At 45.0% G+C, this 72,089-nt stretch overlaps 1 protein-coding gene across 1 annotated transcript; it reads left to right on the forward strand.

Moving 5' to 3' along the window:
* The first annotated feature begins 35,667 nt into the window (after window positions 1–35,667).
* Window positions 35,668–46,561, forward strand: LOC134399376 (protocadherin-8-like). Its single transcript, XM_063127397.1, has 4 exons — window positions 35,668–38,436; window positions 40,702–40,766; window positions 42,056–42,189; window positions 46,494–46,561. Exons 1-4 carry the CDS (start codon window positions 35,668–35,670, stop codon window positions 46,559–46,561), a joined length of 3,036 nt encoding a protein of 1,011 aa, XP_062983467.1.
* Window positions 46,562–72,089: the final 25,528 nt, after the last annotated feature.

Consider the following 72,089-nt stretch of genomic DNA (forward strand, 5'->3'; position numbering starts at 1 on the left):
GTTGGGGCTACAAATTGTGGGGTTTCATCAGAACCAGCCATTGAATTGCAAAGAAGCAATTGAAGGGGCAGAACCCATTTTGTAGGGAAGGGTTTATAACAAGCCATGGTTTGCAGGGTAGCTTGAAATTTATTTAATAAATAAATAAGGGGGGTCTTTAGAACCAAATATTTTAACGCTCACTGAGAGAGTTCCACCCTTAAAGGCAGATGAAAAACCATTTAAAATAAATAAATAAATAAATAAATAAATAAATAAATAAATAAGAAATTGTGCAAATGTGTAGCATGTGTACGGAATGAAGACAGCCTATCCCCATCTCTGGCCCTGGATAGAGGAAATGCAGAATCTAAGTTCTCCTCTGCGTGGGCTCCATTGAAATGAATGCAGGAGCAGAAGAGCACAATACAGAAAGATCTGCCTCTCTGCCTCTCTGCCTCTCTCTGTGTTTCTCTCCATTATTTGCTTGTTCTCTCTGACTTTTTTTTTAAAATTCCTCCCTCCCCACAAGACTCAAGAGTGGAAGAATAAGCTTTTTGGTGGGGCTTATGCACCACATACTTCCCCCCCACACCTCTTACAGAACAAAAACAAAACTTGTTAGAAAAGGGAGCACCGTTGGCTGTGAGGTCTGGGAGGTGACATTCATTCCCTCTAACCAGGACAGGCAGAAGGCTCAGATCTACCATCAAAACACCTCATTTGGAGTCAAGCTCAGAGAAAGGCCACCATATTCTTCAATGTGTTTCAGCTTGATGATTTGTTGTATAACTCTTCAAACCAGTTTTTAATTACTTCTAAATTTCAAGTATCTCAAATTCAGGTTTTATTGTGAGGTTTGGGCTAATTCTGACCAATACATTCTAAAAGTAAAGGTAATTAAGACTATAGTCCTATACCCACTTATCATAGCAGCTGGTCCAAAAATGCTTTGGCCAGGGCTGGTTACATGGAGTCACACACACACACCCTTGTTACAGCAGCCTTACTGGCTATTGGTCTGTTTCTGTGCAGAATTAAAACTGCTGGTGACCTATAAAGCCCTATATGGCTTGGAACCAGGCTACCTGAAAGACCGCCTTCTCCCATACGAGCCTGCCCAGGCCCTAAGATCTTTGGGAAAGGCTCTTCTTTTGAGACCTTCAGAGGTGACCTGAGAGAGGACTTTTCAACGGCCGCTCCCAGTCTGTGGAACTCCCTCCTAAGGGAGGCTAAGGCCTTAGCTAGACCTAAGGTTTATCCTGGGATCATCCCGGGGTCGTCCCTGCCTGCTCCTGGGATATACTGTGGGCACATCTACACCAAGCAGGATATTGCACTATGAAAGCAGTATATAAGAGGCAGGAGCCACACTACTGCTTTATAGCGGCATTGAAGTGCACTGACAACTGTTGGGGCCCACTGACACCTACCATATACCACTTTCATACCACTATATCCTGCTTGGTGTAGATGAGCCCTTTGTGTCATTTATATGAACAGGAATGACCCCGGGATGATCCCGGGATAAACCTTAGGTCTAGCTAAGGCCTTAGTTAGCTGCCTCTCTGTTCTCCTTCCACCTGCAGGCAAAGACTGCTTTGTTTAAGAAGGCCTTTAGCCTGTAAGTGGGTCTGTTTAACTGGGTGCTGTTTTTTTAAAATAATCTTTTTAAATGTAATTCTGTTTTAATTGTATTTTATATGTATTTCATTGTTTTAATCCATTTTAATTGTTTCTGTAAGTGCCATATTTGGTAGAAAGATGGGGCAAAATAAATACATCAATAAATTGTGGGTTAGTTGAACTTAGGCCCCATATAAGTCAATATGAAAAGGTAGTTACTGAGAGGGCCCAGCAACACTGCTGACTAGCCCCTGCCTTCTGTGGCTGTGGGCTTCCCTGGTGGCAGCAGCAGCAAGTAGCCATTTAATTTCCCCACAATGCCGCCAATGTAATATCAATTCAATGTATTGCGGGAAATTAAAATGGTTGTAAGCCTCTGTTATCACTAGATAACCTTATAGCTGAGATTCCACCATCATAGGAGGACTCCTACCAAAGGGCACATTGCTAAGGTTTCCCTCACGCTTGCCCCAGTGCTTTAATACAAACAGCTTCTGAAATTGCCCTCAGTTACAAAACAGGTTTGCTGTGTTGCTACTGGGTGGGTGTCCTTTTTATGGTGAGCTACACGTTGGTGACCTACACATCGTGCAACCCTGCTCTAACAGCATCTCAGCGGTGCTCCATGTTGCAGTAGCAACATTTGCAAATGACACCTGTGCGGCTTAGACAGATCATTTAGTCAGTTCTCATGCAGTCGCTGCTGCAGCATTGAACCACCACTGTGTAGATGCAGCTTTTTCAAGGAAGAAGCCACACTAAAATACATATTTATCAGGACTCAGTCTATAGAAGCTAGGGATGTACGGATTTTGTTTACTTCATTCCATGTGCATTTCCAGGCCCCCATCTTGATGGCAACGGTTTGGTGCTGTGAGGTGCCTGGCTGCCACACTTGCGTTCCTTCCTGGCATCTGCATGGGAAGGAATGCAAGCAAGAACTTTCCTCGTGGCGCTGAGGGGGAAAGGAATGAGGGGACAGGAATGAGGCAGTCGGGGCAGCCAGGAGGATGAAGAGAGGGACGCTGGGCACCTGAACCACCTCTCCTCCCTCTGCCTGCCCGTTCCTTCCCCCCTTTTTACTGTTTTTATTATTTGTATCTGCTCAGTTGTTTTTAATAACAATATTTTCTGTATCTCCTCCCCCGCTTTTTAATTTTAATTTTTAAAGAGGTGCGAGGCCCTTTTCTCTCTCCCCTCTCCCCCATTTTTTATTATTATTTTCAATGGGGAACAGGGTTCTCTTGAGCTCCTGAGGTCTGACCCCTTTCCTGTCCAGCGCATGGCGAGCAATCAGGGGGCACCATGGGCTGTGACAAGCCTCTGCTGCCAAAAAAGTCAGGGTAAGTGCCTGACTTCTTTGGAGTGGAGTTTTCAGGGTTTGCCCCCAGATGGCTTCACAATGGCGGCTGTGTCATTTAGATGACGTTCCGCTACTGCGAAACCACCCTGGGGCAAACCCTTCATGTACACCTGCCCCCGGATTGTCAGGTGTCTTTCATTCTGTCTTTCACTCATTGACGGAATCAGACCCCCACCCTCCCCACTTTGGAAAAGAACACAAAAAAGCCTGATGCAATTTGCGAAACTTCTGCTGACGTGTAACATTTTGCATATTTTTCTTAGCTCTGCATACAATCCATGAGCAGATGCATTAAAAAAAGAGTGCTATGCAGCAGAGGCAGAGAAGGGAACAGAGATGTGTAAAATGTTGTGGGGTGTGTGTGTGTGTGTGTGTGTGTGTGTGTGCGTGCGCAGATGTTAACATATTTTCTAGTATATGTTACTAGAAAATATGTTTTTATACAACCAAATTTGCATACGATTCCAGAAAGTTAAACAAAGGTCCACAAATTCATAGAATCTGTGTGACCCAGAACATGCCGATCCCCTGTGGAATCGATGGGTCAAATCCACAGAAATCTGACGTCATTTGGATCAGTTTCGGATTTCTCTGGCATCCTAAACAGAAATAGATCCATGTTCCCTGTTATGCTCTTGCGAAGTTTCTGTTTATTTTAGTGAGGTTATTTCATGGCTTCTATGTGGGGCGTTTCTACGTTGCAGCAATATTGGCAATGGGAACTAACTGTTTGATCTGGGCAACCCCTACAACTACTTGCAATGTCACTGTTGCAATGTGCAGCACTCAGTGGACAACCTGTGACAAATCACACTGGGTTTTTTAATTAATTTTTTATTGTTTCGCAAACATACATGGCATAAAAACATTACATATAAACATGACATAAAAAGAAAAAGAAAAAGAAAAAATGGAAAAAGAAAAAGGGGAAAAAAGAAACACACACACAAAGGTTAAAGTGTATTTTCGTCTCTCTACATATCCCAAAAGTGAATTATATTCTCTCCTTGTTTGATACATTTAACGCAATAGTCAAATTCTTTTCTTTCTTCTAAGATAATCTCATACACTGAATCCGCAGACAAATACATCATTTTTCTCTGTTTCTTGCAAAAATTCTATCAGAGGTTTCCATTCAGATATGAATGCGGCTGTTGATTTATCTCTCATTATCGCTGTAAGTTTTGCCATCTCTGCCAAATCACACTGCTTTTGAAAGGGCCGCAGTTCTTTGGTAGCTTACAAAAGATACAACAGATTTCTAGCATTTTGGAATTGCGACTTTCTAAACTCTTATATATGCTGGCTGGAAATGATGGGATTTGAGGTTAATCATATCTGGAGGGCACCAGGTTGGGGGAAAGGCTGCTATGCATTTTCAAGGAATTGCAGCCAGAGAGGGAGACTCTTGATGACTTGATGACACTGGACCAGCTGGCAGATGTCTGTGTTATCTGAAGGATTGTCTCTCCATTAGAGTGATAATGGACCAGGCCTTTATGTCATGCACACCCTCCCATTTAGGTTTCTGCCAATTTGCTTCATTCAGCCCAACACCTTTCCATTTGCTCTCAAGTGGAGGGACCAAATGTTACCGACAATGGAAGATGGTCTTAAGTAGGGCAAATGCTTCCCCTTCTGAGATGCTCATTAAAGCTAGACATCAGTGCTCAATCCAAATGGGTGTGCTTATTTGCTTGTTGTGAAGGTAAACTGATTAGCATATGGCATGTTAAACTCAGATCAAAACCCATAAAGCTGTAAGTTGCTAATGGTAGGCTGAGTTCCACCAACAAATGGTGTAAGTGGGTCCCTCTTGCATTTTTCCAAAATACTTAGCAGCTGCTTAAAGATATTATTGATTATTCAAAAGCATTTTTATCTTGCTCTTCAGCCAAGGCTCTGAGAACAGCTTATTAAGATCATGTTTAAGATTTGTCCACAAACTTACAATCTAAAAGACAAGGCAGCAAAGGAAAGGGGGTGGGGCGAAAGCAAATTAAAGCACTAGATTTTTAACTGCAAAGTTCAGCAGGTCGTGGAGTTAGATATAAACACAGTGGATGGGTTGATGGCTTCCACAGTGGTAGATGGTAACAGGAGGGAGGTGGGGGCAGCTCTCAGTTGGAGTTGTATACAAACATGAGGGATGCCTGACTGTTGCATAGGGTGACCATATGAAAAGGAGGACAGGGCTCCTGTATCTTTAACAAATGTATTGAAAAGGGAATTTCTGCAGGTGTCGTTTGTATACATAGGGCGTTACTAGACGAGGCTGTAGCGCGCGTTACCTTCCGCAGTCACGTCAAGGCTTCCAGATGACGTTCAGGAGGATCCGTCGTTATCCTGCGGTGAAGCCTCTTTCTCCCGACTTTAAAAAAGTGAGTTCTAGTGCGCCTTTTCCTGCTGTCCCGCGGTAATTCGGAGTACGTGTGGGAGGATGTGAGGTCACTGCGGTCCGCACTGGGCAGGAAAAGGCGTGCTAAGGGGGAGTGGTCAGCGGCTTCGGTCAAGCCGCTTCTGCCATTTGCGCGCAGTCCGCCAGCTGGGGCAGCGCGGCGGAGCGGCTTTTTTTTTTTACTCCCCAGTGACAGTTTGTGCAGGAACGGAGGAACGGAAAAGTGGCTGGTGACTCCAGCTACCGTGGCCGCATAATGGCGGTGCTGTACGCTGCCTGTTAGTGTGGGTACCAGGCTGGCAGAGGGCAGAGCTGTTTGTGGGCTGCTGCCATGGCTACGGCCAGATGTGGGTTGGCTCCTTGGGATGGGGCAGAGGGCACAGAGGCGGTCATCGCCGCCGACACCTCAGAGGCATGATGGGAGATGTAGGCACAGAGTGCCCATGCAGACGATTGACCTCGGGTCATATGACACCCGCCAGGACCCCCATCAGGAAGTGAGCGCATCAATGTTGACCCTCAACAGCACCAGCAGCACTTCAGCTGGCACTGCCACTGCCGCCGCCGCCGCTGCCAGCGGCGGCATCGCTGACGGCTGCGCAAGTTTGCGGTCTTTCGGACGTGCGCAAACCGTGCAGCGAGCGAAAAAAAAAGCCGCGGCAATCAGGCCGGTGTGGCTGCGCAACTGTGCTCGCGGCGGCAGCAGCACAACCGGCGCAAACTTCTGCCACAAATCGAAGGCAAGTGTGGAGCATGAGGCGTCACACGGCTGAATGGGAAAATCCGCTTTCACCGCTCCTCAATGACGGAACACCTGGTAGGTCTAGCAAAGCCCATAGAGAACCTGGGGAAATTTCCTCTTCATCACAACAGTTAAAGCTGCAGGTGCTCTGCCCTCATTTAAATCTGGTCACTCTAGTATAGCTCCTGCAGCTTTAACTGTTGTGATGAAGAGATTTCCCTAGGTTCTCCATATATACAAATGACACCTGCAGAAATTCCCTTTTCAATACATTTGTTAAAGATACAGGAGCCCTGTCCTCCTTTTCATATGGTCACCCTACTGTTGCAAGAAGTAGACAACAGCTGGAAGACAGTATTTAAAGACTAGAGGCAACCAAGCTTTCAGATTCAGAATGTAGCTGGGAGGTGGAAGTCAAGGAGAAGGACAAGATTACATTTGTGCTGTTTAACCCTCGTCTCCTGTCCAAGGCTTGAGAATCATAGAATAGTAGAGTTGGAAGGCCATCGAGTCCAATCCCCTGCTCAATGCAGGATCCACCCTAAAGCATCCCTGACAGATAGTTGTCCAAATCTTGCCATAGTGCCCCTCTTAAGACATAAGATGGCAGTGGAACAAATCTATCCACCCTCATTCTTTCCTGGATGGAAATCAGATGCTTTGGGTGCTAGTGGAAAAGATAAAAGGCTGGTTTTCATTGGTAATGTTATAGTGGCTTTTCTCGCCTGTCAGCTTGTCATGCTGTGGTTATCAGCCATTGTTCTTCACGGATGCCACAGTCTCCTCTGATTCTGCTGGGAACAATGTGTCAGCTTTGAAACAATCTTTTTTTTCTTTCTCTAAAGTTAAGTGCAGAAGAGAATCTGCATATGTTCATCACGATGGGACAAGATTCTGACTTGTTTATTAGCATCATCTACTCCCTCCAGCTGCTATGACCTTTGTGTAAAGAGTAAAGATATTACAAGATACCTCTTTCTGAAGAAAGCCAAGCTGATACGTATATTGACTGATACCATTGGAAATGCAAAGCGTTGTCCTTTTTATGGGATCAAGGAAGATGCAGTTGTGAGATGGCAGTCATGAAAACAAAACACATTTATTTCATCGTAATTGGCTTCCTCCTGTCAGGGGTTCTGAGGCAAGTTTGACATGTTTGTCTGGAACACTGTAGTTATCTTGTGTTTGCCCATAAGACATTGGGTAAGTTGACTTTACCCATTATTAAAAATAAAGCATCTCTGGCAATTAAATTATCACGTGTAAGCATAAGTTACCTTGAGGATTATTATTTTTGTTTTCATGCCCCCTCACCAGACCTTCCATCCCATCACAAGGTGCAGAAAAGCCCTCAAGTTGGTTTACGACATAGAAAATAGTCAGTCATTAAAAACACCTCTCAGTCTCAACCATTAAAAGCATTGAAATGTTCTAAACAGAGAAGATTGAGGGGAGACATGATAGCACTCTTCAAATACTTAAAAGGTTGTCACGCAGAGGAGGGCCAGGATCTCTTCTCGATCCTCCCAGAGTGCAGGACATGGAATAACGGGCTCAAGTTAAAGGAAGCCAGATTCCAGCTGGACATCAGGAAAAACTTCCTGACTGTTAGAGCAGTACGACAATGGAATCAGTTACCTAGGGAGGTTGTGGGCTCTCCCACACTAGAGGCCTTCAAGAGGCAGCTGGACAACCATCTGTCAGGGATGCTTTAGGGTGGATTCCTGCACTGAGCAGGGGGTTGGACTTGATGGCCTTGTAGGCCCCTTCCAACTCTGCTATTCTATGATTCTATGATTCTATGAAAACCTTCCAGACCTGCTATAGCAGTAGGAAATTATTCTCAGTGTAAATATGTAATAAGATCTTTAAAATTGGAGTAAGCTTCTTGGCAGTAAGCCTTTATACACCAGCTGCTGGGGAACATGGGCAGGAGGGTGCTGTTGGTTCTTCATACAGTTGGTTGGCCACTGTATGAACAGAGTGCTGGACTAGATGGACCCTTGGTCTGATCCACCCTTCTTATGTTCTTATGGAACCCAAATATGGAACCCAAATATCTATCAGAACTTGCTCGGCTTCGTCCATTTTCGTCTGCTGCCCCTTACGCCTGGAACGCTCTTCCAGAACATTTAAGAACTTCAAGTTCAACCACAGCTTTTAAAGCTCAACTAAAAACTTTTCTTTTTCCTAAAGCTTTTAAAACTTGATGTTGTGCAGACTTCTACTGTTACTTTCTACTGTTAGTTTTTCCCTACCCTGTGCCTGCTTACCCTACCCTGTACCTGTTGGCATTCTCTTCCCCTCCTTATTGTTTTACTATGATTTTATTAGATTGTAAGCCTATGCGGCAGGGTCTTGCTATTTACTGTTTTACTCTGTACAGCACCATGTACATTGATGGTACTATATAAATAAATAAATAATAATAATAATAATAATAATAATAATAATAATAATAGATAATCTTCAACAGTTCTCCTAAAAGTTAATACAGAGCAGGACTGATGACCTTCCCTGAAGACAGAGTTCCCAAATGAGGATGCCACCTTTAAAAAGGTCATACTTTTGGGTCAAGCACACTGTCATCAAAGACTGCTAGCACTCACATATGGACACCCCCCTCCAATGACTGTAATGTCATAAAAGAGAGTAAGCATGCCTTAAAAATATCAGTGTTAAAAATGTGATTCTGTTGTATTCAACTTTCATAGTGTTTTTTTAAAAAAACTTTTTTTTTTTTACAAGTATTGAACAGACGAAAAATGCAGGAAAGAGCAATTGTATGTACTTGATGACAAAGTCATTTATTAATTCTGAAAATGAAAAAGTGGATGCCAGGAATTAATGTGGTGTAGTGAAAAGAGTGCTGGACCTAAACCAGAGAGAGCTTTATTCCTGATTAACAATGAAGCTGATTGCATAACCTCAGGCCAGTCATTATCTCTCAACTTAACCTACTTCTTATAGTTATGGTGAAATAAAATGAGAAAACTGCACAATACCCTAAGTTCCTGGAGGAAGAGTGGAGTGGACACACCACTTTACTTTACCTTGAAGGAGAAGTTTCCCACAGACGCGCAGTAATGTCATGGTAGCGTTTGAAGTGCAGGCGCTCATCATGGCAGCCTCCACAGCCGTGCCCCCAAGAAGACCCCAAAAATGCAGGCAACTGTGTTGATCTATGTCAACAATCTAGTTCTAGCAGTTTTTATCTCCACCAGGAGTAGGTCTTTTGTAAAGATAATGACTCTTAATTGCCCATTCAAGATCAAGTCACTGCATAATAGTTTGCATTACAGCAGAAAACAATATATTGTTGCTGGGGGGAAAATCACACCTCCCCCAGCTACTGTGGGAATTGCAGTTGAGCTCAGATGGAAATAAGGAATTCTGGCAGATGGCCTCAGCATCCCTGCTAATAAAAAACGTGCAGGTGTTGTATCCCTGTAGGCCCTGGCTCTACTACACCACTGTACACTCACACACACTAATTAGGAAGCTGCTTTATACTGAGTCAGACCCTGGCTCCATCTAGCCCAGTATTGTCAACACTGTCTGGCAGCAGCCCTCTAGGGTTTTCAGGCATGAATTTTTCTAGCCCTACCTGGAGATGCTGGGAATTGAACTTGGGACCTTCTGTATGGAAAACAGGTGCTCTACCCCTGAGCCATGGTAGAGCTCATGTTGTACTACTAGGCATTGGAGTTTGCTTACTGAACCAGTTTGGAATGATTACATGGTCATTTACTTCTGAACAGATCATTCTTTTGAGCTGGTTGTAGAGGACAAATGGACACCACTCAGGAAGGTACCCTGTGTGGAGTTCACAGACCATGTATGGCTGATACGTGGCAGCTCATCATAGGCCATTTAACCCATGACAAGCTATGGTGCCTGTGAGCACCAAGTTGCATATCCAACCCCCCACTCAGGGGTTGTCATGTTATGCAAACCCAGTGAATATGGGTTACTGGAAGGTTAAACCCTTGCATAACTCTAAGGGAGGCCATGGGTTATGCGAGATTGTTTAACCCTGGGTGGATTCATATAAAGTTGCATATTCAAAATGGTGGCTGAACCCACCCACATGCGGCCTTACTGTAGGTTAAGTAACCAATTAAATAACATCACCATGGGTTAAATGACAAATTTGGAATGATTAGATGGACATTTACTGCTGTGTCATGCAAACAGCCCCACAGTATGAGTACAAACAGCCAAGCACCACCACCCAATATTTTTATATCCTTGATTATATATAATTATTGACTATGAGAAATTGTCTTTTTTATTGAGTAACCATGGTATAACCTCTCATCTACACCTAAAAGGCTAGATTTGACATCTTTCCAACTGGTTTTGATGTTCTTCCAACAATCTTTGATGTCCTTCCAGCACCAGTCACTTCAAAGAGAGAATGTTATTATTTGGGGTTGGAATGTAAGGAAGGGCATACGCTTACCTTCTCTTTATCTTAGGGCCTTCCTAGACGAGGGTTTAGCCCAGTGCGAGGCCCGGGCTCCCTGCTGTGTGTGCAAATGACACACCGGGCTAAAACCTCCCTTGACCCGGGATAACCGGATCCACTTGTGGCCCAGTTTTTCCACAGCCCCGGGCTGAGCCCAGGGCTGCGGAAAGTCTAGCTGGTTCCACGGCTTTTCCCAGCTGCTCGCTTACTCGCGAGTAGCTGGGAGAAGCCGTGCACTGGGCACAGCGCTCCATAGGAGCGCTGTGCCCATCGGGCTGGGGGTGAGGGAATCTCTGGGGGGGGGAGTGATGGGGGCCAGGGGGAAAGAGCAGACCTGGCAGGAGCGATGAGGGGGAAAGAGTGGAGTCAGGGTGGGGAGATCGCGGCTGGGGTGATGGTGGAGGGGGCATCGCACATGGCGAGCAGGGTCGGTGAGCAGACAGGCGAGCGGGTGAGCGGGGGGGGCGAGCAAGTGGGCAAGTAGGGGGGCAAGCGGGGGGCATCAGACATTGTGTGTGAGTTGAAATCGGGGGCAGGGGGGAGCGGGGAACCCCCCTTTTTTAAAAAAGACCTACCTTTTCGTTGGTGTGCTCCTGCTCACATGGCTCCTTTAACTTTTTTTAAAAAATGGAGGACGCGACGGGGCTTTCCTTTCCCCATTGCGTCTGATGTCTGGATAGGCGCAACGGCCCATGCTAATTGTAGCACAGGCTTGCCGCGCCTGAAGGCTGGATTCAAAGGTAGGTCTAGCAAGGCCCTTAGTTAGGGTTGACACAAAGGGAGCAGGAGAAATGGGGCTGTTTTGGGGGTGGATGAAATTCATTGTAAAGTTTGGGGCTCATGTGTTGTGGTGGTGAAAATTGTAGCTGCGGCTGCTGCTGCTGCTGCTCCTCCCAGGGTCGGCGCTACCATTAAGGCCAACTAGGCCCTGCCTAGGGGGCAGACGTCAGAGGGGTGCAGACTGCCCCCTCTCCTCACTCCTGGAGTCAGAGGTTTTGGGGGGTGGGGGCTTGGCTTGCGTGTGCCCCCGTGTGGCCAGCCTTTTCCTGCAGCTGCCATCAGAGGCCCTAGAGAGGCAGCGCTTGTTTCCACAGTCTGCGGGGCGGGGCGGGGCGGGGGTGTTGCTTGTTGCAAACCCCTCAGAGATGATGCAGAGGAGATGGAAGAGGAGCAGGCTGGGGGACAGCCGAAGGCACATCGTATTATGTGTAATGGACCAGTACATGTAGTTTATTATTATCTTGGGGCATTCACCTCTATGTATCTTTGAATATGCATGTTATAACTGGATGTGTATTACGGTGGTAACTATAGTGTCCCACTTAGTTACACCCTTTGTTATGCTTATATCACCCTGATTATTTGTCTAAAATAGATGATTTGCAACAAAACTGAGGTGATTGCAGTGGTATTTATGGCCACAGCTAGACCTAAGGTTTATCCTGGGTTCATCCAGGGTTCGCCCCTGCCTGAGCCCTGAATCCCCTGTGTGTCACCTAGATGAACAGGTTTGACCCCTGGACGATCCAGGGATAAACCTTAGGTCGCCTACATCACAGTAGAACCATTGCTTGACTCTCTTTTTTACTATTTGAAAACTGTGTGGAGATTCTTCCCTTTGTTCCCTGTGTGCTCTTACAGTAGGGGTTTTCTCTTCTTTTTTTGAGGAGGATGCAGAGACAGGCAGCCCCATGGAGCAGCCACCACCCCGGCATGCTGCCTTCCCCATTGGGGGCTGCAGCCACTGGAGACCGAGCAGGGACTGTGGGGCAGAGACACCCACACCCCAAGCCAGCCAGCTAGCCAGGGCTCATTTGCAGCCCCTCTTTGCAGGCTGTGCAGAGGCACAGCAGCAGCCGCACGGTCGGGGGCAGAAGTGGTGTGCCCGGCCTTGCTGCTGCACCCCAAAGGAGGATGGGCTGCCCTTCCAGAGCTGGGTGGTAGCCCTAGGGGGGGCATGGAAGAAGCGGTGCCCACAGGCTGCCCCTCACAATAAGGGTTCTAAATTTGATTCCAAACCCCCTCCCCCAATTTGGAAAGAGGAAAAAGGTAGCTAACTGAGATCATGGAGTGGCAATGAGTAATTGACCAATGGTATTCAACTCAACTATTTTCCACATTCTCACCACCAAATCCTCAGATTACTTAGGGAACTGCTTCACCAGGGGACGAGCCCCTTATACAGACAGGTACATTATTCCCTTTCTTTCTTTCTTTCTTTCTTTCTTTCTTTCTTTCTTTCTTTCTTTTTCTTTCTTTTTTTCGAGTCCTTGTGTAAGATCCAGTGAAACACCACATGGAAAACAGCACATGGAAATGAACTGGAGTTTTGCATTTAATCACAAGGCAATTACAATCAAAGACGTCTGAGTAGATGCAATATGAAACCAAAAACTCCCCAGGGATCACTCAGCCTTATGGGAGTCTTCCTGTGTCATGCGTTTATAATATGCTGAAAGGATAAAATGGCTGATAAAATGTAGATAGGGAAGTCTTCTTTCTTTCTTTCTTTCTTTCTTTCTTTCTTTCTTTCTTTCTTTCTTTCAACAATTGCCAACAATAGGTTGGTTCTTGGCCTTCCAAGATGCATTTCCAGGGTTCTAAAGGTGCATTTTTGTGCACATGCAGGAGTGTCAGCATTGTTAAGGCACTGTCTCATTATAATCCTCTCCACGCTCTTTTTTTTTTAAATTGGCCATTTCTTTGGACATTAAAGAGATGTTTATTCCCTCCCTCCACATCAATTTCTAACAAAATAAAGTTCTATTTGTCAGTAATGAAAACTTTCTGAAAAGTGCTCTCTTTGTTTTCGTAATTTGTTTCCCCCCACTGTTCACACTGAATTTTATTTATGTATCTATTACATTTCTGTACCACCCAATAGACAAATTATTTCGTATGTGATATAGAAAAGAATATCCAAGGAATTATATCGGAGTCCCAACACTTCCATTGGTCTGTTTGGTATTCACCATTGTACACAACACAACACAACACGCCTTGGGGCCAGGCTATCTGAAGGAACGCCTCCTCCCGTATGTACCTGCCCGGACCCTAAGGTCATCCTCAGGGGTCCTTCTCTGCGAGCCCCTGCCAAAGGAAGTGAGGCAGGTGGCTACCAGGAGGAGGGCCTTCTCTGCTGTGGCACCCCGGCTGTGGAATGAGCTCCCTAAGGAGGTTCGCTTGGCACCTACATTATATGCTTTTAGACCTTTTTATTCTCCCAGCATTTTAACAGTCTATAAATAAATTTTAACTTGGTGTTTTAAATTTGTAATGTTGCATTGCTGCTGTTTTTATCTGGTTGAGCTTTTATATTGTATTTTATATTATGGTTTTATACTGTTGTTTTATACTTTGAATGTTTTTAATTTTTGTGAACCGCCCAGAGAGCTCCGGCTATTGGGTGGTATAGAAATATAATAAATAAATGAATAAATAAATAAATAAATAAATAAACACAACACAACACAACACACACACACACACACACACACGTTCTGCTTTATTTATTTTAAAGATTAAATTACAAGCAGAATATTTGGCCTTTAAGCATGTGACAAACAGGGAGGAAGTTGGTGATTGGCTAGATCGCTAGACAGACAAAAGCTCTATTCAGTTGTTCAATCACTCGTACAATTTCTGTTGTGTGAGGAGGAGAGTGGGGCTGTGCTTGTTAGTCTTGTCCCCTCCATTGTGCCCCTCTCACCACGCCCCACTGCCCTCCTCCCACTGAGGAGAAGTTCTGAAGCAGGAAGCCTCTTCTACACCTGTAGTTCCTCTAAGTTTCCTGGGGAGTCTACACACAGGGATCAGGAGCCCTCTTCAAACCTTCTCCCCCAACATATGGAAGGTGGTGGTGGTGGTGGGGTGAAAGCGACTGGGGATATGGCACAAGGGCACAGCCAGGAAGCACTCTGATGCATTCCTAGAATTTCTGGGTTGTGTGTCCCGTGTCTGTGGACTTGGAAATCTTCAGCACTTTTCAAGGCATCTTGGTAGAGCTGGCTGAAGTGAGGCAGCTGTGTCTGGAGATGATCCAACAGCATCCTGTTTTATGGCAGAAAAACATCCTGCTCTCATGAGATATCTCGTCCTCTCTTCCCAGTTGGATGCACCAAGTTATAAAATATAATGTCCAATAAAGTATGAAGTGAACACCCAAATAGGACTGAAGTGATTCATCGAACTAGATCTAGATACTTACAGACTCAAGAAGGCCTCAAGTTTAATGGCTAGGCACTGAAGGTACCATCGTGTTTGGAGGTTAGATTGTCATCTACTAGGAGCAGGGCTTTCTCTGTGGTTGCCCAGAAGTTTGGGGATTAACAGTCTACCTCATTTGATCCTTTCAGAGACAGGTAACCCCTTTTTAATTTGCCATGGTTTTAGAATCTATGATTTCTTTTTGTTGCTGTTGCATTTTAGCAGGGCCAGCCCTGCCATACAGCAAAGTGAACTAACCTGCTTCAGGCAGTACCAGGGTGATGGAGGAATAGATGAAGGCAGAAATTGGGTATTGGCCTAAGCCTGGGAAGGGTGTGTTACTTGGGCTCTGCTCCAGGCAGGAACATATCTTGGCCAGCATTGTCTTTTAGGTGCTTATGGTTGTTTACATTTTTATGGCAGTTAAAATTCAATATTGCTTTTATAGTTATTTTTATGAAAATTCCTTTAGGAGGCTACTTCTGTTGAAAGGTTGTCTAGAAATGTTGTAAAAATAAAATAATAATAAATAACACAAAGCTGGAATGACTCAGAGTTTGTGCACATGTAATATCTTTCTCATGGTTGATGTAACTTTTGCTTATCTCTTGGTTGCTCAAAACACATCTTCAAATGTAGCGGGTTTAGATAATTTTCTACAGCAGGAATGACCATAGTCATAATCATAGATTAGGTTAGTCACAGACTAGGTTCAGACAACACGATAACCCACACTCAAGGGCTGAGTGCAGATTGAGGATGGGTTCTTGATGAACTGTGGGTTGTTGTTAAAACATGCCTTATTGTATTGTCCTAATCATGAAGATAACCCATGGTTTGCTGTTGGATTGTGAAATCTAGGATGTTCATGGTTAACAAACCACAGTTCATTATCACAGCTGAGTTCAGACAGCACAATATCCTACATTTCAACAGCAAGCCATGATTCAATGACAACCCACAATCAACCCTTGAGTGTGAATTATCGTGTTGCCTGAACTCAGCCAGGTAGTAGCATATAAAGAGCTTTGGCAGCTCAGATGCTTTCCCCTGGTGGTTTTAGTGAAGCCTAGTGATTTAACACATCAGGGTGCGGGGTTTGTAACATGATGAACGGAGCTAAAGTTAAGGAGAGCAGGTTGCTGCTTGAGCTGCAGGATGTTTCGGTCTAAGTTCCATGGCTTCAGACTTCTAGCTGCTATATTTTGGAGTAGTCACAGGGCTCATCTACACCAAGCAGGATATTCCACTATGAAAGTGGTAGGAAAGCGGTATATAAAAGGCAGGAGCCACACGACTGCTTTATAGCCTTATTGAAGTGTACTGACAACTGTTGGGGCCCATGACACATACTGCTTTCATGCTGCTTTCATAGCGTTATATCCTGCTTGGTGTAGATGTGTCAACGGGCTCTAACAGTTGTCAGTGCACTTCAGTACCACTATAAAGCAGTAGTCTGGCTCCTGCCTTTTATATACCACTTTCATAATGGAATATCCAGCTTGGCGTAAATGAGCTCACAGTTTCTTGGCTGTCACGATGTTTAAGTTGTAAAACATGCAGCAAATTCTAGGCCTACAGCAAAACTGAAAAGTCTACCCAGAATGAGGCTTGGAGCTGTTCAACTGTAATCACCCCCCACCCTCAAGGAACCTGCTCTTCTTAACTTAAGTTGCATTAATCATTTTACAAGGTCAATGGAAAAACATTATCCCTCCTTGCCTCTCCCCCAGCTGAAAATGACTTCTTTTTTCAATAAAATACCTGTGACTAAACATGAGACACAACCTACCCACTGAGGTAAAAATATTTGTCAGCTGTACAGTTCTTTTAACAGGCCTGTAGAACCTGTGATCCATCTATCTAAATGCACCCCACCAGCCATATACCACGATGTATCGTATGCTTGAGAACAATTTTCCATTTCCCCTCCCCAAGTCCCAAGCAGGCAACACAAACATGACAACAACAGATTATCAAGTCCCTGGTGGGCCTTCACATATGGCAGGTATGCTACATTTGTTCATCCAGTGGTGCCTTCAGCCAGGGCAGGACTTTGAGGCAGATATCCAGGACCCCACTCAACAGAATGAGCAGAAGACTTCCAAATGCAGCAGGGCAGAGGACAATGGGGAGGAAATAGGCCATGAGCATATTCTGAAACACGATCGCCTGTCAAAGGGCTCATCTACACCAAGCAGGATATTCCACTATGACAACAGTATATAAAAGGCAAGAGCCACACTACTGCTTTATAGCAGCATGGAAGTGCACTGACAACTGTTGGGGCCCATGGACACATAGCATATACTGGTTTCATACTGCTATATGCTGCTTTGTGTGGCTCCTGCCTTTTATATATCACTTTCATAGTGGAATATCCTGCTTAGTGTAGATGAGCCCAAAGAGGCCTGAGTACCATAGCAGAAGATACACACAACAGAGACATCTAGGAAGAGGCACCATGTTTAGGTGTTTTATGCTAATACTAGAAGGCTATGAGCCAAAATGGGAGAGTTGGAATGTCTTATTTTAAAGGAGAACCCGACCAGGTGGTTTGCCACTGTGTAGACAGAATATCTCTGGATATAAACTCTATAGGAAAGACAGGGCAGGGCATACTGGAGGAGGTGTTGCTCTGTACATTAAAGAGGGCACAGTATTGAACAGATTAGGAAACCTAAAGGAGCAACCTTCTCCACAGAGGCACTGTGGGTGACAATACCAGGTTCTAAAATGAATTTAGAGCTTGGAATATGCTATTGTTCCCCCAACCAGGGCCAGATCTACACCAAGCAAGATATAACACTTTGAAAATGGCATATATAATGTATCCTGGGCCCAAAACCATTATAAACTGTTATAAAGCAGTAGTGTTGATTCAGCCCAAAATGCTCCGGGAACTCTTGAGATGGAAAAATGAAATCAGGGAAGCCTCTAAACTGAGAAGTGTTGTAATAGTGGGTGTTTTCAATTACCCCCACATTGACTGGATAAATGGATGTTCCAATCATGACAGAGAGGTTACATTTCTTGATGCCTTAAATGACTATTCCCTAGAACAATTGGTTATGGAACCAACCAGAGGGGAGGTGACCTTGGATTTAATCCTAAATGGTGACACCCAGAACCTAGTACAAGACATGAATGTTGTTGAACCAATTGGAAATAGTGACTACAGTGCTATCAGATTAAATATATATTTATGTGAAAAATTGTCAAGGAAGTCCAACAAAGTCACATTTTCCAAAGGGGGAAACTTCTTTAAAATAAGGGAACAGGTAAAAAGGAAGTTGAAAGGGGGTGTCAAGAGGGTTAAATCCCTTCAAAATGTTTGGAGGTTATGCAAAACCATACTAATAAAAGCTCTGCTAGAATGTATACCACATGTTAGGAAAGTCCAAGAGAAAAGAAGGCTTCCTTCAGAAAATGGAAGACCTGCCCAAATGAGGAAAACGAAAGGGAGCACCAGATTACACATAGGAGATGCAGGCAGACAATAAGAGATACAAAAAAACAAACAAACAAACAAAAAACATTTTGAGGAGCATATCTCTAAAAACATGAAGGCCAACAATAAAGAATAATTTAAATATTTATTTATTACATTTATATACCACCCCCACAGCAAGAGCTCTCTGGGCAGTTTACAGAAATTCTAAAATGAGATAAAAACAAGTATCGGAAACATACAGGCAGGCAGTGCAAGCGGACAAGAGCAGGTGTTATATGGTCGAACCTTCTGGTTTCCGAAATCAATATATCAGAATCAGGAAACCATCTAGGGAAGCAGTTGACAATGGAATTAAAGAAGTACTAAAGGAGGATAAGGAGATTGTGTAGAAGCTGAGTGAATTATTTTCATCTGCCTTCAGTGCAGAAGATATAGGAGAGATACCTGTGCCTAAACTGATGTTTTCAGGAATGGAGTCTGAACAACTTAGGCAAATAGTGGTGAGAAAAGATGAAGTTCTTAAACCTATGGACAAATTGAAAGTTAATATATTACTGGGCCCAGATTGTGTCCATCATAGAGTACTCACCTTCTAATAAAAATGCCTGTTGGGGCAAAAAAATAAAAATAAATCCAACTTCAAGTATAGATGATGGGGTCTGAGGTAGCAGTGACTGATCAAGAAAGAGATCTTGGGGTTTTGGTGGGCAGCTCAATGAAAATGTCAACTTGGGCCACAGCTAGACCTAAGGTTTATCCTGGGATCATCCAGGGTTCACCCCTGCCTGAGCACTGGATTCCCTGTGTGTCACCTAGATGAACAGGTCTGACCCCTGGACGATCCAGGGATAAACCTTAGGTCTAGCTATGGCCCCAGAGTGTGGCTGCTGTGAAATAGGAAAAATTCCATGTTAGACATAATTAGTAAAGGAATTAAAATAAAACTGTCAACTTTATACAAATCTATGGCTTGACCACACATGGGATGCTGTGCACAGGTCTGGTCACTGCATCGAAAAAAGTCATTGTAGAGTTGGAAAAAGTGCAGAAAAGGGCAAGTGATATGATTAATGGGCTGGAGCAACTCCCGTATGAAGAAAGGTTAGAATATCTAAGTAAGGGGAGAGATGATAGTGTACAAAATTATGCATGGTGTGGAGACAGTGGCTACAGAGACATTTTTCTCACTCCCTTGCAATATTAGCACCAGGGGTCATCCAATGGAGCTTTAGGAGTGATAAAAGGAAGTACTTCATTCAGAGCATTGTTAGCTATGTAGTGATGTCCGCCATTTTGGATGGTTTGAAAGGGGGATTCATGGATTCAAGGCTATCAATGGCTACTAGTCCTGATGGCTATATGCTACTTTTGGTATCAGAAACAGTATACATATGTATACCATTTGCTGGGGAACTTGGGTGGGAATCTCTTCTCAATCATCCCAGAGAGCAAGACATGGAATAATGGGCTTAAGTTACAGGAAGCCAGATTCCGGCTGATCAGGAAAAACTTCCTGACTGTTAGAGCAGTATGACAACATAGCCACTACCTAGGGAGGTAGTGGGCTCTCCCGCACTAGAGCCATTCAAGAGACAGCTGGACAGCCATCTGTCAGGTATGCTTTAAGGTGGATTCCTGCACTGAGCAGGTTGTTGAACCTGATGGCCTTATAGGCCTCTTCCAACTCTACTATGATACTATAAATAGTGCTGGTACACTCACATCCTGTTTGTGGGTTCCTATGGACAGCTGGTTGCCTACTGTGTGACTAGACTAGATGGAACCATGGTCTGATCCAGCATGGCTCTTCTTATGTTCTTAAGCTGTTTTACCAAAGGATCTACTTAGACTATACCCCCATTGAAATCAATGGAACAAGCTATTCATGATTTAAAAGAGTCTACTCTGGTCATGATTGTATCTGAATCCAACCCATTGGTATCTAAACACCCCCACCCCACCCCCACCCCTCCACACACAAGCATGAAACCATTCAGTCCAAAGTCTAAAATTACCTAAGTGTATCACTGAGTTATACTTTCTGCAGGCCCGTTTTAGACAGACTGAAAAGAAACCAAAGTATACTCTGTTTTAGACAGTTTCAGAGTCAGGAAGTGTTAACATCTATGATGAAGCTCCTACCAACCCTAAACTGGCATTTTACCGCCAGGTTCCCTGGACTAGCACCACCTACTAATTCCTTAAAGCTCACAAAATGTCTTTCACTCACTTCTGTTCCTAAATTCAGGTCACTTTTGCTAATCTGAGATGGATTCCAATTAGTGACCTAGGGCAATGGTGAAAGAATATCTATCGCATTCCTAATTCTCAAAGTCATTCAGTCTCCCCAAAGCAATTTGGTTGTGATTGATGCCCTATTCTCCCAACTCGGTGAATTTATATTTTCGCTGAGTACCAGCAGGATTTTATAATTGAGTATAGGCCCTGGGTTGGTTGTTTTGTTCACTTTTTGAGACTGAAATTCAAGCTGAGTAGTCCTCAGGAGAAATAATAATGACAATGACAATATATAATGAATTCCGTCATGTGGCTGAGATGTGGAGCAAACAAAGAAAGCGCCTCTGTGCCATTCAGGATTAAGCAGACAGGACATATAGCTTGAAAACAGCATCTGCTTCTGAAAGAAAGTGCCTGGTGTGTAGGTTTATGCACAGGGCCAGATTAACCACTGTGCCAAATATCCCACTGTAAGGGATCACAGCGAGTTGGGAGCTGCAGCCGTGGTTTAATAATTCTATCCTATTTCTTGCACCAGGTGCCTTAAAATTTTATTTATATTTATATTTATTTATTTATTACATTTATATACCGCCCCACAGCCAAAGTTCTCAGGGCAGTTTACAACAGTTAAGAATGGTAAACATTAAAAAGTATACAAAATTTAAAAACCATCAAAAACATAAAAACAACAGTATAAAAACAACAGTATCTATTTTAAAAACAACAATTCTGGAGTCCATTAAAAACAAACTTAACGTTGTTAAATGCTGTTAAAATGCCTGGGAGAAGAGAAAAGTCTTGACCTGGCGCCGAAAAGATAACAATGTTGGCGCCAGGCGAGCCTCATCGGGGAGATCATTCCACAGTCGGGGGGCCACCACTGAAAAGGCCCTCTCCCTTGTTGCCATCCTCCGAGCTTCCCTCGGAGTAGGCACTCGGAGGAGGACCTTAGATGTTGAGCGCAGTGAACAGGTAGGTTCATGTCAGGAGAGGCGTTCCATCAGGTATTGCGGTCCCAAGCCATGTAGGGCTTTATAGGTTAAAACCAGCACCTTGAACTGGGCTCGGAAAAGTATAGGCAGCCAATGCAAGCGGGCCAGAATTGGTGTTATATGCTCAAACCTCCCTGTTCCAGCTATCAATCTGGCCACCACGTTTTGCACAAACTGCAGCTTCTGGACCATCTTCAAAGGCTTCCCCATGTAGAAGGCATTGTAGTAATCTAATTTGGAAGTTTCCAGAGTATGGACAACTGAAGCTAGGTTATCCCTGTCCAGATAGGGGTGTAGCTGGGTCACCAACCGGAGTTTGTAGAAAGCACTCCGTGCCACCGAGGCCACCTGAGCCTCAAGTGACAGAGATGGTTCTAGGAGAACCCCCAAGCTACGAATCTGCTCCTTCAGGGGGCGTGCAACCCCATCCAGGACCGGTTGAACACCCCCTCATCCGATCAGAAGAACCACCCACCAACAGCATCTCAGTCTTGTCTGGATTGAATTTCAGTTTATTAGCCCTCATCCAGTCCATTGTCGTGGCCAGGCACCGGTTCAGCACATCCACAGCCATACCTGATGAAGATGAAAAGGAGCAGTAGAGCTGGGTGTCGTCAGCGTACTGATGACAGCACACTCCAAAACTCCGGATGACCGCACCCAAAGGTTTCATGTACATGTTAAACAGCATGGGGAACAAGACCGACCCCTGCAGAACCCCATACTGGAGAGTCCACGGGGCCGAGCAATGTTCCCCAAGCACCACCTTCTGGAACCAACCCGCCAAATAGTAGCGGAACCACTGCAATGCAGTGCCTCCAACTCCCAACTCAGCCAGACATTCCAGAAGGATACCATGGTTGATGGTATCGAAAGCTGCTGAGAGATCAAGGAGAATCAACAGTCACATTCCCCCTGTCTTTCTCCTGACGTAGGTCATCATACAGGGCGACCAAGGCTGTTTCCATGCCAAAACCAGGCCTGAAATCTGACTGAAATGGATCCAGAAAATGTTCTTGTAGGTATGGGACAACCATACTAGTATTTGTTTCTGTTTACAAGTTTACTTGATCAGAATATCTTATAATACCCCAGTTGAGAATGGATTTTTAACAGGGGCCATATTTTGAAATGGGCTGAAAAGCATGCCATGATGACTTTACTCACTGATTCCCCCATGGCGGCCAGCTGTCCTGCTTTGCAGAGGACAGTCCTCTATTTGAAGGTATCCTCTATTTAATGGGCTGCCTAGACAAAGTCAGGCTTGAAGTCGAAGAACCAGGAGAAGGGAGAACGGGGGGGGGGGGATTGAAACTACCCCTTAGAAACTGGCACCTGACCAGCGAACAGAGCAGGCACAAAAGTCACCCTGCCAGTCTTCCTCATTATGGTGAGATTATGATGAGATGTATTTTATTTCTATTTAAATTATAGTTATTATCTCCAAATTTGCATTTATACATATAAATTAGCACATACTAATACAATACACCCTATGGAGAGCCATAAGTGGGCACTTATGACTGGCAAACAATTTTTAAAAAGAAGAATTTTAAAAAATATATTACGGCCCCATTTGCAGATTTCTGAGGCTGAAGAAATAGTAAAACATTTTTTTTACAGCCCCATTTGTGCAAATTTACGTGGCCGAACGATTTTAAAAAAGGGGGTTGGTGAATGAGTGACAGCCTTCAAAAGTGTTGTTTGAGCATAAGGGAGGCTTGAAGCAGCATAAGTGGGTATGACCAGGAAAAACGAAGAGTCTTTTGCTGCTCTTGCTGAGCACAACCCATGATAAAATTTCTCTCCCGGGTTTGGATGACACAACAACCTATTGTGGGTTAAGTAACCCCTACAACAGGGTGGCTTTTTGCCCCCAAATAAGGCAGCAGGGAGCAGTCTGGGTTCAGATGACACAACAACCCACTGTGGCTTGTTACCCATGATGGGTTGTCATGTCGTGCAAACCCAGTCTGACTCTTGGAGAAAATGTGTAGGGTTTTTAAAGGGGGTCCTTAGGATTGTGAGCTATGTTGGGTGGCAGACAGAACTCCTGGGGGTTATTGTTGTTATCGTTATCATTATCATTCCCGTTATCAATATACCACTTCTCATTTGAAACAAATCCTGAAGCAATTACCTACCTTCGGTAGTAACTCCCGCAGGCTCTTACCATGAGCTTCGCAAGAAGTGTCTTCGGGTCACACTAGATGACTTGCAAGAGAACCATGTGTCTTCAGAACCAGAATGGATTTGGAACTACTACTATTTCAGTGGTGAAAAAGCCACCTTGAGAGGATCACCAGTGGGGAGGCTTTAACTTCATTCACCACCTGGTGACCCTGATGAGGATTGCTGGTTCTTCAGAGATCTGTTCCCTGCCACCCAGCTGATGGCGGATCAGCTGTTAGCAGCAGGGAAACAGCCAACCATTGGTATTGATAGAGATGGGAAAGTGTGTGTGGGGGAGAGAGAGGGAAGAAGGAAGAGAGAGAATGAATGTGTGTGTGTGAATAGATGAACATCTGTGTACTGTGAACATCCACCTACTGCCACCACACTCGCAACCAGTTCCACCCACTCATGCAGCCTCTCAAGGGTTCTGTGGGAGCCATTGTGGCTCCTGAACCCCAAATGCTTGTCCACCACATAGCCAAATCATCCCCTCCCCCTCAAAATCCTTGCAGGGAAAAACATATTAATACCTGAATGTTTTCTTCAGTGGGGCAGACAATAGGTTGGGGGGGGGAAGAAAGGTTATTTAGACTGGTAAAATGTAGACTCAGTTAACCCCATTCCAATGGCATCATGGCACCACTCCAATTTGAGTCACCTGTGGCAGGTTTGTTTGTTGTTGTTTTTAAAGGAAATCTGTGTCTCTTTGTCTAGTTTGGCCCACAGTTTGGAGATTGAATGACATGTCACCATCGTAACCAGAACAGCTCCAAAAATCTCAGTCTGAAAAACACTGAGCAAGAACATCAGGCTGCAGACATTAATTCATACTGGCAAAGGCCAGGGAAGACTTTTATACAGTCTCATTAAATACCTTAATGTCTATTAATTCATAAATGTCCGCAGATAAATAAAAACCTTATCTCTGAAGTATTCCGACTTTGCTGTTAAAAAGGTATGGCCTGATTCACAGTAGAAGAAGGATTATTGAAATACCCTTTGCCAAGCTATGTTTATTTGATTTATATTGTGTAATCTGCTGCCACTAAAAGGACATTGGAACAATTACTAGAAGAAAGTAACAGATTAATCATGTGAATTGGGAACATCAAGGATACTTCAGGGTGCATGGAAGATTCTCGTTGTCACAGATTTTATGTTTACACCCACTGAAGAGACACAGAGGAACAAAATTCACAGCTGAATTAGCACTTGATTTGCTGGCATATCTATCAATAAAAATAGGAAGACTGGGGGAAGCTAACTTTACCCTGTATGAGGGACACCTGTGAGTTCTTTTCCCATTTTATCACATTTTGTATCCCACGTAAAATTGCTGTGAGAGGTTTATGTACTGGGAGGGGGATATATACTGATGGGACTACATCTCCCATTCCATCTGTAAAAGGGGGGGGAGACTCACGGAGAGTTTTGAGGACCACCTCTTGGATGTATTCAGGATTAAATGGCAAAAATGTCTATTTTAAGAACACTTGTGATTAATAACTGTAGTAATGATTTTGATTGGGTAACCTCCCTTGTGGACTGTGGGAATGCTGTGGACGTCATATATCTTGACTTCAGCAAAGCTTTCGACAAAGTGCCCCATGATATTCTGATTAACAAACTAGCTAAAAGTGGGCTAGATGGAACAACTATTAGGTGGATTCACAGTTGGCTACAGAATCGGACTCAAAGAGTACTTATCAATGGAACCTTCTCAAACTGGGGAGAGGCAATGAGTGGGGTACCGCAGGGATCAGTTCTGGGCCCAGTGCTCTTCAACATTTTAATTAATGATTTGGTCTAGGAGGTGCAGGGAACGCTGATCAAATTTGCAGATGACACAAAATTGGGTGGGATAGCTAATACCCTGGAAGACAGAAACAAACTTCAAAGTGATCTTGATAGGCTGGAGTGCTGGGCTGTAAACAACAGGATGAAATTTAATAGGGATAAATGCCAAGTTCTACATATAGGAAATAGAAACCAAATGCATAGTTACAAGATGGGGGATACTTGGCTCAGCAATACTACAAATGAGAAGAATCTTGTAATTGTTGTAGATCGCAAGCTGAATATGAGCCAACAGTGCGATATGGCTGCAAGAAAGGCCAATGCTATTTTGGGCTGCATTAATAGAAGTATAGCTTCCAAATCATGTGAGGTACTGGTTCCTCTCTATTCGGCCCTGGTTAGGCCTCATCTAGAGTATTGCGTCCAGTTCTGGGCTCCACAATTCAAGAAGGACTTAGACAAGCTGGAGCGGAATCAGAGGAGGGCAACCAGGATGATCAGGGGTCTGGAAACAAAACCCTATGAAGAGAGACTGAAAGAACTGGGCATGTTTAGCCTGGAGAAGAGAAGATTGAGGGGAGACATGATAGTACTCTTCAAATACGTTAAAGGTTGTCACACAGAGGAGGGCCAGGATCTCTTCTCGATCCTCCCAGAGTGCAGGACATGGAATAATGGGCTCAAGTTAAAGGAAGCCAGATTCCAGCTGGACATCAGGAAAAACTTCCTGTTAGAGCAGTATGACAATGGAATCAGTTACTTAGGGAGGTTGTGGGCTCTCCCACACTAGAGGCCTTCAAGAGGCAGCTGGGCAACCATCTGTCAGGGATGCTTTAGGGTGGATTCCTGCATTGAGCAGGGGGTTGGACTCGATGGCCTTGTAGGCCCCTTCCAACTGTGCTATTCTATGATTCTATGATTCTATGATAATGTCATAACACAGCTTAACAGTACACTGTGTACATGTGTGTGTTTTAAGTGGTTGTGACAAAAGATGAAGTTTTTGACCCTATTGACAAAATTAGAAGCTAATAAATCACTAGGCCCAGATGGAATCCACCCATCTTAGCCTTTTGGCTAAGATCAAGTGTGTAGTACTGATTCCCTAACCTAAATCTACACATGACCACATGTTAATCTATCAGGCAGCAGCTTCCAAATCTTTAGGCAGAACTTTCCTTATCCTGCTACCCAAGGTCATTTAACTGAAGTAGCCCAAAATTGAAATTAGGACCATCTGCATGAAAGCCATGTGTTCTACCATGGTAACAGAAATTTATTGTGTATGTTAAAATAGGTCACAATAAATCCTATCACTCTGATCCAGCAAGGGAAATCTGTGTATTTAGCTGATGGAGATGCACATCTGGATATACATCCATATCATAGTTCTCATCACGCTCCCATTGAACTGGATGGGTGCATCTTTTTAATGTGAAGGAGATGTTCAAACACACCTTGGGCCATATATGTGACTATTTGCATAGGACAAGAGTGACAGGAAAGCCTATATCTATTGAAAGAGAACTGTTTTCCATCTGGTGCTTAACTAGAGTAACAGATATTTTAAAAATGTCAGATATAGTGAAGCTAAGAAGAATAGTTGTGGAGAACATCAAATTCAACAGGGGTTCTTGTATCCCCCTCTTACAGATACATTGTTGCAGAGGGTTTTATGATATTATTTATGGACGTATGCCTTGCTCTGTGAAAGCTGTAACTGTATAATACCCTAGTCAGTATTCGGGGATCTGTTCTTCAACGTTACTGAACTGTTTGCTTGATGTTCATGGCTATGTGGTTATGTAATGCATTTCTTTCCACTACTTATGGATGACTGATAAGTGTATTACATGCGCAGAGTAATAGAAATGGAGTGTCTGGTTCAATTTTTGTCTGAAGTTCTCGGAAACAAAAGTGGTGATGTGTATTCAGCAAACTGGAAGTTCTCTCAGGGTTGAAATCCAAATTTGAAGTCTTCATAAAAGATGAATCTGATGTGTGAATCTAATAAGCCCAATTCCGTCCTTTAGTACAAAGGACAGAGAGAGAGAGAATATTTTTGAAGTTGGCTATGAGCTGTAAACATTGCTAATTAGGAGGCTAGCAATTACCAGGGAAAGAAATATACACTTGTAGCACTTCACATGCTACAAGAATTCCCAATTTATCTAGCAAAAAACTAAAGGAAATGGTTTCATCTCTCTTTAAAAAAATGACTTACATCCTGTAGATGATGTGGATGGTGATGATGATGATGCCTACTTTTTTGTTTTTGATTTGCAGTTTTGAGTATTGCCCTACGGAAAAACTCACACAAAGTACAAGTATTCCAGTTGTCAGGAACTCCTCATGGCTTGAGGCTACAGCCTAGGCTGATGGGCTATCTGGGACCCAGTGACTTCATGGGTTTAAGTCACTGTGCATGCTGAGCACCATTTGCCTAATCACCTGACTTCTTTGAGGGGGAAACACTCAAATAACCCAACAAGAGCCAATGAGTTATTTGAGAGTTGTTTTGGAGGACACAACAACTCACACCCAGACAGGTGATTAGATAAAAGGTGCCCGGCACACACACACACAAAAAGCCACAATGGCTTGATTAAGCCACTATGATCATGTGAACTGGGCAAGAATGAATAGTCTGGATCATTCAGACATGATATTAACACTTGGAGCCTGGGCCTTCTACCCTTGCTTGGTAATAGCAGTGCCTTCCGTTAGGGATGAGAGAAACATTTGAAGCAGGAAAGGCTCCACTATGTGAGCAACCCTAGTCAGATTCCTACAAGCAGAATCAAGGCATGCAGCACCTGCCTTGAGAAGGCCCGTTCCCTGATTCTGCTTGTACCTCCAGCCCCATTTCTAGTTGTTACCATGTACCCCCTGCCCTGGTTTTGCTGGGGAACCACACATCTCCACCATCCGAAGTGTTTTCCTAGTAACTTGTCTCAAAAACCTCTCCATTTTGCCTGGGAAAGTGGTCTTTCCACTTTCCACCCTCCATCCGGTCAGAAGAACCACCCACCAGCAGCATCTCAGTCTTGTCTGGATTGAGTTTCAGTTTATTAGCCCTCATCCAGTCCATTGTCATGGCCAGGCACCGGTTCAACACATCCACAGCCTCACCTGATGAAGATGAAAAGGAGAAGTAGAGCTGTGTGTCATCAGCGTACTGATGACAATGCACTCCAAAACTCCAGATGACAGCACCCAACGGTTGTTGTGATCAATGGGATTGAAAACTGCCAAGATTGGTCCAGGAGAACTCATTGGTCTGCACTCTCCCAATCCATGAGCTGGTGAAAGTCACCCACCTGGGAGACTATGGCAGTTTCCATTCTGAAACTGGACCTGAATCCAAAATTAGTTTCCTCCAAGACTGCCTGGATTTGAGAGGCCACCACTGCTCTCTCTCTCTCTCTCTCTCTCTCTCTCTCTCTCTCTCTCTCTCTCTCTCTGTGATATTGATATGAATATTCTCTTTCGGGTATCAAAATGTCTTAGGCTAGTTTTGCAATGTTCATTCCTGCTGAATAATCCAATATAAACTTCTCCTACTGACCTTCAAAGCTCTTCACTGCCTAGCTCCTGCCTATCTCTCCTCTCTCATCTCACACTATCGCCCCGCTCGGGCTCTCCGCTCCTCTGATGCCATGCTTCTCGCCTGCCCAAGGACCTCCACTTCCCTTACTCGGCTTCGTCCTTTTTCTTCTGCTGCCCCTTACGCCTGGAACGCTCTTCCAGAACACTTGAGAACTACAAACTCAATCACTGCTTTTAAGACTCAGCTCAAAACTTTTCTTTTCCCTATAGCCTTCAAATATTGAGTTTGTTCTGACTTTACACTGTTGGTTTTGCCCTACCCTGTGCCTGTTTACACTTCCCTGTGCCTGTTTGCATTCTCCTTCCCTCTTTATTGTTTACTACAACTTATTAGATTGTAAGCCTATGCGGCAGGGTCTTGTTATTTACTGTGTTATCTGTACAGCACCATGTACATTGATGGTGCTATATAAATAAATAATAATAATAATAATAATAATGAATAAGTTTGGTTGGCTTGATAATAGTGAGCATTTAAAGATCTTTGTCACCAGAAGAAAAGGAGAAATGGAATTCTGGGCAGGCAAAAGTGTTTGAAGTTGACCCTTTTGCTATTACCAAATTGGACATGCACCCCCCCTTGCCCCACTCTTTGCCCTCCCTCCCAGCAGAGTTCTTGTTTTGACATTTGGCCTGCATTTATACCACACATGCCTGCAGCGATCCTTAATGCTCTGGCAGACAGACTCCCCTCTGGGCCTTTAAGCCGGTGCCTTTGACAGCAAGCGAGTCCTCTCTATGCGAAACTTTCCACAAAACAAAAGTGTCCTTTTTTATATATATATAGCACACTGAAAAATATTATTGTAACACAAGCCTAGCAGATCAGAACGCATGTAAGCAGAAGCCCAAGGCTTGCAAACCCACCAAGGCGCCTATGGGGACACATCACACTGTTTTTCTGTTATCCTGCCTGTCATTCCTCTCGTGCATTAGCGTTCATTTGGCCTCCAATCCCCCCTTTCCTTAAACTCTAAACGCCCTTCAAGAACAGAGAAGACTACGTTGAACTGCTTTTGCAGTTTAAGAGTTGACAATTTGGGTGGGTGTGCTCTGTCTTGCCATGAATACTGAAATTATATCCTTGCCTCATCTCTATCTTTTCTTTTTAAAGGGGTGGGTGGGGTGGGGGGACGACACACATCGTCTTCAGTTGTGTCAGCAGCAGCAAGCTTATTTACAAGGAGCTGGGGCTGCAGCAAGTTATGATCTGGAAGACAACAAACATAATGAACATAAAAATATTTGATACATTTTTTAAAATAAAATAAAATAAAATACTGCAATTTGGTGCAGATTCTTATATCTGGGTTGGCAAACTTCAGACTTGTCAGATCTACTTGTTTCGCTGGAACCAAGATCCAAAAGGCATACACATAGAATAAAAGAACAGGGTGCCCCTCGGAACATATTCTGAGCCTAGGGATTTATTTTCAGCACCAGAACTGAACAGAACCAATATTCTTTTCGCAGTAAAGCCACTCCTGGTCAATCCAAGCTTTCTTCATTTCAGCAGCCTTATTTAGGTGGAGAAAGTCATTTATTTTGTTGTTGCTATTGCTAATGATTGGAAGTTGGAAACTCTTGTTGATCTACTATAAATCACCCAGAGAATTATCCCTTCCGTCCATCCCTGCATTGGATTACGCTGGATGATAATGAAGTTATGTTAGTGGTCTCCCTTTTTAATTCTCTATAAAGTTTCTTTGCATTTTATAATTTCTGTTTTACTGGCTGCTTTATCTCTGCAATATAGCGCAATTACAGAACAAAACAAAACAAAACAAAACAAAAGCCAGTCTAGTGCAGTGGACAAAATATTGGATTTAGACCAGAGACGTGGAATAAAATTTCTGCTCAGCCTTTGTGACCTTTGTCTGGTCATGATTTCTCAACCTAATCTTCCTTACAGGGTTGTTGTGAGGTCAAAAGGGAAAGGGGGAAACCATGAGTTCTTTGGAGGAAGGGCAGGAAAAGGTGTCTTTGTTAGTAGATAACAAGAGATAAACGCACATCTGTCCTTGCCCTGTGCCAAGTGTCTCCTTCCAAGACCAATCTTGTGTGTGTGTGTGTGTGTGTGTGTGTGTGTGTGTGTGTGTTTAGTGCACCAAAGCTGCTGACGGAACAACCTGCTAGCAGGGAAAGCTTCTCTGCCTTCTACTCTGAGTGCAGAATTACACACCAAGTATTGGAATGTGGCTGCATTGCGTCCATTGGGATTGTTGGACTGTTTAAATATTTCGTATTGCTCATGTATTAAACCATTCTCCTCTGTTCTTTGGCCTGATGGTTTTGTTCTCTTTGAGGTACAGCAGAAAATAGTATCCTAGTGGGGAAAGTTATGATTCAGAGTTTTCTCGGGGACAGAAGGGAATCGCCCTCCCATGGGTGCTAAGCACTTGCTTAACACCATCTGCAAGGACAGCTGAGGGCTTCACACTGCAGTTGTCACTTTTGCCCTGGCAGGATTACACTATAGAAATTTGCTGGCCAAATGGCTTACAAAATCCTTCCTAAGGGCTTCTCGTGTTACACTTTGCCTGCTGTCCTCTCCAAACATGACCTACACACATTTGCTGAAATAACAGCGTTGTGTAATTGACAGGCTTTCTAAAAAAAAAAGCCTCTGTAAAACAATGTGTTGGTGCACTAAATTCTCTGGCCTCTGCCTTCGCTGCTAATACTTCCTATGTATATGGTTTGACTGCTTTTAAAATGCTTCACTTAAGTAGCTGTTATTTTTCAAATCATGGTGTGAGACCAAAGTTAGAGCAGTTAGATAACTAGATGAATTGTTTTAACTGGTTTAATTGTTTTTAAATTCTATATTGTTTTAACTTGGCTCATGGTTTAATTTGTTTTTAGCTGTGTGTATTTACTGTTTAAGACTGTCTGCTTTTATCTGAACGCTGCCCTGAGACCCTAATGATATAGGGAGGGATACAAATGTTTTAAATAAATAAATAAATAATGCATTATTTGGATTAAGAATACCAAGAGATTGTGTAATTATTCAAAATCTTTCTGCAGCTGTGCTTGGACGTCATGATAAACTAGCACAGCTGGAATGAGCTCCAGCAAACCTTGGGCTGATGTACCCCCCTTGTCCTTCAGTGTGGCTACAAGGTGTTTGGAAGCGTTCACTTCTGTTTTTAATTAACAGTTGAAGCTGACTTGATTGATATTTATGCTTAACCACAGTATGTTGGGTTCAAACAAAACAACAAAATCACACAGTTCTACCGGAGGGGAGTTGGGTAGCATGCAAACCTACAGCTTGGTCTCATCATGATAAATAAACATAGCCAATATTAGCTCAGCAGGAGAAATCAGCCATTACGCCAGTGGTAATGGAATGATTGATCAAGGTGTTGGCAACCGCGGAAATGGCTAAACTTACCAATAACACAGTTCAGAAATGGATCTCCATTGTACTGAACTTCAGAATGTCCACTCAAATTTATTTATTTAGGCATTTTTATCCCACCATTCAGCCAAAAAAGGCTCTCACGGCAGCTTACAAAAATATTTCTTGATAGTCCCTGCCCACAGGCTTACAATCTAAAAGAAATGACATAAAAGGAAAGGGGATTGGGAGGGAGGAGGAAGGGGAAAAGCAAAGCAAATTCAGGCACTACATTCTTAGTTGCAAAGTTCAGCAGTGACAGTTGGTAGCAGGAGGGAGGGGGCTCTCAGCTGGAGCTGGACCCAGGCATGATGGAGAGGTGCCAGGCTGCTGCTTCCTCCCTACTGGTGGCCTTTGCAGAGACTGTTGGTAGCAGGAGGGAGGGGGCTCTCAGCTGGAGCTGGACCCAGGCACGATGGAGAGGTGCCAGGCTGCTGTTTCCTCCCTACTGGTGGCCTCTGCAGATAAGGATTGTGACCCTGCACCCTAAGCTGCAAAGTTCTGAATGAAATATTTCAATGGCTGTTCTCTGTCATTTATTTTAGTACGTCTCCATCAAAGACAGTATTTTGCCTGTCTTCAAACTAGTATCTTGTATCTCTGTTGGGTTAGAGAATTTATACAAACCCATGAGATTGCCAGTGTGGTGGAGTGGACAGAGTGGGACAACTTGGATTAAAATTCCTACTCTGCCATGAAGCTCCCTGGAAATTCTTTATTTGTTAGCCCAGCCAACCTCAAAGGATTGTTTTGAGGATTGGGCAGGAGACACATAGGGTTTGGTCGCATTTAAGCCATGGTAGGCTGCAATATGTGTGAGCAGCCATTGCCCAAACCTTGTAAAGGTGAGTGTAAACCACCTGGGTGTTCCTGGGTGATTTTTGAGTTGCTGGGTTTGGACGTCACAACAACCCACACCTGGTGAGGGTAATTATGCTAATTAGGTGGGCTTGCAACTGGCATGAATGGGGAGGTAAACTAAGCTACCAGGGCTTATTTCCCCCGTGATCTTGGGTAGTTTGTTAGCCATGCCAACAACCCACCCTTGCCGGGTTAGGATAACACACCACACTACAGTTGCAGCTCGGATATTCAAAAGTTGCCCAGCAACCCACCATGGCTTAAAAACCTGTGGTGATTGTGCGAGCCGGGTCAGTATGTATGTCCAGCATTTTGAGCTCTGTTCAGGAACAAAAATGTAATCCAGCAGATATTCTTTGGGGAAGGATTGTTTGCCTCTGAAGCGTGTGGAGAACCTGAAGCAGAACTGGTTTTTTGGGGTGGGGCGGGGGAGGAAATGGCCTTTATAGAATTTAATTGGCATTTGTAATGGACTCCATTTCACAGTATTTCTCCCCAGTGGTGTAGCGTGGGTTGCCGGCGCCCGGGGCAAGGCAAGTATTGAGCCCCTAATCCGTGGGCCTTGAGCACTCCCTGAGTCCCTTCCACCAGTCCAGTATTGAGCCACTTACCACCACCCCAGCACATGTATTATATTTTAAGAAAATACTGATCTATTTAAAGTAAAAGTAATGTAATACACTATAGTATACCAGTACTTACATTTATTTAAAATCGCCTGGTTTTAATATGTGCAAATTTTTCAATAACAGTATTGAAATCTACATTGAAAGTGTTACGTGGCAATGTTTATTTTCCCCATCTACACAGTTGGATTTACACAGATTTTTTAAATTATTATTTGGATTACTGCAATGCATTATACGTGGGCTGCCTTTGAAAAAGGTCCGGAAACTTCAACTGGTACAAAACAGGGTAGCACGGTTACTAACAGGGACTGGCTGATGAGACCACACCATGCCAGTCCTTTTCCAGCTTCATTGGCTGCCAGTCCAGGTCCGGGCCCGATTCAAAGTGCTGGTATTAACATTTAAAGCCCTAAATGGCTTGGGGCCAGGCTCTCTGAAGGAACGCTTCCTCCTGTATGTACCTGCCTGGACCCTAAGGTCATCTACAGGGGTCCTTCTCCATGAAACAGCCCTTACTTCTCCTGTTAACCTTCAAAGCTTTTCACGGTCTAGCTCCTTCCTATCTCTCCTCTCTCATCTCACACTATTGCCCCGCTCGTGCTCTTCGCTCCTCTGATGCCATGTTTCTCGCCTGTCCAAGGGCCTCTACTTCCCTTGCTCGGCTTCGTCCATTTTCTTCTGCTGCCCCTTACACCTGGAACGCTCTTCCAGAACATTTGAGAACTACAAGTTCAATCGCAGCTTTTAAAGCTCAACTAAAAACTTTTCTTTTTCCTAAAGCTTTTAAAACTTGATGTTGTGCGGACTTTATACTGTTAGTTTTACCCTACCCTGTGCCTGCTTACCCTACCCTGTGCCTGTTGGCATTCTCTTCCCCTCCTTATTGTTTTACTATGATTTTATTAGATTGTAAGCCTATGCGGCAGGGCCTTGCTATTTACTGTTTTACTCTGTACAGCACCATGTACATTGATGGTGCTATATAAATAAATAAATAATAATAATAATAATAATAATAATAATGAGCCCCTGCCAAAGGAAGTGAGGCAGACGGCTACTAGGAGGAGGGCTTTCTCTGCTGTGGCACCCTGGTTGTGGAATGAGCTCCCCAGAGAGGTCCGCCTGGCGCCTACTCTGTACTCCTTTCATCGCCAACTGTAGACCTTTTTATTCTCTCAGTATTTTAACACTTAATTTTAACTTAAATTCAAATTTTACTGTTCTAACTCTGTATTTTAATCTTATATCAATTTTGCTGCTTTTTATACTGTATTTTGTATTTGTGCTTTTAACTGTTGGTTGTTTTATTATGGTTCTAATTTTTGTGAACCACCCAGAGAGCTTTGGCTGTATAAAAATGTAATAAAATAAATAAATAAATAAATAAAATTATTATTACTACTTTCTTTTCTTTTGAATTTTTGCACCCCTAAGAATTTTGCGCCCAGGGCAACTGCCCCTGAGCCCCCCCGCCCCGCCGCGCACGCTACGCCACTGTTTCTCCCATTAGTTTCTCCAATCCAGAGAAATCGCACTGAACTTAACTGGAATAGAGCAGAATTGTCCTGTGGGGTCCGAAAAGCAAACTCTCCCCCCCACCCCTTTTGCCTCTTTTATCTGGAAGATACGACCCAGAGCTCTGCGGTGCCTTAGCCTAACAAAACAGACGGCAAAGCGCTTCGGCTCGCGCGACACGTGCCGGAGTGAAGGGGCTGAGCATGGGGGCGGGCGAGATAAGAGGCCGCATGTTCCATTGGGCGCAAGCCGGCTCTTGGGTCTCCGAGGGCCCAGGGGATTGGTCCAGGAAGGCGCCTCATTTGCATTTGGTTTACCATATGAGCCCCAGGGAAGGGTTCGGGGGGACGCAAAGGAGAAGCGGGGCCAGGGCGGCCAGGCAGGCAAAGCGGGGCAGACGGCAGCAAACTTCGCCGCGGAGGCTGCCTGGCGAGGACGGCAGGCGCAGCGGGGGCGCCGCGTTCGAGGGCTTTTGCTCGGTGGAAGCCGGGCTCCGGCGGGCACGCGGAGGAGGTAGAGGCGTCATGGCCCGCCGCCGCCTGCTGCTGGTCTCGCTGCTCCAGTATCTCGCCCTCCCGCGAGGGCTCTGCGAGACGGTCCGATTCCGCGCCTACGAAGAGGAGCCGCCCGGCACCGTCATCGGAGTGCTGGCGGAGCACCTTGGCGCGGCCGCCGACGGGGCCCCCGGCGGCTTCCGCCTGGTGAAGCAGTCGGGCAACAGCTCGCTGGTGCGGGTGCGCGAGCGGGACGGGCAGCTGAGCGTGGGCGCCGAGCGGCTGGACCGCGAGCAGCTGTGCGGCCCGTCGGAGGCGGCGTGCGTGCTGGCCTTCGACGTGGTGAGCCTGGGCGGCGCGCGGGCCCCGGCGCCGGCCTACCGGCTGCTGCACGTGGAGCTGGAGGTGCGCGACCTCAACGACCACGCGCCGCGCTTCCCGCAGCCGCTGCTGGCGCTGGAGGTGTCGGAGAGCGCGGCGCCGGGCACGCGGCTGCCGCTGCCGCCGGCGCGCGACCTGGACGCGGGCTCCAACGGCATCCAGAGCTTCGCCGTGTCGCCCAACCGCCACTTCGGCCTGGAGGCGCAGAGCCGCGCCGACGGCCTCAAGTGCGCCGAGCTGGTGCTGCTGCGCGCGCTGGACCGCGAGGCGCAGGCCGCCTACCGCCTGGAGCTGGTGGCCACGGACGGCGGCAGCCCGGCGCGCGCGGGCACGGCCACGGTCAGCGTGCGCGTGCTGGACGCCAACGACAACGCGCCCGCCTTCCCGCGCGGCGCGCTGCTGACCGTGGAGCTGCCCGAGGACGCGCCGCCGGGCGCGCTGCTGGCCCAGCTGGACGCCGCCGACCCGGACGAGGGCGCCAACGGGCAGCTGCTCTACGCCTGGGGCAGCCAGGTGCCGGCCGAGGCGCGCCGCCTCTTCGGCCTCGACCCGCTCTCGGGCCGCCTCAGCCTGCAGGGCGCCGTCGACTACGAGCGCCAGCGCGCCTACGAGCTCGACGTGCAGGCCAGCGACCGCGGCGCCAGCCCGCTGGCGGCCAGCTGCAAGGTGGTGGTGCGCCTGCTCGACGTCAACGACAACGCGCCCGACGTGGCCGTCAGCGCCCTGCGCGGGGCCGAGGGGGACGCCGATGCCGAGGGGGCCGGGGACGCCGCCACCGCCACCGTGGCCTACGTGAGCGAGGCGGCGCCCGCCGAGAGCCTGGTGGCGCTGGTCAGCGTCTCGGACAGCGACGCGGGCGCCAACGGCCAGGTGCGCTGCGCCCTGCTGGCCGCGCCCCACGCGCCCTTCGCCCTGCAGCGCGCCTACGACGCCAGCTACGTGGTGCTCACCACCGGCGCCCTGGACCGCGAGCGCGTGGCCGAGTACAACCTGACCCTGGTGGCCGAGGACCTGGGCTCGCCGCCCGCCAAGACCGTGCGCCGCCTCACCGTGCGCCTCAGCGACGAGAACGACAACGCGCCGCGCTTTGCCAAGGCCCGCTACGAGGTGGCCCTGCTGGAGAACAACCCGCCCGGCGCCTACCTGGCCACCGTCCAAGCTGCTGACCCAGACCTGGGCTCTAATGGCAAGGTCACCTACCGGCTGTTAGAGAAGCCACCCCCTGGATCCCCCACTCCGACCGGCCTGATCTCTGTGGAGCCCCACACTGGCGTCATGCGAGCCCTGCAGCCGCTGGACTACGAACAGCGGCTGCACCTGGAAGTTGAAATCGAAGCCTGTGACGGGGGCACGCCCCAGCTCTGCCAGCGGACCCAGGTTGGCGTCACTGTGGAAGATCAGAATGACAACCCCCCTAAAATCACCTCCCCGTCGCTAATCAACGGCTCCGCGGAGCTCTTGTTGCCCCTCGGCGCTCCTGTCGGTTTCTTGATTGCTCGCATTGTAGCCGGGGATGCAGACGAAGGCCCCAATGCTGAGCTCTCGTTCTCCCTCCTTGGGGCCAAGCCCAAGCTTTTTGCTATCAATCCGTTGACAGGAGAGCTCTTTCTGAGGCAGAAGGTTCCGGGAGGTGCCTCGTGGAAAAGAACTTTCCTCTTGGTGGTTGGCGTCGGGGACGGTGGCAGGCCTTCCTTGACTTGCACAGCCACGCTGCGGCTTATTCCCACAGACATGCTACCCTCTAGCGTGGAGATTGTGGCTATGCAGCCCGCAGCGGCTGCTTCGGAAGAGCCCTTGAATCTCTCTTTCATTCTGATCATGGTGCTGGCAGGCGGCTGTGGCTTGCTGCTTGTTGCCATCCTTCTGGTGGGGGCCTCCACCTGCGTGAGCAGGAAGAATCTCTTTGGCGGGATGGCCCATAAGCTGATCGAACACAAGGCCAGGGGGCCTGTGCCAGTGACAGAGCAGCTTTCCCCTGGACATGTGGACGGCATCAGCACAGATTCAGAATTGAGCACTGCTGCCTCTGCGGGTGAAGAAAGTAGCAGATCTCCCTTGTGGGTGACAGAGAGGGACGTGCCCAGCTCTTCCTCTCAGGTCAGTGGTTGTCTGCGTAACTTCTTCTTAGTTGGGGGTTTGTCCTGAATTGTTTTGGTAGTGTTTAGCTCATCAAAATACTAAAGTGATAACTAAGGTGTGTAAACTTTAGTGTTTATGTAGTCCCCTCACCTTAAAAATATTGATATAGTCTAGTCTAGTCGCACTAGACTAGTCTTGTAATCTAGCAGCATCAGTGGGTTTCTGCAGATGGAATTGCAGCTCCTTGAATGCATTTAGGAGCTTTTTGTGACTTTCTTTCAACAAACTATGTACACCTGCCTATAAGGCCAGAGTTGCCCCAAAGTTTCTATTCCACTTTCTAAGACCCCCCTCCCCCCATTATTCTTTCATGTACCACCAATGATGAAGCTCTTATTCAGGGATGGGCAGACTTTAAGCTTGTGGGATCTACTTTGCTGCCCACTAGGGTGACCATATGAAAAGGAGGACAGGGCTCCTATATCTTTAATAGTTGCATAGAAAAGGGAATTTCAGCAGGTGTCATTTGTATATATGGAGAACCTGGTGGGAAGAGGGAAATTCCCTCTTCATCACACCAGTTAACACTGCAGGTGCCCTGCCCTCTTTTGTATCTGGTCCCTCTAGTATAGCTCTTGCACCTTTAACTGTGGTGATGAAGAGGGAATTTCACCAGGTTCTCGTGTGGCACAGAGCAGTAAAGCAGCAGTTTCTGCGGATGAAACTCTCCCCACAGCCTGAGTTCGATCCCAGCGGAAGCGGGTTTCAGGCAGCTGTCTCGGGTCAGGTCGACTCAGCTAGCTGGGGGAAAGGTAATAACGGCCGGGGAAGGCAACGACAAACTACCCCGCTGTAAGGCCTGCCAAGAAAATGTCAGCGAAAGCTGGCATCCCTCCAAGAGTCAGTAATGGCTCAGTGTTTGCATGAGAGGTTCCGTTCCGTTCCTTTCCTTCCCCATATATACAAATGACACCTGCTGAAATTCCCTTTTCTGTGTAACTATTAAAGATACAGGAGCCCTGTCCTCCTTTCCATATGGTCACCCCAGTGTTGTGAATAATGTAACATTGTAAAGTCACCCCCATCCCCCGCCACCCTGGCCTGATATACAGAAATTAGCAGGGAAAGATTTTCATAGCAATAACCTAATCATGATCAGTTACTGATTATTTCATGTCAAGCTGCTGTTAAAGGGGTAGTTTTGGGGAACGCTGAATGTTAGCAATACTAGTTCAGGGTTTCTCTGGAATGTTCGTTATGTCAAAAGTAGAGCACTTGTTACTCAGTGGTGTGTAGGATCCAGATAAACAGGGCCGGGCGAAGGTATTTTGCCCCAGAACCAGAGTAGCAAATGGCATCTCCCCATCCCCCAATTCAAGGAACAAAAGGAAGGAACTAATAGTAGTAGTCAATGTTAGTCCTATGTAGAGTAGATCCACTGAAATGCATAGAAAGTTTTTCTAACTTAAATCTCATTCATTTCAATGGGTTTACTCTATGTAGGGCTAATATTGGATATACCTAATGATGTCTCTGTGCTAGCACTATTAATGTTGTAAAACATTAAACAAGTATGTATTTAATTTTTTAAAAAAGTTTTGAGGCTGATTACTCCTCTGCTCTGTGACCTGAGGATGGAACTGCTTGAGTTGATTAGTCCATTTTCTTTTTAAAGACTACCCTTTCCCTAGAGTAATGATTCGCCTAAGCCTGTTAATTAAGGGCACATCCCACTTAGTTCAATAGCCTCCCTGGGAGGGCTTCTGTCCTGGAAGGTGGCCAAGAAATATTTTAAATTAATAAATGCTTTGGAATTTGCTGATAACAGTATTACATTCTGCTGTAAGAAGACTTCATATCTACAGCAAGAATAAGTAGAGGGACTGAGATATTTATTTATGTATTTATTGCATTTTTATATCTCCCAATAGCCGAAGCTCTCTGGGTGGTTTATGTGTTTGAGTTCAACTCCCAGAATTCTTGAAGCACCACTTGGACACCCTCTTATTTTTAAGCAGACATCAGCGACATGGCTATAGATTATTTTATCTCCACAGGTATGAGAGCTAGAAACATATTGTATTTCTGAAGGAAAGTTTGGAATCTAAGGAGTCCATATTTGAGATATAAAAGCTTTTGTGAGTGACAATGGTGGGTATGATAAGATTCAGAGGGCCATCCATTCTGGCAAGGTTGTCTCATTATATATTGAGTTATTGTGTTATTAAAAAGACATTTACAAATGAAACTGTAACTTCTCTTTTTGTTGCTTCTCTTCAACAGGTTAAAGTCCTCATTCCTTTTCGGCCCACTGTGTGGGAGGCGGGCCAGTCAGCTTCCAGCTTCAGGTATCTACCACACTTTGTTTAGATCCCCTTTTCTCTTCTTTCCAGCTTTGGCAAAACACTCCTAGGGGTGACCATACATTTCACACTAGTGCTTGCAATAGGCTTTTGTCTGTGTGCTTTAAAGCAAAGTGGCTTTAGGCAGGGTGGGGAGCTTAAGAGTGGAGACATGTCTCACTAGGGTGACCATATGGAAAGGAGGACAGGGCTCCTGCAGCTTTAACAGTTGTATAGAAAAGGGAATTTCAGCAAGTGTCTTTTGTATGCATGCAGCACCTGGTAAAATGCCCTCTTCGTCACAACAGATAAAGCTGCAGGAGCCCTGCCCTCTTGACCAGATACAAAAGAGGGCAGGGCTCCTACAGCTTTAACTTTTGGGACAAAGAGGGCATTTCACCAGGTACTGTATGCATACAAATAACACCTGCTGAAATTCCCTTTTCTATACAACTGTTAAAGCTGCAGGAGCCCTGTCTTCCTTTTCATAGGGTCACCCTTGGAGTGACAGGAGAGTTGGGAGATGCTTAACTCTATCACCACCTGGGAAATGGCAAATAACCAGCTGCCATTCGTTCCTTCTAAATTATAGTCTCTTCCATTACCTTTGAGCTAAACAAACAGAACACACACACACACACATACAAACCCATCCCAGGTACATGTGATTTAGGCCTTATCCCCTGGGATTATGGCAAGGTGCTACTGTACTCCATTCTTTGCTGTTGTAATGGTTTAGATCACGGGTGGGCAGCTGTTTTGTCCCAAGGGCTGCATGCAGTGATGGGCTTGCAGGCCTTGGAGGTCAGGGGCTACATTCATAAGTTGGGCATGTGGATGTGAATGAACACACACGCATTTCTGCCTGCTGCCCTTTTAAATGCACAGTCATACATGAACACACACAAACGTTTGTCCCCACCACTAGCAATCTCAGCTGCTTTGGGATCACTGTTGGGATGGGGAGAGGCGTAGCAGCAGTCCTGATAATGATGGCTGCTTCCCTGCTGCCATAAGCAGTGGAGAAACACCCATCTTGGCTGCGTTGGGATCACTGGTGTGGGGTGAAGTCAAACCCTCCTCAGGCTCTTGATCAGGATTGCTGTCCTCGTGCTGCTACCAATAGCAGTACTAGAACAATAGTCTTTCACTTCACATGGGCTAGGCTACAAGAAAAAGTGGGCAGTGGGTTGCCCATATGTGTTTTAGATTATCATCCTTTTTTTTATAATAGAGATTAAGAACGCATTATTGTACACTGTGTTAACTATACTAACAATTTCCCTCCCTTTCAGTGCCTGTTCAGCTCCAGATCACCTGAGTGGGAAAGACAGTGGGAAAGGGGACAGTGAATGCAATGACAGTGACTCTGATGTGAGCAGGGAGGGATTGAAGAAGGCCTCAACAGAAAAGGTTGAGAAACAAGGTGGTAAGTTGGGAAATCAACACGACATGCTTGCTTGTAAATAAGCCCTCCAGGGTAAGGTACTTAGGATCGTAGATTACTTTGCAAGTTTTTAGTAATACAGACAACTTCACTAGTTTTTGTGAACCGCCCAGGGAGCTTTGGCTGTTGGGCGGTATAAAAATGCAATAAATAAATAAATACAAATAAATAAAAAATCTGGCGCTTTCAAAAATAAGGGTGAATTCAGACAATGACCACATTTGGACACAGCACTAAACTAGGATTTACTGCAGCCTTCCTCAACCTGGGGCGCGCCAGATGTGTTGGACTGCAACTCCCAGAATGCCCCAGCCAGCAGGCTGGGGCATTCTGGGAGTTGTAGTCCAACACATCTGGCGCACCCCAGGTTGAGGAAGGCTGATTTAGTGTTATGCGAACAAGTCTCAGGCTCATGTACTCCGTCCTCCCCTCCCCTTCTCAAGTGAACACATGAGGATGAGATTGATAACATCTGTTTCCATTTTCAACTAATCACAGTTTCTCATTTAATCTGAACTGGGTTAAACTGTGGTTTGCTTTAACTATGGCTTGTTTGAACAAGCCAATGTCAAATCATGATCCTGGCTTGTTTGGATAAAACACAGTTAAAACTAACTGTAGTTCTCAATTTGAACAAAACAACAAATTTCAGCCAGTTTGAAAATGGATGCTTATTATCTGGTCGCAGACGCCCTGAAGGAAGAGGGGTGTGAGGAGCAGGCTCATGCCGGTGGCTGCCCTGTGATGGCGTGGTTATCTGAGACCTCTGTCACAGAGCAGCTATCAAAGGTAAACTTTTAGTTTGGTTGTCTGTGGTTTGATAAGCTGCAGCTATTACACGATTGCTTATTGGTGCTTTTTTTTTAGTTTCCAAAGGGTTATCCAAATCTCAGTCATCTCTCACATTTTTTATTCTGTTTCTGTGCTGCGATGTGGCTGGTTTTGATTTAAGGCACAAGTACAAATTAGCAAAAATACAAAAAAACAACAACCTAGTTAATTGTGGAATTCTTCAAGTACTATTCCATTAGCTTATTTTTTGTTATTTTTATCCACCCTGCTTCATTTGAACTGCTTATTTTTCACCTTTGTAAAAAAAAAAAAAGCAAGCAATTTAGGGTCATTTCACTATTCACTCTAATAGCGAGCTCAGCTGGTTGAGTGACAACAAGATTGGAACTAAATGGGGCCACTTTATCAATATGATAAAGGTATCCGCAGGCTCAGGAAAATCCTGAGTTATGCAATTTTTTAAAAAAATCATTAAAAGCCCAGCCAAGTGTGGGTTGAGCATGCTCAGTGGTCTCCAGAAGCCACAGAATATTGTCAGTTGGAAAAGAAAACCGGAAGAAGCAGGGGAAGAGACAATTGCCTTTCGTGAGATTTTAGTATCCTGGAGAAGGACTCCTGTTATTGGGGGAGGATATACTGCAATGTTCTGTTGCAGGTCCCATTTTTCTGTTTACACAAAGTTGCAATCCATTTAAGTAACTTGTACTGTTGCAAATGGTATTTTATTTATGTATTTATTACACTTCTATACCGCGCCCATAGCCAGAGCTCTCTGGGTGGTTTACAGAAATGCTAAAATTGAGATAAAAACAAGTATACAAAATTTTAAATTTTAAACATAGAACATACACACATAAAGCATTAAAAACTGTTTTTAAAAAAACCCTAAACATGTGGGTGATTAAGATGTGCTGCCATATGCCTGGGCAAAGAGGAAAGTCTTAACCTGGTGCCGGAAAGATAGCAGCATTGGCGCCAGGTGAGCCTCATCAGTTCCATAGTCTGGGGTCCACCACCGAAAAGGCCCTGTATTATCAATTGTTTTCTAGAATTGGTGGCCCTCCAGATGTTGGTGGACTGCATTTCCTATCAGCCATAACCAGCATAGCCAATGGTGAGGGATTATGGGAGCTGCAGTCCAACAAAATCTGGAGGGCCACACATTATCCATCCCTGATATAGAACAAACAGCCAGCTCCAGATTTGCTAGGAGAGGCCTGTGTCTTTTAAGAGCCTGGCATCATGTTGAGTGTCTCCCCTGCCAATGCTAAGTTGTTAATGCTGGTGACGCATTTATTTATTTATTACATTTTTATACTGCCCGATAGCTGAAGCTCTCTGGGCAGTTCACACATTCTGCTAATATAGCAGAAGAATCCAGGTTGCTCCATTTGGAACCTTTGAGTCCTTAAAAGAGGTTGATGATCAGGTTCTCAGGCAGACAAAGGCAGGGAGCCATGTGGTTATTTCAGCAAAGGATCAGTGTTTTCTCTGTGCTCTGGATATGAGAGGGTCTTCTAGCCAGGGGAGAAAAGAATATTCCAACTCTTGTTAGACAAAAAGAAGTTAAGGAAAAACTTAAATACAGTTTTGCACAATGGAAGATTTGATAACAATTCTTACAATTTAATAGAGGGAACAAAGCTGGATTTGTGTGTGGGTGGTGGTGGGGTGGGTGGGTGGGTGTCCACATCTTTAAATCATCATTTGCTTGTGGATTGGGTGAGTCTGCTTGTCACAAAACAATCTGAGACACCTTTGAATCTCAAAGAGGTGGCTTAATGCGGGGCCTGTGCAGCTCTGTGAGTTGGGAGGGTTTTAGAGTGTTTCCTCTTGAGAGGTGCTTCTCAGGTGTGTGTGTTTTTAGTGGGAGTTTTCTCCCCTTTGGTAGGGTGACCATATGAAAAGGAGGACAGGGCTCCTGTATCTTTAACAGTTGTATAGAGAAGGGAATTTCAGCATGTGTCATTTGTATATATGGAGAACCTGGTGAAATCCCCTCTTCATCACAACAGTTAAAGCTGCAGGAGCTATACTAGAGTGACCAGATTTAAAAGAGGGCAGGGCACCTGCAGCTTTAACTGGTGTGATGAAGAGGGAATTTCACTAGGTTCTCTATATACAAATGACACCTGCTGAAATTCCCTTCTCTATACAACTGTTAAAGATACAGGAGCCCTGTTCTCCTTTTCATATGGTCACCCTACCTTTGAGGGCTCCATTTAAAACGTGATGAATGTCTGTATAGTTCAGGGTTGCCCTCACATTCAGCACCTTCCCTTTTGTTCATGGTGGTACCAGTTTGGTTACAAAGTTGTCGTCACTGGCCAGTTACAACAAGCAGTTTACTCTCCCTAATGCTCCAGCTGATGTTCAGGGAACGGCCTTGCTGGACTTTTATTCTTTTCCTCTCCCATTTTCCCTGCGTGTCACCATCCAGTTTCCCCTATTTTGGGGGCCCTTTGGCCCAGTTTTCTTTCTTTTCTCTTTTTAATGTCCTTCTGCAAATCTCAGGGCCCCTCAAGCCTACTGATACCTCCCTCTTATCTATGGGTGGTGCTTTTTTTGTTATGTAATATATGAGCACTCAACCTACGAACATGAGAAATATGATAGTTCTATGCACATTTGAACATTGATTGTTGCTGGTGAAAGACTGATATAGTGTACACCTTTGTAATGACCACAGAGCTGTGTTCTTAAAAGTTCATGTCTCTGCCCAGGGTCATAACCTGGCATCGCTAGTCATTGTAAGCATATCTGATATATAGAGAGTGCACAACAGAACTTTTAGTACTGCATATTATTGAAAATAAATTATTAGATCGAAGAACCAGGATGATCAGGTGTCTGGAAACAAAGCCCTATGAAGACAGACTGAAAGAACTGGGCATGTTTAGCCTGAAGAGAAGAGAAGATGGAGGGGAGACCTGAGAGCACTCTTCAAATACTTAAAAGGTTGTCACACAGAGGAGGGCCAGGATCTCTTCTCGATCCTCCCAGAGTGCAGGACACGGAATAAGGGGCACAAGTTACAGGAAGCCAGATTCCGGCTGGACATCAGGAAAAACTTCCTGACTGTTAGAGCAGTACGACAATGGAATCAGTTCCCTAGGGAGGTTGTGGGCTCTCCCACACTAGAGGCCTTCAAGAGGCAGCTGGACAACCATCTGTCAGGGATGCTTTAGGGTGGATTCCTGCATTGAGCAGGGGGTTGGACTCGATGGCCTTGTAGGTCCCTTCCAACTCTGCTATTCTATGATTCTAGGTTATTGCATAATGCTTGAGAAAGAGAAGTCATAGGCATTTGGCAAACACTGAGAGCAAACTAAATATTGCATGAAAGCTGCACTGTATTTATAAAGTGAAAAGTAGCCTTAGGAGGCTGCAGTTCTTCGTGGAGGAGCAGGAGCTGGGTGCTGATGGTGCTTAAGTCTTTCCCCACCAGCCATTTTCCTGCTCAACATTGCCCCCAAGTTGTTTTTCCCCTGTAGGATTCCAGATACACATTGACAAGAGTAAGAACTCTGGTGATCTAGAGAATAAAAATGTCCAGCTGTGATGCAGCCCCTGCTTCCTTCATTCAAAAATTGCAGCCTCCTGAGGCTGCTTTTCGTTAAACAAACTTTGGTACTTTGTTATAGAGACTTGCATGTAATATCTTTCTGGTTCCCTAATGTTTGACAGAATGTGTAAGAAAAATATAACCGATTCCCAAGAAATATAATGTCAATACGTGTTGCTTCCTTCCCAGTGATTGCAGCCTTTGCCGAAGGAACGTCTTGTAGAGACGCAAGCAACTACAGTGGCATACCTGCCCACCTGTCTTTGAGAACCAAACATCTTCCATTTCATTATGAACATGGGGCTACAACGTTGTATTCTGCATCCCAAAATTATCGACATCTTCCTCAACTGACGAACACTTGTTTTCATCCTGATTTTCCGATACAAAGCAAAGCCTATTCTCCAGCTCAATCTGAAAGGCTACAGAGTGTCTATGAAAGAGTACTTAATGGCAGCGCAGACACGACTATTTCTTCAAAACAGTGCAAGGAATTAAACTATCCTCCACAGAACTCTTCATCGACTAATGTCTCTGAAATAGCAACATCCTTTTGACATTGCGTGATAAAAATCAGCCATCACAAGCCCTGGTTGCTAATGCATATGATCCAGCCAAAGTCAAAGATTTTGAGGCCCATTTATTTCAATGAGAGACTTCAGCATGTGCCCGTTGCAATAATTGGGAATTAAACTTGCTTAATATTGGCCTGCTCACGTCCTATAGTTGCGTGAAAAATGTTGCCTGCAGAGATGTATAAGGGAAATCGCTAAATGTAAATATATCCTTTAAGTTATGGAACAAAAAATCAGAGTCTAGACTAATATTACTTTCCTTATTCTTTATTTTACCAGAGACTTTACATATAAAGAACTTATGGTAAGTGAGCACAATTATTCTTGTTAAAGACAGAGGCTAAACGATATGCTTATATATTTTTTAAAAATAATTTACACACCAAAATAATAAAAAAAGATCAAATGTTTGAATGTCTCAAATGTCATGTGTGTGCCTGCAACTGGTGTGTTTCCTTAAAGCCCTCCAAAATCTTGGTTGTTTAATAAACACAAATTTAGAAAGCCGTCTAAAACTGAAGTTGTACAAAAAAAAGATGGTGTGATAAGATCTGTGGAAGAAATTTATGGGAATGGGGCAGCTCAGTAGTAGAGCACCTGTTTGGCATGCAGAGGATGCCATATTTAACACCAGGTAGGGCTGAGAAGGGCTCCTGGCAGAAACCATGGAGAGTCACTCCCCATCCATGTTGACAATTCTGGGCCAGATGGGACCAATAGCCTGGCTCAATATAAGGCTTCCTCCTAGGTTCCTGTGCTAACAGTGGACTTGAGAGAGCTTAACCTCTTGTTTCTGTTCAGGATTTGCTTAGGGCCAGTTTCTGATTGCTCAGAGTAATACTGAACGCAAATCACATGGCTTTCAAACTGGATTACCTTCAGGCATCTCACGATGTTACTCCCCCAGCGAGGACACTCACGTGTTTCGTCGTTAAGAGCGCACCTTAAAATGCCAGTGGAGATGTACATCCGTAGACTGCTTGTAGAGCCCAGGGCAGCTGGCACTAGTTCATGCAGACAGTGAACTAGGATGCAGACAAGCTGGAGCGTGTTCAGAGGAGGGCAACCAGGATGATCAGGGGTCTGGAAACAAAGCCCTATGAAGAGAGACTGAAAGAACTGGGCATGTTTAGCCTGGAGAAGAGAAGATGGAGGGGAGACATGAGAGCACTCTTCAAATACTTAAAAGGTTGTCACACAGAGGAGGGCCAGGATCTCTTCTCGATCCTCCCAGAGTGCAGGACACGAAACAACGGGCTCAAGTTAAAGGAAGCCAGTTTCCAGCTGGACATCAGGAAAAACTTCCTGACTGGTTGTGGCCTCTCCCACACTAGAGGCCTTCAAGAGGCAGCTGGACAGCCATCTGTCAGGGATGCTTTAGGGTGGATTCCTACATTGAGCAGGGGGTTGGACTCGATGGCCTTGTAGGCCCCTTCCAACTCTGCTATTCTATGATTCTATGAAATGGACTTCATGCTTGCAGCAGCTTTACCACAGTGAGACAAGATGCTTTCCTAGTAAGTGGAGGTTGGTGGCTCGGATGTCAGTGGGATGGTGAACCCGCTCAAGTTCTCAGTCAGAACTCTAAAGGAGCTGTCCAAGGTGTGGATGCACTTTTCCACTGGCATTGGAACCACCAGCCTCCACTGCTTCCAGTAGTGCTGTCAGAACCTAATGTATAGAAACCTTGTGCTTCACCCCGACGTATGTAGCATGAATCAGCAAGATGACCAGAGACACATGCTAACATGGGACTCTTCCCATAGAGGAACAGAACAAGGGTCCTTCTAGTCCATCATTTAATTTCCAGAAATGGCTGTCCAGAAATTCTTGGGAAGCTTACAAGGAGAGTAAAATGGAGATAAGCAGTCCCTATTACCTTTCTCTCCTAGATCACAGACTTGGAATTTGCTGTTTCTGATTATTTATTATTTTATTCAAAATTATCTTTTGGCCATCCTTAAAGGAGGACCTATTATTAAAATTTAAAACTGTCCTTCATCCAAAGATATTAGGGTGGTGTTCCAAGTTCCCCAAATGGTCATATAATCCCAAGTAGCAAAACAAAATACACTCATTGAAAAAGGCAGTTAAATATAAAAGGCCAAACGAACCAACTAAAATGCCCAGGCAAACAAAAACGTTGCAAGGTAGTGCCAAAAAAGATAGGAAAGATAGTCGACGCCAGATACACTTCTATGGAGAGGGAGTTCTATAAATGGGGAGCCATGACAGAGAATTCGCTCTCCCTTGTTAACGTATAATATGATAAAGTTACGTTGAGGAGATTTTAAGGCATGAGTAGGCTGGTATAGGAAGAGGCGTTCTTTCAGGTATTGGGATCAAAGAAGTGAACCCCCGAACTGCTTCGTGGCCCGATCCGCAACTTTCAGATCGGGCCGATCTGCTTCGGGTCGATCCGACCCTCCCCCGCTCCACTCCGTTGAGCAAGATCTGGAGGGGCGGATCGAGATTTTGCCCCCCTTCCCTACTTACTTGCCTCTGTGGTGAATGGTGGAGGCAGGTAGGTGGGGAAGGGGGGCAAAATGGGGGCCGAATAAGCCACCATTGCCGCACAGACTGCAGTGGCAGCAGAGCCAGGTAAGCCCCCTCCCCCCCACTTACCTGCCTCCATTGCGGTCCGTGGCCTGCTCTTTCGGCTTGAGGCCTGGCCCTCAGTTGAAGCTGACGCTGGACCACGATGGAGGCAGGTAAGCCACCTGCCCCCCTACCTGGCTCTGCTGCCATTTCTGCACGGACCGTGGTGCCACCTCCTCCAGGTGAGCCCCCTCCCCCCTTACCTGTGATCGGAGCTCCGGATGGAGCTGAACCGCTTTGCCTTGATCCGCAGCTCCCCCATCCTGATCCAGATCCTACCTGGCCGCACCTCTTAGCCATCTGGCAGCTGCATCCTGCACTAATTGAAGCTTTCTGGACATCTCTGAGGGCCATGTAGGATGCATTTTTGGACCAGTGAGTAGATTTGGGAATTTGAGAAACTTTTGTGGAACCAGCACAACACAGATTCCATGGAGGATGTGGCTAGTCACCTAATGGCTGCTGAGGGAGCCTGGTTAGTCAAAGAGGTGTAGGGAGAGAAATAGTGAGGCTTGAGGCTGGGAGGGGAGGGGAAATGGCAAAGGCGTAGAGGGGAGAGTAGAGGATGAGAGGTTTAGGACAGGGAGAAACAGTAAGCCAAAAAGGTAGGTAGGTAGGTGTGTGTGTGTGTGTGTGTGTGTGTGTGTGTGTGTGTGTGTGTGTGTGAGAGAGAGAGAGAGAGAGAGAGAGAGAGAGAGAGAGGGGGAGGGGGAGGGGGAGGGGCTAGAGGATGGGAGGGAGAGAAAGAATACTAATATTTTCCAAGATTTATATTTTAAAAAGAGGTTGTGAAGGGTGCAGGGTGGAGAACTTTGCCGATGTCCTAGGAGGTGCTTGCAGGCACACTGAGGACTCCTGCATTACAGTAACCCAACCCGTAGATTCCCGAGCATGGACTGCTGCCGGACTGCTGCAGCCAGACTGTCCTTATCAAGGGACGGTCATAGCTGATGAACCAGCCTAAAGCTGGCCAAAGGCAGCTTCATTCGTGCTTAGAAGTTGTGTATCTTCTGTAAATTCCTCCAACTGTTTTTTCCAGAGCCATTTAAGTTAGATGCCACCAGCAGTTCTCACTATAGTGAATTCAATGTGTGAACTGGATGAGGATTTGGTGTGAGGTTGTGCTTATCTCCAATTTGCTCTGAACCTCCTGCCAATTGGATTCTTTGGATGACCCCAAGTTCTGGCATTATCAGAGAACGGGAGTTGTCTAAACCTTGTGCTTGTGCAGCCCCTCTTTTAGTGTGTTTTTTTTAAAAAAGAAAACACCTTCGAAGCCCCGGAGGCTGTTGCCTTAGCTCAAAGAAAAAGTGCTACAGTAGCAGCCTTTCCTGATCATATTTCTGTGGATGTTATGTCTTCTTTGTAGTTGTATTTATGGATCGATAAAAGCAAGATAATACTATGCTGTTAGCAAGGTTTTAAAAGAAAGGCAGGTGAGACAATGCATATCTGATTGCTCAGGAAAAATTTAACATGACAACTAAATTCCACTTGAAGACCAAGATAAGAGAAAATTCTCAGCATCCCAGAAAATGAAAATTATAGGCCATGTTAAGACTCTTCTGTTTTTTGCAGAAGTCAGACAGATTTTTATGTACACAAGGCATTTGCTTGTGTGCATAAACTAAACATTGCTTCCTAGTTCTGGGGATCAGCTAGAGTGAGGAAGGCAGTGTGTGAATTAGGGCCATTTCACAGCTGTTACAGAGGCAAACTGAGGTTACCCGGAAATATGCATTTGTTGCATCCATGCTACGGCTGTCACGTGATTACAGACATTTTAGTTAATTCATTGATAGATTTTTTTTGTTTCTTAATTAACTGATGGAATTTGCATACAAATAAATTGTGGATTTATAATGGAAAAATGTATTGAGAGTAAAGTGTCCACCAGGAAAAAAGAGAGAAACTGGAATGCATGTAAGCAAGTGAGACCTCTTTAGGCCCCTAGGAAGAGACTGGTGATCAGTCACACAGATAGGTAAGTTCTTGCTTGACTCTCCAAAATAACAACAACAACAACAATAATAATAAATTCTGGCCTCAGATGCCCACAGTTGATCAGCAGCCTAATATGAAATTGAGGAAGATTCTCCTTCAATGAGGGAGAAAGTGGACTTCTTTATATTAAGGGGTAATCAAGTTTCCTCTTTGCTGTTGTGCCTCAGCTTGGGGCAGAGCGGGAAGGAGGAGCAGCTGAGCCTGGGGGTGTGTGGGGAGGGAGGGGCCCTTCACAGGAACAGGCAGAAGCCCACTGCAGGCAGGGCCGGGGCCAGACTATTTCACACCCTAGGCAAGGCGAGCTATGGGAGGGGGGCTACCTCACAGTGGTGTGTGTGAGGGGGTGTCACATGCGCTGCCCCAAAGCTTATTGGGGGTGCTGTCCCACCCCTTATTCTGAGGGGTAGCCCATGGGTACCACTTCTTCCACGCTTCCCCCAGGGCCGCCCTTCCCTGCGTAGCTCTGGAAGGGCAGCCCATCCAAGCCTCCTTTGGGGCACAGCAGCAAGGCCGGGCACGCTGCTTCTGCCCCCGACCATGTGGCTGCTCCTGTGCCCTGCAAGTAGGGGCTGTGAATGAGCCCTGGCTGACTGGCTGGCTGAGAGGGTGGTCTGCAGTCTCCGCTCGGTCTCCAGCAGCTGCAGCCCCCAGCGGGGAAGGTGGTGTGCCGGGGCTGCTGCTGCTGCTCCGTGGGAGCTGCCTGTCTCTGCATCCTCCTTGCTTGCCTCCCAGGCCCACAGAGCCTTCGCCTGTGCCCTGGCCCGCTCCTCTTCTGTCTCCTCCGCGTCATCTCCAAGGGCTTTGCAACAAGCACCCCACCCCGGACAGCGGAAACGAGTGGTGCCTCTCCTGGGCCTCTGATGGCAGCTGCAGGAGAAGGCTGGCCACGTGGGGAAGCATGCAAGCCCAGCCCCCAAAACCTCCGACCCCAGAAGTGGGGGGAAGAGGCAGTCTGTGCCCCTCTGATGTCTGCGCCGAAGGCTGCTGCCTAGTTGGCCTTAATGGTACCGCTGGCCATGGCTGCAGGCCAACAAAACTGACAGCAATTCCTAATCACCACCATCCCAATATAAGACATTCCAGAGCCCCTGAGTGGTGCTGGAAGCAATTGTACTTCCGTGCCTTTTCCCTTGTTCCTTGTATACCAACTCCTGAACCTTGCTTGATCTTGGGCCACACTCTGACTACTCTTTGGCACCTTTCTGAACCCAATATTGTTTGACCCAGTTTCTGATGGATACTTTTTGGCTTTCGACCTCAGACTGTTTATTGACATTTCCAGCCTGCTTAACTCACTATAACACCAGTGATTTACTAGATTTGCTTCCTGATTCTCTTACAAAATTGTAATGGGGCGGTATTATACGGGGTAACCACATTGTCTATAATAGAAAACTTCCCCTCCTCTCAATGCTCATAGCCCTGAATGAATTGTAGTACAACTTCCCCTGTAAACGGTAGAAAATCCCAGGATATTTCATCAGGATATCATATTTTTTTGTTTTTTTAACAAATGGAATTGCCATAGAAGGTATGGGAGACATGCAGGAGATTGCCAACATCATCAAAAGGAACTTACATGAGTGGTCAGTGACGAGCGTGCCTTATTTCACTTGTGTGATGAAGCCCAATATCATCTATCCCACCGAAAAGCACTAACGGTACCCAGAATAAACTAGATGTTCTATTCCCCTGCTTGGAGTGGTTATATGGAAATTCTTCCAAAAGGTTCATTTATTCATTCATTCATTACCGATAGGTCATGTATAAATAAAAGCTTAAGGGAATATGGAATTTACACACTCAAACCTTCCTGCTTGTTATAATTACATTTCTGTGTTATATTTGAAAGGCCAACATATAAAATTATCTTATACAGAGTTAGACCACAGTCCAAATGTTGTCTATTCTGATTGGCAGCAGCTCTCCAAGGTCTCATGAGTCATTTCCCAGTGGGTGCCTAACATTGTTGTTATTTATCTATGATGTAAGTGTGGTTTGGACTTCGGATGGTAAGTGGTTAATCCTGTTTGGGAGGGGGGAGTGAGTGCATGGAATGCTGGAGTGGATGTTGATCGACTTTTGCAAACCGCTCAGAGAGCTTCGGCTATGGGGCGGTATATAAATGTAATAAAATAAATAAATAAGTGTGTGACAGTTGGCAGTTAGAAGCAGTTGAGAAGTGTGTGTGAAGAGTTGACAAAGTGAGAGAGTCTGGGTTTGTCTGCTGAAGGGGTTTAGATCAGAGTAGGATCAACGTTTTATTGTTTTGGGGAAAGAGGGAACAAGAGATAGGTTTGACTAATGGGTAGAGTAGTCAAGGATACATGAGATACTGTATTGCAACAAATGAAACCACAAGATTGAGAAACTACATGAACTTATTGTTAAATAAAAGTCGTTTTGTTTCATAAACTGGATTGGATTCTTAAAGTACCTGAGGTAAGGTACTGGATTATATGGTGGCAGCGGTGAAGTAAAATGATGACTTGGGTGAAGCACAGAGTGCTGGGCTTGTTGCTGTGGGGCCAAAAAGGGTCAATGAAACAGAACCAGTGAGCAGCAGTATTCTGACTGGGTCCATAGTTGGGATCCTTTAATTGGCCTGGTTCAGACAACACGCTAAACCATGCTGCTTAACCCAGCATGGTTTAGCATGGTGTGTGAACCAGGCCATAGAGAGAAGTAAAAAAGGAGACCCAAAGGGAGCGGTCATGACATTAACATATAGAGTTATCTTATACAGAGTTAGACCATGGTCAAAACATGATCTATTCTGATTAGCAGCGGTTTTCCAAGGTCTCACGTAGAGTCATAACCCAGTGGGTGAACAATTATTATTTATTTATTTATAATATTTATATACCGCTCCCCATTGAAAAATTTCGGAGCGGTGTACAAGATAAAATAATAACAGAATAAAACAGAATAAAACAAAAGGTGACCACCATAGAACCAAAGTCAAACACAGTGAAATAAATCATTATTCCAATGGTATGCAACTATATTGTACTAAACTACAATGGGGTCTTATTTCAATGCATTGACAGGCTGGGTTTTGGTTTGAATGATTGTTAACTATGATTGAATGCTACACAGAAATATAATTGAATGTACACTGTTAAGGTTAGTGAATTGTGATTGACTTGTATTATTATTCCATTGAATACAGCTAGTTGAGTAAAATATAGTTGCGTACAATTGGAATAATGATTTATTTCACTGTGTTTGACTTTGGTTCTATGGTGGTCACTTTTGGGGTTCCTAATTGTTCATATTTTCACCATCATTGCCTTTCTTACCTGGGTGCCTAACATTACTTTTGAATTCTGGCATGTGCAGCAGACAGCCAAATCAAAAGATTTTTGCAGCTGATGGGGATGGAGGAGTGGGGTGGGTGGGAAGAGTTTGCATGTGAACCACTATGGCTTGGTGACTTTTTTTAAAAAAACTTGCAGCAGCTGAGTCAACAACAAGGAGGCACAGCTCAGAGGATGAGCAGAGGCCATGCATAATAGCAGCACAGTCCTATGCATTGATTTCAGTGGGCTTCAGTCTTTAGCCAGCATGCAAAGGGTTGCAGCCTGACAGCCCCAGATTCTGAGCTTCTGTAAACACATAATTTATAGCATACTTGCCACTGGCCGCTCATGGAAGTTTGAGGGTTCATTACGTGATGTCAACAGCATCCAGGGCCCCTCCCATGATAGCACCTGGAAATTGGGGTTTTAAAAAACCCTGAGATAATGCAGCAGTATTTGGGAAATCACATAATCTCTCAGCGTGTAATCTTGGCATTGTGCTATAATTATGCCACTAGATGGTGCTGCCTCATTAAAGCGAATTGAGCACAAAGAGCAAGCAGGCAGAGCCAATGTTCAATTTCAATTTCAGGGATGTAGCACCGATCACATCTCAGAAAGAAAGCGGATGCAGAAAGTCACGGTAAGGCAGTGCAAATATTTTTTTAAAAATGTAGCGAAGCTCTCAATCTCCTGTTGAATGGATGGGTCAGAGCTTTATCTGTGAAGAACCCCAGAGAGCTGCTACCACCGCCTGTCAGAGTAGGCAAGGACTGGGCTAGATGGACCAATTAGGCAGTGTCACATATTCAATGCTTCAGCAGGAACCTTGAAATTAAAGCCCATTTTAAAACAAAACAAAACAAAAACTTGCACAACAGAATGTGTGAGCATGGATACGGGAGTGACACCCCAACTTGATTTGTTTTAATGAGGCTGCACTGGAATAAAAGATGAGAAATTAATTCCCTTTGAGCAGCCCAGCTGTAGCAAGTGTCATGCGACGTACAATTAAGGATTCCTTCTCATTATCTGCAGTATTGTTGTTAACCTCAGAGACCTCTGTGAAGTTCTTAATGGGGGGTATGCTTTGTATGAAAATATCCAGATTATTGTTTTTACGAGGGTCGAACTGTTGTGGGGACTGAGTGGGTGGGAAAGATGACAGCCAGGGCTGGCACCAGACCTTTTGCTGCTTGTCACGGAGCACCAGCGCTTCCCAGGCCTTAGGTAGACCTACCTTTTATTCCATGATGGAGGAGGGAAGAACCCGTGATAAGATTATCGCGAGATCCCTCCTCCGTTTACAAGGAGAGGCGTCGCACCCACCATTTTTTTTTAAAGCAACAGGAGCGCAGGAGCGCACGAGCACCAAAAGGTAATTTTTTTTAAAAAAAATTAATTTCCCTGCTCCACCCACCCTACCCCCTGAGGAGGTCTGCGCCACGTGCACGGCTCCTGGTTCCTGGCTCCGTGCGAGGAATCGTGCAGAGCCGGGTCAACCCGTGGCAACGGGCCACACGTTACGTGGTCTCGAGTTCAGCCTGAGACTGCGGAAACACCAGCCCCAAAGTGTAGGGCCCTATCCCGGGGCAAGGGAGGGATAATCATTCCCTGATCCCGGGATGCCCACTCATGTGGACACACAGGGATGATCCCGGGGTTCGCCCTGAGAAAAAGCCCAGTCTAGTTAAGGCCCCAGTCAAAGTACATAGTAGCCAAGGCTGGGCATGTTGTTTAGGCACCTGATGCAGAACACCCCACATGCTTCTCTTCCTCTTCCTGGCAATAAGGATACAACAGCAATCTAGTGAGGGAGAAATTGTAAGCTCCTGGAGAGAGCTACTGAGGGCCTGTTGGCTGCTGCAGGCCTCTTTCTGCATTGTGACAGGGGCAAACTCCACCACCATTGTTGCTCTGATGTCAGGGAAGATGTCGAGGGTAGGAAGCCTTGGATCCACTTGGCATTTTTCACTCAAAAGAATCCTGGGCAGAATGGTTCAATTTATTATTATTATTGTTATAACTGATGGCATAGATTAGTTTACTTGCTGCCATGGACCATTTCTTTTTATTTTTATGAGGAGTTTTCCCCCTTCCAAACAAGCTCCTGTAGAATGAATATTATGAAAAGAAGGAGGTGCCAGAGAGGAAACAGTTGCTTCCAGCAGCCATTTTATGTCAGAAGAACCACCCCTCCGATAGTGCCAGTTTTAAAATAACAATATCTAGGATATTAATGTTTGTAAATTTTTTTCATTCCACAAGAGTACAATTATATTCCTTCAAGAATGTTTAAAACAGGAACAGCAGCTTTCTCTTTGGGGATTTGCTTGGGATCAGGGCAGTGGTACTGTATTTCTTCGACTGTAAGATGCCATCGATTGTAAGACACATGCTAATTTCAGTACCACCAACAGACGCCCCCCCCAAGACACACCCGTGATTCTAAGATGCACCCCATTTTTAGAGATGTTTACATGGGGAAAAAAGTGTGTCTTAGAATCAAAGAAATAGGGTACTTGTTTGTGTGTGTGCGTGTGCAGGGCCGGCACTACCATTAGGGGAACTAGGCAGCCGCCTAGGGCGCAAACCTCGGAGGGGTGCAGTACTGACCTTTAAGGCTCACAGTTTTATACAAATTAGCTGTTTTAAGAAAAAAACATAATAAAAAGAAAATATAATAGTTCAGAAACTCTTCTTGAACAGCTGAATCAAAGTTGGCAAAATTTTTTTTTGCAGGGGTGCAAGTAGCTCGCCTTGCCTAGGGTGCAAAATAGTATGGCACTGGCCCTCTGTGTGTGTGTGTGTGTGTGTGTGTGTGTGTGTGTGTGTGTGTGTGTGAGAGAGAGAGAGAGAGAGAGAGAGAGAGAGAGAGATGGGGGGATTATCCCAAAATCTGTTATTGAGATGCCCATCCCCCAAACTCCTACTGAAACAGGGGTAGAGCAGAATCCCAGTGGTAAAATAATAATGGAGCAAAATCAGGGGAACTTGCTTTTACCCAGAGTCTGAGGCTGCTTTAGGACTAGCCCTGCCTGCCTAAGTGCTTGCCCCATTCCCCACACCTCAATCTGTATATCTGGAAATAAGGAGCTTATTACGAAATCACAATAAATCTCCAGAATTCCATTATCTCAAGGAAACTGAACCCAACGCAGGAGCCCCCGGAAAATCCTACCACTCTGAGAAGTAGAGACGAGGGAGATGAAACAGAACGTTTTTGTCAGTTTGTGAAAGCAGTGTAAATCTCAACCATAAACACATTTCCTAGCAGAGCCCAAAGGGCCTTGAGAATACTTTTTATTCAGTTAACCCATGTCTTAAAAGACAGTTCCTGAGTATCCCCACATGCAAAAGACCATTGTTCTCCACCCTTGCCAGGAGATTGCTCCTATTAAGGCTTCCAGCCTTCCTCAACCTGGGGCACTCCAGATGTGTTGGACTACAACTTCCAGAATGCCCAGCTGGCTGGGGCATTCTGGGAGTTGTAGTCCAACACATCTGGAGCGCCCCAGGTTGAGGAAGGCTGCATTAAGCAATGGATTTTTCTCCGCTCAAGATATGTTCAAGAATCCTGTAATTAGTGGGAGGAGGAAACAAATCACTTGAAGACTTCTTCTGTGGGCATCGTCTGCTTTGGAGAAAGGCGCAAATGTTAATTGCCATTCGAAGGAACAGGATGTGAAGTGAAGGAAAGACGAGCTGTGGTTCAGTAAGTGCCAGTTATTGATGCTTTGGGGCGGGGGTCCGTCCTGGTGATATTCGCTACACATTAGGAATGACATAGCAGAGGATATCGTAAAAAGCAATTAGGAAGCCATCGATCATTTAGAATATGAAGCTGAAATTAAACATGTCACTACGAACTGGAAAACGAAAAGACTCATTAACCAAAGAGTTGGATGTGACAGCACGAAAGGTCTTGATGTTCCAAAAAGAAAGAAAGAAAAGAGTCTGCCAGCGTGCTAGAGTACGTGACAAGGTTCTTCTGCATATTTTAATTATCTTTCGTCAGATTTTTGCCTCAGTGATGTAACACGAACACATTTTATGTACACCATGTTCTGGAAAGGCAGTGGCGAACGTTCAGATAACCGTGAGAGCTCTTTGAAACAATTAAGCTTGTCTTTTTGTTGTAGAGCTGTGAAACGGCCATTTCATAGCAGCAGTTCAATACATTTCTTTAAACATCTCATTTACTCAAAGGGTAAAGGGAGAAACAGAGACATGAGGGCATTATGACCAGAGGAGGGGTGGCAGTTTGGCGTGTTTGGCCTGCTGTGACCAACTTCCGTAGTGTGTCGGTAACAAAAACGGGCAAGTATGGAGGCTGAAGACCCCATGGCTCTTTGGAGTGTCTCTCTTCTCTTCTCTCTGAATGTGTCAGTGGGCAGTGCTCAAGGCCCTTTAAAATGTGACACCAGATTTTATCTCCGTGCACCTTCTGCTGAGATTTGTGGAACTTTTGCTCCAGTTTCCCAGTTTCAGAAGTTTTTGAAGTTAGGCAGGATTATCCGTTTAATATTTATGCAGCCTTGCTGATTATAGGTACAGCAGAGATTACAAGTCTTTTAAATGTCATTGTGGCTTGGTTATAGATTTTTATATATATACATGTTTTGCACTCACACACACACACACACACGCATGGATCCAGATTTATGCTGGATCAATTGCACTGATGGAAGTGCACCTCCTCTTCACTTCCCATGGCAGCGCTTCCAGCCCCCTGAAAATGCTAAACAGGGTCAGAAATCTGAAGTCAGCTTGGGCAGAGGCTGCTTCAGGGCAGAGTAATGGCAGAGAGAGAGAGAGAGAGAGGCTGTAGCTAGACCTAAGGTTTATCCCAGGATCATCCGTCCCTGCCTGAGCACTGGATGCCCTGTGTGGCACTTAGATGAACAGGTTTGACCCCAGGACAATCCTGGGATAAACCTTAGGTCTAGCTACAGCCAGAGAGAGAGAGAGAGAGAGATGATACTTTATTATTCCTCCTCATTACTCCTCATTTTGTTACCTTTGCCACAAAGGATCTCCAGATTTCTGTCCTGGGAGCCGAACATGTGGGTCTAGGAGAGCTTGGGTGTGGGAGCTGTGAAAGATCCCTGCTTCACGTGTCCCAAAGGCTGTGAGGCAGCGAGAGGGAGACAAAAGGATTACCCTCTTCCTGCTCTGGAGTCTCCCCTTTTCTGGACCAGATCCAGAACCCACCAGGAAGCAGTGGGCCGTGGACTGCCTCTGGAAATGCTTCCACCCTTGCCCAAAGCCATGGCTCTTTTACAGATTTTAGTGCAGGAGGAACTCCAACTATATTGTTACCATGTGGCAAGGAGTGTGTGTGTGTGTCTGCGTACACATGACTGAAGTTGTGTAGTGTTAAATTTTGAATTGCAGGTGCACATAATACCAGTCCCCATAGGCACGCCCCTGTGGAGAGCCTCAAAATGCAGGCAGCTGTCTCTATGTACACCAGTTGCTGGGGAACATGGGTGCTTTTGCACTCATGCGTTGCTTGGCCACTGCGTGAACTAGTTGGCCACTGCGTGAAGAGAATACTGGAGTAGATGGACCCTTTGTCTGATCCAGCATGGCTCTTCTTATGTTCTTATCCATGTAATTATATATATGTGTGCAAGCACCCACCAACACACCGGGCGGGGGGATCTACACTATTGCTTTTAAAGCGCTTTAAAGCACTTTGAAAATGTTTTGAAACCTTTATATGGAGTGTGTCCTGGGCCCCAACAGTTGTCAAAACTGTTATAAAGCACTTTAAAGCAGTAGTGTAGATCCTCCCCCAGCTTTTCCCAGCACCAGGGAAAAATATATTATCTCAAAATCAACAGACTGGTTCCAGGAGTTTTCATCTCCACCAAGAGCAGGTTTTGTGTAAAGCTAATGGGTCTTCATAGAACATTGAGGACAAGCCACCCCCAAATTCTTCATGTTACAACAGGGGTAGCTCAAAACAATACATTATTGCTGGGAAAATCCATTTTTCTCCCAGTTACTGTGAGGACTGCAAAACAGGGAAGTGTGTGTGTGTGTGTGTGTGTGTGTGTGTGTGTGTGAGAGAGAGAGAGAGAGAGAGAGAGAGAGAGAGAGAGAGAGAGAGAGAGAGCAGTGGGGTGGATGGGGGTGGGGGAGAGAATAGATCAATTTTGCATTCAGTACCAAAGGACTTGCGGAATTCAAAGCCAGCCTTATGAAAATTCTGCTGCTCCCCTTCCACTGTTCATTTAGGAAGCCTAGGCACAATGCATTTTTTAAAAGCCCAATTGCTTGAAAGAAAATACTCGATTAAATGGGAAAATGTCAGCAGAGCTAGCCAGCATTCTTGTGTAAATCAAGACACTGAAGATGAAACTTGGCAGCTGGCCCATGTGGCTGTAAGGAGTGAAAGGCCCATTGAACACAGAGTTTTGCACATGCTTCACAATTATGATGACAACGGTACTACAAAAGCTTCTCCTGATGCAACAGGGCAGAGAGCTATTTAAGATCACAGTTGTCCCTATTAGTTTGATGGAGGAATTCTCCCACATCATTTCCTGCATCTTTTGGTAGCCGATCACAAAAGCGCTCTGAAGATATTTACTGAAGGCCAAACTAGATGTGATGGGGAAGATTTGCAATCAGAACACCTGAGGTCTGTGGTTTCTTTGGTTTAAAGCAACTGTGGGTAAACTGGAATTTGAACCTAGGGCAATGTGATGGGAGGGGAGAACTTAACCTTCCCCAGTGCTGTTTTTCCAGCAGCCTATTCTTTACCTGTTATTAGTTGTACAGAAAATTGTTTGGGAACTTGTATTGTACCTGCCTTATTGCCTCTTTGCAACCGGTAACTGCTTGCAGGGGAAGTTAAGCTGGGGAAATGGTACAGGGGAAAGGTTTATTCGACCCCCCTAGGGTGACCATATGACCGGACTTGCCCGGATTTGCCCGGTTTTTGATGGCAAATCCGGGAGAGGGAGGGGAAATCCGGTTTTTCCCCAAAGAGCAGCTCTAATGGGAATCAACAAAAATGCTTATAACTCTGTCATTTTTTAAGATAAAGACATGAAACTTGGCACAATGGTAGCTCGTAGTAAGGGCTTTAGTCCTACCAAATTTGAAACAAATCCGTTCATCCATAGATTTTTAAAGAATTTTTTAAAAATTGAGGTTTTAAAATTATTATTTTTAAAATCGTCATTTTTAAAGATAAAGAGATGAAACTTTGCACCATGAAAGGATTTAGGTAGAGCTTTAGCCACACCAAATTTGAAACAGATCTGTTCATCCATTGATTTTTTAGGATTTTTTTAAAAATTGAGGTTTTAAAATTATTATTTTTAAAATCATCATTTTTAAAGATAAAGAGATGAAACTTTGTACCATGATAGGATTTAGGTAGAGCTTTAGCCACACCAAATTTGAAACAGATCCGTTCATCCAGTAGGCGTCGCCCCTACTCCCCACCGGATTATCAGGTAGGTCTAGCAAGGCCCCAAGTCTGATTTAAAGTTGAAGGACCAAAAGGAGGAAGAGCCTTGAAGTTGCCCATTAAGAGTTAGCTCATCAGACTGATCAGACACTCAGGTTACCTGGTCAATTTTTGTCATCATTTTGAGATGTATTGTAATTTTTTAAAATTTAAATTATATCTCTATAATTTTTAAATATAAATCAGCACATGCAAATGTAATGCAAACCGGTGTCTACTTCTAGTGATGCATTTCTTCTTCCTTTGGGCGATACATAAGTGGCTGCCTTTTCATTCAGAGTTTGGTCTTGTAAGGACTTCGAATGAACTGCAAAATGGGAATCAGTGAGCAAAGTAACAACTCCACAGTAAAATGCTAATGAAATCAAATGTGGCTGAGGAGATGCAACTTAGGCCTTAGCTAGACCAGGCGAAATTCCGGGGCAAACCCTGGGATCTTCCCTGTGTGTCCACATGATGCACAGGGGATCCCGGGATCAGGGAGGGATGAGCCCTCCCTTGTCCCGGGATCTTGCCCTCCCCTTTGGGCCCACTTTTCCCTTGGTCCTGGGCTGAGCCCGAGACCGTGGAATGTGTGGCCCATTGCCGCGGTTTGACCCGGCAGAGCCGGGAGCAGTGCTCATCAGGAGCGCTGCACCCATCGGGGGTAGGGTGGGGGGAGCAGGGAAATTAAGTTATTTTTTAAAAAAAACTACCTTTAGTGCATGAGCATTTGTGCGCTCCATCTTCTTTAAAAATAAAAAATGGCGGGCACACCTCCTCTCTTCCTGAGGTCGTCGTGCCTCACGTGTAAATGGAGGAGGGATCTTGTGTTAATCACAATGCGAGATCTTCCTTCCTCTGTCGCCGACTATGAGGAAAGTCTAGCTAAGGCCTCCGAAAGAAATGTTTAAACATTCTTTGTTGCTTTCCCACAACTTTGGAGTGAGAGCCATTCTAGAGCCATTCTGCCATGCCCGGCTTAGCCTGGGCATGGGAGGCCTTTGGGGGGGGAGGAGTGAGAGACATGCCCTCCTGCCATTGGCCAGGGACACAAGTGGTGCCACTGGACTGGGAGGGGAATATGGGGCTATAAAGAGGCTCTTATCCCTCCCAGCTTCCTCTTTGTTTGCACGCCTCCCTCCCTCCCTCCCTCCCTCCCTCCCGGCAATGTGAGCTTGCTGGTCACCATTTGGGGCTGAGTAGGATTTTTTTACTCATGTTCTAAATTATTCATGAGTTTTTTTTCGCCTACTCTACACTGTAAGACAGCCTGGGAGTATAAATAGGTTGATTTGGCAGTTCTATAATTTGGTCACATTTGCTCCTAGGCAGGTAGGAATGGGCATCCAGACCGGGATATTGGAGTGGTGAGCATTCACGGGTACTGTTACAGTGACTGGTAATGTCTGAGGCTCCCAGCTTTGAGCCCCGTGGCTTGGCTGGCAAGATAAGTGTTACCTAGCTTCAGTTGTCCATACTCTGGTAACCTCCAAATTAGATTACTGCAATGCCCTGTACATGGGGCAGCCTTTGAAGATGGTTTGGAAGCTGCAGCTTGTGCAGAATGCAGTGGTCAGATTGATAGCTGGAACAGGGAGGTTTGAGCGTATAACACCGATTCTGGCCCACTTGCTTTGGCTGCCTATACATTTCCAAGCCCAATTCAAGGTGCTGGCTTTAACCTATAAAGTCCTACATGGCTTGGGACTGCAATACCTGATGGAATGCCTCTCCCAACATGAACCTACCCATACACTGCATTCAACATGTAAGGTCCTCCTCCGAGTGCCTACTCCAAGGGAAGCTTGGAGGATGGCAACAAGGGAGAGGACCTTTTCGGTGGTGGCCCCCCGACTGTGGAACGATCTCCCTGATGAGGCTCGCCTGGCGCCAACACTGTTATCTTTCAGGCGCCAGGTCAAGACTTTTCTCTTCTCCCAGGCATTTAACAGCATTTAACAAGGCTAAGTTTGTTTTTTTAATGGACCCCAGAACTGTTGTTTTTTAAATGGATACTGTTGTTTTTATACTGTTGTTCTTATGTTTCTGATGTTTTTAAATTTTGTATACTTTTTAATGTTTACTGTTTTAACTTTTGTGAACCACCCAGAGAGCTTTGGCTGTGGGGCGGTATATAAATGTAATAAATAAATAAATAAATAAATAAATAAATAAATACCTTTGAGGTCAACCCTTCTCATCCACTCAGAGCCCTGCAGCCTAGGTTGGGGGTGGCACTGGAGGGTCTTCCTACTCTGAAAGGGGCAGGCCTGTGGGAGGGCGAATTGCACAGCACCAACGCATGGGCCATGAATGGCTCACCCTACTCAGAAAGGCCTGTGAACAGGCCAGGCTGGATGCCCTATAGGATTTCCCCCCTTTGCAGATCTTTACTAAATATGGCCCTATTTAACCCAATGTTCTGTGTCTTGTCTCATTATTTATCGACTTCCTGTGCTCTTTGAGGAGAGAAGAGATAAAGCAAAAGACATTCACATGTCTAAAAAGGATTTTTAAATTGACAATTCATGGACATCCACAGAGTGCTCAGCTGTGGTGGCATCTTTCTTCAGCTTCAATAGAAGATTCAGGGCAGTAGCTTATGCTGCCTCTAGGCCTCTGTTGGTTCTATTGCGCTAGCACAAGAAAAACGAGCAGAAACGAGTCAAGATGCTTGTTTCGAGATCAGGGCAAGTCAGCTTATCGCCTGCCTGTGAGTTCCGCCTGTGAGTTCCTGCCTCTTTCCTGCTCGTTCCAATTTGATTTAGGAACTGCTAGTCCCTTTTTTGCTGGCATCTCATTCCGCTAGTACAGGGCAGCGTAGGAAGTTTTGTAAAATCCTTTCAAACTCTGTTTAATTTGTTTAAAAGGACCCAAGAATGCAAGGAAACCTTCATTTTTAATCCTGATGACACCAACTTGGTACTGGTCAACTTCAGACATTTGGTGGCCTGCCTACACATGATGGGCCCAGGGTCAAGCTTCTTGCCCTATGCAGTGTGTGCAAATTGTGTGAATGATGAACGTTCATTCACACAATTTACTCCTTGTGGGTGTCTTTTCCCATAACCTCCCGAAGCCTGGCTCAGGTCCCCACCATGCAAAGAATATGTCTAGAGACACTCTAGTAGGAACGTTTTTCTATATTCAGAGATTTCAGGGGTCAGTGTGCATATACTTGAAAGTATATCTTTGCCACAGTAAGGGCCATGAACGTGCATATTTTAAAAATGAAAGCAGGGGTGCTGAATCTAGAGCTTTTCTGAACTTGTGCAGACTCATGGAATACAGTCTTGGGTTTAACAGCATGATCCTAAGTGTATATAAACATTTACCTGGGAGTAAGCCTCATTGCACACAGTGGATTGGATCCAGATTTAGAGCATCATCACATGGAGAAAATCGTGTTTGCTTACCGTTGCTTCTCCGCCCATGCATTTGTCCTTCATTACTTCCTCTTTAGAAAGAGGAAGTAAACAACGTGCATGTGGCCCATTCAGTGGGCCATTTTGATCACACTGCTTCTCCTGCACACAGTAGGAGATAGAGGCAACTTCCATCTTTACAAACAAGTTGGACTTACTGGGTTTTTTTTTTTTGGTTTTTTTTTTTGTGGCGCGAAGAAGGCTAGAAGGGGTGGGAGGTGTGTGGGAGGCAGATGTCATTGTGAGAGGGACCCATGGAAATCTGTGAGTGCCCAGTAACAAGTGTGCAATAAAATACTCATCTGATGGAGCTCTTAGGCATGTGCAATTGGGCTGGCAGAAGTGAACATCCCCACCCACTGTCTCTCACGGTAGCCCCTTCAGGGAAAATGCTACACAGAGGGCCGGAGGAGCCTGGTGAATGGGGTGAGCTGTGGTGCAGGGGGAGCCACCCCCCCCCGAAAATTGGGCAGAGGTATCTTCCTGAGCAGAAGCATTCTTTCCATGGCAGACAGATCCTGGATACAACCCAATGGGATTTACTTCTAAGTACATCTAAGCAGGATGGTTTTTAATCTCCTAAATCCTTCCCTAATATGTTTCCTCTGAACTGTTCTCTGCACTGCACATGGCTTGGCTTTTTTATTCATTTATGATATCAATATGTTGCCTGTCTACCAATGCACTTAGTGCAGTTTACAATGTGAAAGAACGGCCTACAATCGAACAGACACGATACAAAAGGATAGAGGGCTAGGGATGGAAGAAGAAAAACAGCTGATGCATCTCAACCATCCTACATTATTATTATTATTATTATTATTAATAATAATAATAATAATAATAATAATAATAATAATAATTCCAATGGTTAGGAAGTCTCCACAGCTGTAAGATTGGTTTTGCTCTTGATCATACACTGTTCTAATGCTGAGAATATATGAGGAGCCTGGCAATGGAAAGAAGGGAACAGTTAACCACTGCATCTATTATAACTTGCCTCAAGCAGGGCACATAGTGGTTCTCCAACTACATTTGTCACTTATTGGGATGCTGTGACTCCAGCTGGCAGTGTCAGTATCTTTGTTGCTATAACTGCTTCACAGAATGAGCACACTTAAAACAGCAGTGTCTCGTGCGCAGCAGGGTTCTCATTAAGCATGGCACATAGTTTATAGTAACATTTCTTGGTGATTTAATGAGACTCCCAAGAATCTCGAGAAATAAGTAGAATTTACACCATTTCCCCCCAGTGATGATTTAAAGGACAAGATGGTCAATCTCTAGGCCCTTTCCTCCCCCCTTTAGGGCTTTTTAAAATCATTTAATAGGTGGATTAGTGCTGCCTGAAGTTATAGCAGATTTTAACGGTGCTCAAAACAAACAGTCATTAAATAAGCAAAGTGTTTAAGAGCCTCACAATGAGAAGTGCTTTGAATAAGCTGAAGATTATGCAACTAGTGTCGGTCAAAAGTATTTGGCCAAGTGATTTTTTGTCACTTTAGGCTATGTGTGAAAATCTCCCCTGAAGATGGAATTAATCTTTTGGGAGGGGAAATAGAAGAACTTTTAGGTGTGGGGATGGATTTATCTTTAAAGATGAGGTAGCCAGCTTTGAAGGGGAAGAGGAGGAGGAGGTGGAGAAGAAGAAGAAGAAGAAGAGGGCTTAACTGTTGCTACAGGTGTTGGCTTAGCTACTGTTTTAAATTTGGGAGAGAATGGCCCATGGGAATAGATTCTATGTCATGACATCATTCCCAGGGGGATTTTTTTTTTATGAAAAAGGGTGGTGGCCTCCATTGGCTAACCCCTTTTTGAAGCCATCCAGGTTTCACTACATCTAGTGCTAGTAAATCCCATAATTTAACTATGCACTATGTGAAGAAGTACTTTTATCTGTCCTGAATCGGACCTCAGGTTCAAATCTTATGAAAGACAAAGAAAGTACTCTCCTTCCATTTTCTCCACACCATGCTTAATTGTATAGACCTCTATCATGATTCAAACCTTACTAACCCTTTTTCTAAGCTAAATAATCCCAGATGTTGTAACCTTTCCTCAGAGGGGAGCTGCTCCAACCCCTTGATCATTTTGATTGTCTTTTTCCAGCTCTGCAGTATCTATTCTGATATGTAGCAACCATTACTGGGCACTCACGGACTTTGCTCAGGTCCCTCACATGAAGTCGTCTGCCTCCCACGTGCCTTCCATCCCTTCTGACCTTCCTTGCGAGGCAAAACCCCCACAGAAAGTCCGAAATATTTTTAAAACTGAAGTTGCTGCTCTCTCCTGCTGTGTGCAGAAGAAGCAGCGTGATTAGAGCGCCCAACTGAATGGGCCTCGTGCTCATTGTTTACTTCCTGTTTTGAAATTGAGCAATGAAATCAGGAGCGGAGAAGTGACGGTAGGGAGCTTGTCTTGCCATGTGTGATGGAACCCACAGTATTTAAAGCATGGCTACAGATAGATTTGTATAAAGGCATTCTGAAGCCGACAGGTTTTTTTTTATCCCATTCCTAATGATCCACTGCATGGAATTTGCCTTTATAAGGGTGCAGAACTTTATTTGCCTTTATAAGGGGTGTAATACCTCTAAATGGGAGGAACAGTAAGAGATACATGATACTAAAAGAACAAATGTTACTTAACACAGAATGGGAAGGAGAAATTAGATGTACCATCCAATATGTCTGTAACTAATTCTCAGGAACACTTTGGGTATATTCAAGATGGGGAGATTGATTTATTGTGTGCGGGGGTGGGGAAGAGAGGGGTTTTTTTTTTTTTTGAATTTTGGGAAATTCAAATGGCTGCCTCACTGGGATTCACCATTATAGTAGGCAGTAGTTTAATATATGCAGACACTATAGTAGGCAGTAGTTTAATATATGCAGACACTATTAATATTATTAACTATTAATTAATAATATATGTTCCTCCACCAGTTCGTTTTTTGTGAGAGATGCAAAGCTTCATCCCATGTACCTGCTACCCTCAGATTATCCCCGTAGCGCTAAACTTTCGCGGTTGTTGTTGTTTTTGCTACCGGGCGACAGCGATCCTTTGCATACCAGGATCATAAAAACCCCCATAAAAAATCATTAAAAAAATCAATGGATGACCCAATTCAATTCAAATTTAGTATGCTTAAAGCTCCCCCTAAATATCTATTACTGTGCCAATGTTGGTGTCTTTATCTTTAAGCACATGTAAGCATTTCTTTAAAATCCTGCTTCTGTGCCCCAGCGACGGCTTGGAAGTTACGCTCAAAAAGTAGGGGCTAAATAGGGCGAATCTTTTTGCTTTATTGCACAATTAAGGCAGGCTGCATGGGGGAGTCCTTCACAACCAAAGCAGATTATAAGGTGGAAAACTTCTGAGTCCTTTGCATGCAATTCGCAGTGATTGCACAGTATAACGCTGGTGTGATAAAGCTCGCAGTGCTAAATACCCCTCCAAAGACAGGGTTGGTTTCAGAAAGGAAGAATAGAAATGCAAAAAAACAATAACATTAATAAGGACAGGGATTGAAGCAGTCTTGTTTAAAATTCAAAGCCACAGTGTGCCATTCCATGTCACCCTATTTTTAAACCTGAAATATGAGGAAAATCTTTTTTTTAATGACTGGATTCCCTTTCCTTTATTTATTTTTATTTAAAATAAAAGGATTTAAAACCAGGCCCAAAGGTTTAAAAGCCACCTCATGCTGCCTTTGAGGGAATTTGTGGCAATGGGGAGGGAAAGGGATTTCACAAAACTGTTCCTCCTTGAATTACTCTATCAATTTCCTGACTTTTGTTCAAGTCACTGAGCTTTTCTACACGAGGCTGTTAATCTGCTGCATCTACTTTTGGGACAGTATCCAACAACAGGGCTCTTCTGCCTGTAGCCAGCACAGCCAGTCCTGGTCTGCCAGCAGCCCCTGCTGCTTGTGCCATGACTCTTGTCCCTTGTCCCCCTTCTGCCAACATCGCAGTGCAACGTCACAACTGGAAGCAGTAGGAGATGTATGTGGACTGGGACCGGCCAGGCTGGCCATGTGCGGAAGAGCCCTGTGGGATACTGCCCTCGGTTTCATTGCAGAATTGAGATGTGAGCACGACACAAAGAGAGTTTGCTCTCCTGCTGCATACCTTTAGGTAGGGTTGCCATATTCTGAATCCACAAAACCGGGACCATTTTTTTGTGGTGGGATGGGATTTTTTTTAAAAAACTGAGCTATATGTAAAGGTCTAGGGAAAGCCCATTTTTTCAATTAAAACATCAACAACTGTAAAACCAGACATCTTAAATTCACTGCAACTTACTTCCAGGTAACAGATTTGAGGCTTGCAACCCAAATCCAAGGAGGTGGATTTTTGAAGGGTGATTTTTGGGGGAGTGACTTTCCTTTCCTTTCTCCCCTCTCTCCTTTCCTCTCCTTCACCCCCTCGTCCCCCACTCGCTCCCTCCCTCCTGTCCCCCACAAAACTCACTTTCTTCCCCCACAAATAACCCAGCAGCTCCGCCCGGCGCTTACCCTAAAGGTCTGGCCACAACCCGCCAAGCTCACCAAACTCCTTTGCATTGCATGGGACTCAGGTAGCCTGAGGAGAGCACGTGTGCCTTTCCTCACTGTGGTTCTTCTTCTACGCAGCTGCAGGCGCAATAAGGTGAGTCTTGGTGAGTGACTCAGTTGATCCTGTGGAGGAGTGGTGATGCTCTGGAAAAGGCGCCAGATTGATGCATCTTTTTCTCTGCTGCTGCCGCTCCGCTGAACAGGCTCAAGGCACCATTTTGGAGGTCAGAATTTCTCCGGCCAGCTGGACCAGGAATCCGGGATTCTTGCCCAGCCAGTTGGGACATTTCAGAATCTCCTGGAAATCGGGACATTCCCGGTTTTCTAGGACGTATGGCAACCCTACCTTTAGGTGGCACTGTGGTACAGCAGAATAGCACAAATACATGTTTTTTTAAAAAAAGTCTTTTGTTTTTACAATTAAAAACTGCACTTTCTGAGCTCATAATAAATGCCTCATCTAGAACAACACATTTCTCTACAACCCTGCCATGCAAGCCAATGGCAATTTTTGTTCTTTGTTCCAGCTTTGTTTGATATCTGAACAGCAGGGGAAAAGCCCAGAGAGATCTCCAAACTTGCATATCTTTTAAAATACATGAAATTTAAATGACCTCTGATAGATGGAAAATCCCTAATGCAAAGGCAGGATACAAATCAAAATCTTACTTTAATAATCTGTATATACAATGCATGTATAGAACTCCTGGCAAGCCCATATGCTATGGCAGATAGAGGGTCACTTCATACATGATGGATTGGATCCAGAAATCAATGGGATTTAAGTTATTCATTACTAACTTAAGCCCCATTGATTACAATGGGTTTATTCTAAGTATGTGTAAGGCCTTAGCTAGACCTAAGGTTTATCCCGGGATCGTCCCGGGGTCATCCCTGTTCATGTAAATGACACACAGGGGATCCCGGGAGCAGGCAGGGATGACCCCGGGACAACCCCTGGATAAACCTTAGGTCTAGCTAAGGCCTCAGTCTGGATCCAACCCTATGTTTTTAGTTTAACACCTAAGGTAGTTTAAGTGTAAACACCCAAGAATAATAAGTGTGTATTGTAAAACATACAATATTACCGCAGCCCAGATGTACTGTTGTATGATGTGGGAAACAGTTTGGACCACAGATGGCCATGTTGATGTTAATAGCCCGGATTTGGTATCTGAAGCCATTTTATCTGGTCCTACATGGTTTTATCAGGTTTTAATAAAAGTATGCTAATATCTTTGCCTACATTCACTAGTAAGGAGAAGAAGCATGTTTCTGAGATAGAAGAAATACAGATTAATGTCACATCTCTCATTCATCTTTAATATGTGAATATACATATTTACATATAATGCTATAACTAGAACACATGTGATCCATAATTGGGGAGCCCTCACTGCAAGGTGGTACCAATTGGATTATGGAGGCTTCATGATGGCTCGGGTCCAGGTTATTTGAAAGAAAGTATTCTCCCTTATGAGCCTGCCCATGCTTTGAGATCTTCTGGAGAAGCCCTTCACAGGTGGGCTTGGTGGGAACATGGTGTTATAAATATAGTGGGATACGAACCAATTGAGCACAATAAAAAGCAT

This window comes from Elgaria multicarinata, chromosome 5 (genome assembly GCF_023053635.1).
Source record: "Elgaria multicarinata webbii isolate HBS135686 ecotype San Diego chromosome 5, rElgMul1.1.pri, whole genome shotgun sequence".
NCBI classification, from domain to species: Eukaryota; Metazoa; Chordata; class Lepidosauria; order Squamata; family Anguidae; genus Elgaria; species Elgaria multicarinata.

Coding starts and splice junctions, on each gene's coding strand:
- LOC134399376 (XM_063127397.1), top strand. CDS start 35,668: ATGGGGGCGGGCGAGATAAGAGGCCGCATGTTCCATTGGGCGCAAGCC. Junction 40,767..42,055: donor CAGTCAGCTTCCAGCTTCAG/GTATCTACCACA, acceptor CCTCCCTTTCAG/TGCCTGTTCAGCTCCAGATC. Junction 42,190..46,493: donor AAAGGTTGAGAAACAAGGTG/GTAAGTTGGGAA, acceptor TTTCCCCTGTAG/GATTCCAGATACACATTGAC.